The 72,089-nt window shown below is 44.2% G+C and overlaps 1 long non-coding RNA gene across 1 annotated transcript; it reads right to left on the reverse strand.

The window, feature by feature from the left end:
* Positions 1–26,178: 26,178 nt before the first annotated feature.
* LOC138283400 (uncharacterized) lies at positions 26,179–53,966 on the reverse strand. The gene is made up of 3 exons (XR_011201237.1): positions 53,890–53,966; positions 49,793–49,862; positions 26,179–26,578 (listed from the first exon to the last, which is right to left on the reverse strand). It is a non-coding gene; the product is annotated as an uncharacterized lncRNA (long non-coding RNA).
* Positions 53,967–72,089: the final 18,123 nt, after the last annotated feature.

Raw genomic sequence — 72,089 nt, forward strand, 5'->3', positions numbered from 1 at the left:
CTGTGGCTGACGGTGTTGAAATGTGACTAAGTTGTCTAATTAATGTAATACAAAGAATATGCTTTGGTCTTTGTTAGTCAATAATCTTTCATGATAGTAAGCAGTGTTGACTGTGCCCTTTTGACCGTCACTGAGATGGCCCTTTATTTCCAGATGTAATGAATGTTGATGGGTGACTACTATTTCAAAAGCCTGTTACACACAGGTTAGTTTTGCATAGTTATGTAGTTTGAAAGATTTCTAGGCCTGCTGAAGGTTTCTTTACAGTAGGGGAGAATATGTTTGTGTTCTTGACCCCAGAGAGAGGGAGGTATTGAAGAGTCTAGTGGTGAAAGATAACAGTGATGTGAGCCCTAGCATAAATAACCACGTTTACATTATAAACATCACATGACACGCAGTATTTTAAAAAATAAATCAAGATTGTTCTGTAATCATCATCAGTGATTGGCGATATTCATGAAGAAAGGTGTGCCATAACTTGGATGAGGTTCAACAGATCAAGGGCTGGTGGAAGAGATGTTCGATTGTAGAGCAGCAATTTTGGTGGAGAAGAAGGCAAGGATATTGTTACATATCTCCTTTGACATCACCAGGAAACTTGTCATTAGCCTATGGGTTAGAGTAGCCCTATAGGAGTGAAAAATATATATTGTTGAATCATTTTCCTCAGTAATATGGGCTTGGAAACATTCCTTTTTAGCACTGGTACGTGTTGCTTTGTATTCCAAAGAGTTCATTCTCCAAATGATGCAATGAAATAGTACTTTTGACTTATTCCAAAGTCTTTTCAGAGCTCTGCCTGATATTTCACCTGGTAAAGGCTATCTTTGAACCATTAATTGGTTTTCTTGGGATTAGGCCTATAGATAGACATCTGGGCAAGAGTATCTAACACACAAGAATTTTTTTTAGGACCACTAGAATTTCCTCAGGTGTCTTCAAATGGAGTCTGAAGCAGTTGTGCTGCCCCACGCACAGTGAACCACTTTCAACAAAGGAGAGATAAAAATTAGCTGCATGCAGTCTGGGAAAGGATTTCTTGGACTGCAGGGGACAATACCACCTATATCTGAAGAAGTTCATTTTTTCCCATGCAATAAAGTGAAAATATTAGTTCCTACGCTGGTGAAGTTTTGGAAACATGAAGGGAAGTCCATTAGATCACTGACACCAGTATTATGATTCTGACTGAGGGCCAGAGGTAGACTCCGGGAGTAAAAAAAACACCCTGCACCGTGCATGCGCTGCCCACTTGGCCACGAAGCCTTCCATTATTAAAATTACAAGTTCCCCAAACAAACATAGGAATGCGTCTAATATAATGAATGAAAAGTTAGACATGCAGCATTTTTATGTGTTACTCAAAAGCTAAACAGGTAAAGAATTAATAGAAAATGTCTCAGTCACCATCCAGACTATTACACTTTATTGTGCCCTAGTATGGTTGCTTTAAGCACACGTTCCAGAGATCACATGAAGACAGTGTGTGGCGCACCTGACTGCTGACAGTCCACAAGTGGGAGCGGGTCTTCCAGACTAGGCTCTTTGTCAGCTGAAATGCATCTTGCAGCAGCAGGCAGCAGTCAAGGCCTAGCTCTGAAATGTCACACTGCAATAGTTGTTGCGAACTCTGCGGCCACGTGCACCAGCGAAAGACCATAGGAAACCCACCCCCACTCAATGTCCACAGTTTAGCAGCCCGCCTGCGCTAGATCACCCAGGAACCACATGTGTGCTTCAGAGAGGCAGAGCGAGGCTGACAGAGGGGACAAACTTTGTTTTTAGGACACAAGACTGAAACAGTGTAGGTCACTGTGCCGGGGCACCATTGCAATGAGTCCCCCAGGCCTGCCAGAATGCTAAATTGCTTCATAGGCAGAGTGGCAATATGCAGATTAAGCCCTACCAGCAAGGCTGCTCTTTAAGGGCCTTATGAACCCCAGAGCGTGTCAAGGAGCCCTGCAAGCGTGACTAATGCATTTTGGCGCTGTGATGTCGATGCTAGCACTAGAATGCGTTAGTCTAACCCCTGATACGTGGTACTTGGCAGGCCTGTTTATTGTAAGCCAATGACCGAAAACCACATTATGTTGTCTCACCCCTTTTCTTTACCTCTCTACCATATTTTGTATCGCCTTTCCCCTTTCCATATTATCTTCCCACCTTCCTGTTTGTCCCTCCCCTTCTCTTGGTCCTCATTGTCTTTCTCTCCCTTGCCCTCTTGCGTACTCACATTTAGGATGACAAAGCTATTTAACTACAGACCAGTGACAGAACAGGTAGAGAAGCCACAGTGGGGCCTCTTCCAAATGTCCTGTTAGCTAGCCACAGCCATGAGGGAACAGACATATGACAATCCTATCAGTAACTACACCATTATATATGCAGTTCTGTTTCCTAGTGCGTGGCAGCCTTAAGCCTTAAGCCTTAAGCCATGGTCTCACCCATTGCTACTACTTAGCATTTTCTCTGCACCAGTGACTACAAACCATGCAGCCCCTCCCCCCCCAAGATGGTTTCAAGTAATGGGTGTGTCCAGAATACTTAATTTGCATGAACAACCCCATGAAGCGGGCACAATATTTACTGTGAACCAACCAACCCCCGAAACATGTCATACATTTTCTGGGCCAGACTGTGTCCCTGGCTCCTACCTACTACATCCCCCAGTCTGCATCATCTGTCAAATGCTATTCCATAGAGACAGCAATAAATTCTTCCACTTGGTCCTCAGTCGAGCGTCTAGAGCATGGTCTAAATGTAATTATGCAAATAAATATTTAATGACAATACACAAGGTAAGAATGCTGCTATCTAACCCCCCACCCCCATACATTTGCTGAGTACGATTCTTTAGTTAAATTAGGCGAAGGGAGACCGGTCTAATTTTAGGAGATCCACTCGTGCTTTGGCTGTGCTTTTTATCTTCTAAAATGGCAACCATAAACCTTCAGGCACCTTTACATGAGACATTAACAAAGCAGTTGTGCATGGGCACGTGGCAGACCTCAGGACCTTAAAAATGTGTCCATGGCGGTGTTATATTTGCCGGGGTAGGGTTGCAACCTTTGCTGAAAGAGAAATCTGGAGTTTAAGTTCTGTCCATCTGAAAATGACATTTTATTTCCCCCTTTTGTCACTCCCTTTATATTATTAGTCAAGAGAGTGCATATATCGGCTCACACGCAGAATTGGCAACCTTTACTTGTGGTTCCAAGTATCACTTGTTACCACAATTGTGAAGCTTGGTAGCAATATTAATGGGACTTACCAGTACCCAACACAGTGATGCTTATTTTGTTCACCATAGAAAAATGAAAGAGACTGGGTTTGAAGAACAAGATTCAAACCTATCTCCTCTTGCTTGCTCTGAGTTAATGAAAATAGGAACATTGACAACCAAAGTATTTTATCAGCTATATCTTCTAGTAAGTATCTTAATGAGTTAATGTACCTTATGAGGGGGTTTACACACCTGATGATATGTGTGCATTAAGAACCTGGTGGTATTACGCTTTCAATATATTTCATGTTTCATGGTCATGTTAGTGGCTTGCACACTTGTCTTACCCAGTCATTCTGGAGCTCTCTGAGGTGTTCTCCTATCTTCCAGTGAGCAATCACCTGTTTTGTTTGCCAATCAATTGTCTTCACCAGAGCTTCTGCTTCTTGTCATTTTTTGACTTGTGACTCTAGACTGAGCGTGCTGCCTTGACACCTCCCTTTCTTGTTTTCCCTAGAATATGTGTGTTTACCACTGTTGCTTGCCAACCCTGTGAGGATTGGCTCTGTTTTCTTGGCAGGTCGTCTCTGATCCTGAAGGTCCCTGCATCCCTCCATCTTTTCAAGGAATGTTGTTGGTCTTTGTGGGTCTTGGTGTGTTTCAAATGTATTGGACTGGTGACAGTAATGGTGGTCCTGTCCCTCTTTCTGTCCATCTTGCTTCTGGTCTTTTGTACTGGCTTTGATTATTCAGTCACTGATCAGCAACAGATTGAGCCAAGGAGTTATCTTTAGAGAATGTTCAGAGCACTGTAGTTCTGTATATCATTCTAGACGTTGCTCCCTTCATGTCCAGTCTTTACTAGGGCAAACATAGTACTTTTAAGAGTCTCCTGAAGGAGATCATCTTTTTGCATGATAAGGACTATGACTGTTTCAGTAACAGCTTCCTCTGTGCTTTAAATGCACCTTTAGAGATAGCTTTGGCATCCTGACATATTCTGTTTGTTTCCTGTTTATATTATGCTTTCTGTGCAGTTTTAGAAAGCTCTTGGCCATATCAACTATTTTCCGAACACATTCCCCAAAAGCCAATCAGAGTGTTCACCCCCATGTTCATGTGGGAAAGTCGATGAGTGGGTTGAGGGGTACTGCAGTTTTCCACCTCCAGGCAATCCACCTCGGTTTCTTTATTTCTTTTGGCATACTTGTTGCCTTCTAGTCCTCAGATCTGCCCTAGGGGCTTGTGTGTTTGTTACGTGCCTGTCAGTCACATTCTTGTGACTCCAGCTCTCTATGTGGCTATTCCGAATTACTTCTTGGCTTTTTTCTTCCTTATTTGAGCATACCACCAGCCACTTGGCACAACGCTTTTTTGAGATGCATGAGCGAACTTAGGGCCAGATGTATCATCATCCCGGTTTGCATCTCCTAAATAGCGATTTTTAAGAAAAGCTATTTAAGAAATGCAAAATGGGATGTATGAAAATTGTGATTCGGTAATAGAGATTTCTTAAAAGTCGCAATCGCTATTACCGAATCACAATTAGGGAATGGGACTCCATTCATCCCTGTGGGCCTGTAGGCCCATAGGTGTGAATGGTTTTTAATTACCTAATTTGCGAATTCCTGTTAGGAATTTGCAAATTAGGTAATGCAAACCCCAGGGTGCTGGGGGCCTAAAAATACCTCTTTGATACACCCCAAAAAAATATTTGTAGACATGTGAATCTGTCATTTTCAAAAATGCATTTATAATGCATTTAAAAAAATTGCACATGCTTACCACCAAATTGTATTTGGTGGTAATTTGAATTTTCTAAATGCCCAATTCGCATTTAGGAAATGCATGACACATGTGCTTTGGAAATCGCAAATAGGAATTCCTTATTTGCAATTTCCTATTTAGAGAATCGCAATTTGTGATTCCCTAAATGGATCGCAATTTTAAGGAATCGCTATTTTTGCGATTCCTTAATATTGCACTGCGAATTCCTTTCATAAATCATGAAAGGCTATTTTGCTTTCGCAAACGTGGAATTTTGCGATTCGCACCACTTGCGAATGCAAAATACTTTGATACATCCGGCCCATATTTCCTATGATGGTTGTTGGATTTTGCTTGATGTTCCTTGGACTTGGCCTGTGGATAACTCTGGATGCCTCATTTTCTGTATCTGCACAGACATAAAATGACTCCTTTCCTGTACCCTTTGCAGGGCTGACTCAGTGATTATAGCAGGAGTCCTGGTTTGAGGGGTTTGAGAGATCCTTCTGATTCTTTAGCTTTTTGTCATCCTTACCAATGGACGTCTCGGACGGGTATTCATGGGGTGTTGATTTGATTGAAGATGGCTTTGCCTGACCTTTGCCTTAGTTACTTCATTGTAGTTTGTATTACAGCCATCTGGGTGTGAGGAATAGACTAATTGATTCCCAAAGCCTTCCTTATCCTGAAGGTATTTGTTCTTTCTATTTGTTTGTTATTTACCATGTTTCTCCAATGCAACATGGTCTTTATCTTGTTCCCTTGTTGGTTTTGATTCAGGACCTAGGTAGCTGAGTCTTCTTCTTTCTTTACTATGGCCCTCATTCTGACATAGGAGGTAAATCCCACTTACCGCCAAGCTGACGGCAGCCAACTTACCGCTGCGGCGGCAGATATCCGTTCATCATATTATAACACACACACACCAATCCAAAGGTCAGTGATAAAGTGGCGGTATCAAAACCCACACCATTACACCAACAGAACTACACCCACCATATTATGCCCCACAAATCACCACGGCAGACATACCGCCGTGCTCACAATGGACACCACATACAAAACAACACCACATTGGACAATTCAAACAACACACACCTGACACCCATACACACACCACACCCACACCACTATAAAACACACACTCACATTACCCACAACCCTTTATGAATACAATTCATTGCCACACACTACTCACACCTATACACCACTTTCGCACGCCACATCACATACACCAACACATTACCCAACACACCCTCATCAACACCTCACATAACATCCATGGCACCACAAAGACACCCCCGTTTCACAGAGGAGGAGCTAAGGGTCACGGTGGAGGAAATTGTCAGGGTAGAGCTACAGCTATTTGGAGCACAAGTGCAGCAGATATCTACAGCTAGGAAGATGGAGCTATGGCGGAGAATTGTGGACAGGGTCAACGTCATGGGACAGCACCCAAGAACTAGGGATGACATCAGGAAGAGGTGGACAGCCTACAGGGGAAGGTACGTTCCATAGCCGCAAGACACCAGCTCGCTATACAGAGGACTAGCCGTGGACCCACACCTCCTCCCCCACAACTCACAGCATGGGAGGAGCAAGTCTTGGCATTACTGCATCCTGAGGACCTGGCCGGAGTTGGAGGAGGAGGAGGACTGGACTCTGGTAAGTCAATTCTCTACTATTATCACCCCCCCATACCCCCCCATACCTGAATGCCAACTCACCCCCTCACCCTCACTCCCATCACTCAACTACATCCCACACACTCCACCCTCACATCTCACTCATCCCAATGCAAGGCCCTACATGCTGTACCAATGCATGAATACCCTCACAGCCCTGCATGGACACTCATCACCAAAGCATGCACACCATAGAGAACTAAAAAACCCACCATACACTAACCTACACAAGTGAAAGCTGGCAGGGCAAATCCAACCATAGAGGGGAAGCCACGGATGTACAATATCTCAGACACAGTAATCATAACACATCATTTACATCCCCACAGGTGCCCCAGCCAATGTCACCAGAGGGGAGGTACCAGCAATATCCAGTCCCCCAACAGAAGAGGCCCACAGTGATGACAGTAACTCTGGTCTTCAGGATCTGGACGACCTACCTGGCCCATCAGTGACCACTGGTCAGCCGGTTACCCAAGCCCAGTCACAGACAACCACAGAGCCTCTCCCATCAGGATCCAACACCACAGCACCCACACAGCATACCCACACCTCTGTCCCCAGGACACTTTAATCAGCAGTATGCCCACGTTTACAGGGACGCTAGGCCACACCTCACACACAAGACAATCAGGGACCTGGGGTCAGTGGGCACACCGTTCAGGGGACAGAGGCACAGGCCAATATGGAAACTGGGAGGAGGCCCAGGGAACCGACTCTCCAGGAGGCACTCTCCGAGATCATGGGAGCCTATCAACATTCCTAGGACATGATGGGCCAGATCCTGGACAAAGTGCAGGAGAACAGGCGGCTGCAGGAGGGAGAGTACCAGGGAATCAGGGAGGACTTGCAGGCCATTAACAACACCCTGATCTCCATAGCAGGGGTGCTGGCTGACATGGCCAACATTATGAGGGAGGCAGTCTCACATCACTGGGCCCCGGCCACTAGCCAGACATCCGAACAGCCACCCACTTCCATTGCCACTAGTGGCCAGGAGGCCCCGCCACAGAACTCACAGGCCACCAGCACCCCTCAGCATGCAGAAGGTGAACCACCCCACAAACGTTCCCTGCGATCCAGACAGAAGCCAGAGACACTTGTCAAGACCCCGCCAGGAAATGCGACTCTCCTGATTGTCCCCCTTATGTCCCACTCAGTCACCCTGTCCACCTTGAACTGCCATTGCTCCCCTTCCTATGTCCCCTTGGACAATGCACCTGTGCTACAAACAGACTGGAACAATGTATGTATTGTTTGAAACAGGTACAAACATTGCAAATTAACTGTACATAGAACGAGCATAGATTAGTGACCTGTAGCTAGCTGGCTGTAGTGATCATACCAGGAGTATATGTCAAGTCACCAACATCTGCAAAATGAATTGCCAGAGGGAACAGTAAGTGGGCATAGAGGTGGGAAATATCAGCATGCCGTCGCCACAAAGATTACAACCAAAGTAATTGAAATGTAAAGTTACACTGTCCTACCTGAGTGTCATTGGAAGTATTGTCATATAACTGATGTTCTGTTGTTCTCATCCTCTGCATCCTCATCCTCACTGTCCACAGGGTCTACTGCTGCCATACGGGCATCTCCAGTCTCCTCCTCCAGCAGAAAAGGGACATGGCATCTGCGGACCAGATTGTGCAACATGTAGCATGCCACTACTATCTGGCAGAACTTTTTGGGTGAGTAGCACAGCGATTCACCTGTTAAATGCAGGCACCGGAACCTGGCCTTCAGGAGGCCAAAGGTCCTTTCAATGATCCTTCTGGTTTGCCCATGTTCCTCATTATAAAATTCTTCTGCCCTTGTCCTGGCATTCCTCACAGATGTCAGCAGCCATGATTTTTGGGTAACCAGAGACACCTGCAAATATTGAGGGACAACATTTAGCCACACACTATCCTATATGACCTGCACCATACCCATACACCAACATCTACTGGGTGGTAACCAGGGCTCACCTATTAGCCACACCCTGTACCTCTGTGGCTGGCCCATCACATTCAGAATGCTGCTATTCCTTAGGACAAAAGCATCATGCACTGACCCAGGATACTTAGCATTGACGTGGGAGATGTACTGGTCCGCCAAGCACACCATATGAAAATTCATGGAGTGGAAACTCTTACGATTCCTGAACACCTGTTCATCCTCCCGGGGGAGGGGGGGACAAATGCAATATGTGTACCATCAATCGCCCCAATTATGTTGGGGATATGTCCCATTGCCTGAAACTCGGCCTTCACTGTGGCCAAACCCTCAACCTGGGGGAAAACAGTGTAGCTGCACATGTGTTTTATCAGGGCAGACAACATCATTGTCAGCACTGTTGAGAACATTGGCTGTGACATTCCTGCTGCCAAGCCCACTGTCACTTGGAAAGAATCAGTTGCCAGGAAATGGAGTACAGATAGCACTTGCACAAGAGGGGGATCCCAGTGGGGTGACGGATAGCAGATATCAGATATCAAGTCAGGCTCTAATTGGGCATACAGCTCTGTGATTGTGGCCCTGTCAAATCTATAGGTGACGATAATGTGCCTGTCCTCCATTGTTGCCAAGTCCACCAGGGGTCTGTACACAGGGGCCTGTTCATCCGAAGCAGTAAGTATCTAAGGGACACAAGAGTGAGGAGGCTGTCACAAACTGAACATTGGAGCCACAACAGTAGTTTTTAACCTTTAAACTTGTAATGGGTCAGTGTGAATTGTCCAGTATGTGCCTATTTCTCCTGTGACGCAGCATGAATCCATAGGGCTGCCCCCCCTAAAATGGCGTATGCCTGTCCTGTGTGGAGGGACAGGTGGAAGTGAGGTAATTTCACTGACATTGTGGGTAGTGGCAGGAGGCAGTTGGGAACCGCCATGCAACTCCTCATTGGTTAATATAGGCCCCTATGGGGTACAGTGGCCAATGGTGATCTACGCTGAACGTGACAGTATGCACAGTCGTGGACGTGACCGCCATTTTGTATCATATTCCTTACTTGCTACCTGACCTTCCATAGGAGCGGACCTACATTGCATGTGCTGCTGTGACCTGTGTCTGGAACCTACCATGGCCCGTGTGACCGGGAAAAGGGCCCCACCCTTCACTTTGGAGGAGTTGGAGAGACTGGTGGATGGGGTCCTACCCCAGTACGGGCTGCTGTAGGGGCCTCCAGACCAACAGGTGAGTACACTGTGGGCACGATGCATGTGGCATGAATGCATGGAGTTGTGTGTGAAGGCCCCTCAAAGGGGGGTGGATGTCTTCTTTGCAGAGTTCATGCTGTGTGCTGGGCTATGTGTTTTCCAATGGTGATGGAAACAGGTGTGGTGGGCCACATATGTAACAGGCTGGACTGTTTGTCTAATGGTGTTTTCCTGTGTGTATTGCCTCTGCAGGTCAGCACCCATCAAAAGAAGGGTATATGGTGTGCCATCGGCAAGAAGGTGCGGACCCTGGGGGTCTATGGCAGGTGGAGCACCCACTGTCGGAAACGGTGGGAGGACCTGAGATGCTGGGCAGGGAAGATGGTGGAGGCCCAGCTGGAGATGGCCTCCCAACGAGGAATGGATGCCCGTCGAACCCTGATCCACCTGATGGCCCGCATAATGGTGGTGGCCTATCCAGAGCTGGATGGGCGCTTGAGGGCATCACAGCAGCCACAAGGGTGTGAGTACAGTGGCTATTATTACAACTTACGGCTGATGGGGTGGTATCTGGTTGGTGGATGTGTGTTAGTGGGTGCCCCTAGGTCAGGCCTGACATAGCAGGGTAGGTCCTCTGGTGGCTAGGGTTCTGAAGGGATAATCCTGCCTACCTAGCTTGAAAGCATCCACTACTGGTCAGGGCTGCATGGGTCCCAGGTGTGCTGCATTTGGCTGTGTGTGCCCCTCCTCAAGCCTTGGTGGCTAGCAATATCAGTGGTGGTGTAATGCATAGTGCGCAGGCCTGTTCCCTCTGTGTGACAGTGCTGGGTCCGCCAACGGTGGTGTTGTCTATCTCCCCCTCTTTCTTGTTTTGTCATCCTGTCCTTATGTGCATTCGCATCATTTGGCAGAGGAGCAGAGGCACCTGCGACGGAGGGAGCTGCATCCCACAGGACCCAGAAGGCAGAGTCTACCGACACTGAGGGCACCAGTGGGACGGAGGGCGAGAGGAGCACCACGGCGGAGACTGGAGGGGACAATTCAGACACAGATACCTCCTCTGATGGAAGCTCCCTGGTGGTGGTGGACACTTCTGTGACCACCCCAGTTACAGGTACAGCCGCCACCCCCTGTACCAGCACCGCACTCACAGCAGCCCCTCATCGAGTTGCCCGTGCCCACGCACCCAGGAGGATGGGCATCTCCTTTGCCCCAGGTACCTCAGGCCCTGCCCCAGTTAGCCCTGGTGCCCTGACTGAGGAGGCTATTGACCTCCTGAGATCCTTCTCTGTAGAGCAGTCAACCATTGTGAATGCCATCCAGGGGCTGGTAGCCCAGATGCAACAATCTAATGCATTCCTGGAGGGCATTCACACTGGATTGGCTACCTAACAGAGATCGATGCAGGCTCTGGGCCGCTCTCTGATGGCAGCCATTGTCCCTGTTTCTACCGCCCCCCTCCATCTTCCTCTTCCCAGTCCCGTTCTCCTCTACCCCAGGCCATCCCAAGCCTACATCCAGACAAGCATGCACACAGGACAACACCCAAGAGTGTCACAGCAAACACAAGCACCACACTTTATCCCACAAGCACTCATGCAAACAAAATACAGATGCAGACACTACAACATCCACTGCCTCCACTGTCTCCCCATCCTCCCCCTCCACCACCTCCTTCCCAGTCATGTCCACACTCACACCTGCATGCACTACATCATCATCCACTACCAGCATCTTCACCACACCAAGCAGAACACACACCTCACTGGCAGACACCTCCACAACATCCATGCACACGTCCCCTGTGTCCTCTCCCACTGTGTCAGTCCCCCCTTCCTAAAGTACACAAATGCAAGCACTCAGACACCCAATAGCCATCCACCTCACAACAGCATATAAACCATGCACCTGCACCCAAATCCAGCAGACAGACACCTCCAACAACCACTCCCTCATCCTCCACTCCCATTCCTTCTCCCTCTTCCTACCCCAATGTCCCTAAGAAATGTTAACTATCCACCATTGACCTCTTCCCTACCCCTCCCTCCATCCTGCACGTATGGCCAGGCTACCACGAACCCAGCCAAGCACCTCAGCCACACAGTCCAGGGTCCCAGTTCCATCCGTACCTACTCATGGTAGAAAGGATTCCAGGCCACATATACTGAAGGGGAAGGAGCCTGCACGAGAAGGCAAGAAGGGCAAGGAGCCTGCACCAGCAGACAAGAAGGGCAAGGAGCCTGCACCAGCAGGCAAGAAGGACCAGGAGCATGCACCAGCAGTTGTCACAGAGCCCCCACCACCAAGCATGGTTGTGCATCCATCCGAGGATGCAGGGGATGTGAAGGAGATTCCCACCACTACCACCAGCACCATCACAGTGCATCCATCCAAGAGTGCAGGGGATGTGCAGGAGCCTCCCACCATCACCACCAGCAACACCACAGTGCATCCATCCGAGGGTGCAGGGGATGTGCAGGAGCCTCCCACCACCACCACCAGCACAAGCAATACGACAGTGCATAGATCCGAGGGAGCAGGGGATGTGCAGGAGCATCCGACCAGCACCACCAGCACCACCACAGTGCAGCCATCACCGCCGGCGGACGCAATGTGATCCTGCCTCCGTGGGCTGCTTTGAACCAGTATGGGAGACACCTACTCAAGACTGTGGCCCATCACTCCCCAGAACAAAGCACAGGGCTTGTTGCCCTCTCCAGAACCAGTGGACGAGTCACCCACTTGAGAGACTGTGGCCTCGCACTCCCCGGGACCAACCACAGGGCTTGTTGCCCCCTCCACAATCAGTGGGCGAGACACCCACTTGAAAGACTGTGGCCTTGCACTCCCCAGGACCAAGCACAGTGCTTGTTGCCCCCTCCAGAGCCAGTGGGTGAGTCACCCACTTGAGAGACTGTGGTCTTGCACTCCCCAGTACCAAGCACACGGCTTGATGCCCCTTCAGAACCAGTGGGCGAGTCACCCACTTGGGAGACTGTGGCCTTGCACTTCCCGGGACCAAGCACAGGGCTTGTTGCCCCCTCCATAACCAGTGGGCAAGATACCCACTTGAGAAACTGTGGCCCATCACTCCCCAGGACCAAGCACAGGGCGTGTTGCCCCCTTCAGAACCAGTGGACGAGTCACCCACTTTAGAGACTGTGGCCTTGCACTCCCCAGGACCAAGCACAGGGCGTGATGCCCCCTACACAACCAGTGGGCGAGTCACATACTTGAGTGACTGTGGCCTTGCACTCCCCAGGACCAAGCACAGGGCTTGTTGCCCCCTCCAGAACCAGTGGGCGAGTCACCCACTTGAGAGACTGTGGCCTTGCACTCCCCAGGACCAAACACATGGCTTGATCCCCTTTCCAGAATCAGTGGGCGAGTCACCCACTTGAGAAACTGGGGCCTTGCACACCCCATGACCAAGCACAGGGCGTGATGCCCCCTCCAGAACCAGTGGGCGAGTCACCCACTTGAGAGATTGTGGCCTTGCACTCCCCAGGACCAAGCACAGGGCTTGTTGCCCCCTCCAGAACCAGTGGGCGAGACACCCAATTGAGAGACTGTGGCCTTGCACTCCCCAGGACCAGGCACAGGGCATGTTGCCCCCTCCAGAACTAGTGGTCTTGTTTCCGTATCCGGCTGAGGTGCCACCCCTCCCCCTGAGGTGCCTGCCTATTTGCCAACTGATGGCCCTGCAGTGTTCTCTCCATATTGATGCAGGTGACAAGTGGGGCCTTGGACCTGTGGCCCTGTGGCCCACGCAACCTGAGGACTGGGCAGTGTCCCTTTTTCTGTACATTTGTAGATATCTATAACATTGGCTAAGTTATTTTTCTACTGTGTTGATATTATTACACTCACTTTAGTGAATTATTTTTGTCCTTGCATTATTCAGCCGATTTAGGGTGAGTAACTTGCTTTCTTGTGCATCTGGTTGTGTGTATGGGGTGTGTGCATGGGGTGTGTGTGGTGCGTATGGTTGTCACTCTAATTTTCCTCCCTCCCTCCCTTGTGTGCTAGGCGGTTTTACTCACCATCGTCGTCTTCGCCGGCGTTGGTGATCGTGGTGGAGCAGAATGTAGAATATCATCCGAAATACATGTATTTCTGGTTCCATGGCGGCGTGGGTGTTCCCTGTGTCTCCAATGGTATGTCCCTTCACTTCTGAGCTCTGTTTCTGCCAGGCTTTTGGTGTCATGGTACCGTCCCAGAAAAGGTGGCAGTCTGCAGGGTCTTAGTATGGTGGGCGGAACATTGACTTCCACCTGGCTGTAGGTGGCTACCGCAGTGGTGGCAGTTGTTTCCGCCCTGGCGGTTGGTCTGGTACATTGGCTGTCTTTCAGAGATTTTTCTGCCATCTTCATAATTTGGCGGTTATTACCACCAGCCTGTTGGCGGTGGTATTACCGCCACTTTATCACCAACCGCCAGGGTCGTAATGAGGTCCTATGTCTTTTCTTCCCCATGTCTTGGCTCTGCTCTTGTGACAGCTGATTGATGTCATTTTTTAGTCCCATTGTGTTATGACTTCCTCTGCTGAGTTTTTTCTAATTGCCGGGGTTTGGGTGTTCCTGCTGAATCCCCATTCTCTCTGTCTTATGTTCTTCTTACTAGGACTTTCCAGAGGTCCTTCTGAAGGGTTTTTACTTGAGAGACTGAGCCTTTATGCTGTGGACTCATCCCAGGGATTTGCTCTTTAAATTTAGCCCCCTGGTGACCCGCTTCCTTTTGGCCCTCTGGTGATCTTTGGGTTTTGTTCAGCTGTTTGATCAAAGGATGTGTATATACCCAGGTATACATTCTTCATGTCCTGTGGCTGGCTTGCACTTTGATGACATTCCTTGAGACAGCGGTCAACAGGCTGTGGCTGCACATCTGCAAAAGTTCCTGGTTCTGTCCTGTATTGCGATAATCTTCTGGTGTGGGGTGCTGTTTATTTAGCTGCTGTCATTTGGTCATCTGCACAGCCCTCCTTTTTGTCAACTGGAGTTGGTCTTTCACCAACTCTTTCTTGCAGTTCCGGTATTTAGGATTTGTTTTACAGTTTAGAAATTCTTGCTTCCTCGGTATTGATGCTCCTCTTTGTGATCACCTCCATCACTTCAAATTGTTCTATGGTCCAGACTGTTCCACAACCTGCTTCTACTTTCTACTTTGGGGTGTTTTCTGCTCCTCCTTTTTGCATTTCGAAGGCTGCTCTTTCCTTTTTCGATAGGATATTGACGTTTTGTCTCTTTTTAATACTGGCTTGTTGGCGATGGCCTGGTTTGGCTTCACTTACTGCCATCTTTGTTCTGTTGCAGTTGGAAGCTTAGACTTATCTTGTCTGTCATCTGTCCCCGTCCTGGTACATTTCTAGGACATTTTGTCTTAGGTTTATGCTACAGTTTCGAGATGCACCTATCAGCTGCATGTCTAAGCTGCATGTTATGCTACCTTTTTGAGCTTCATGTCTAAGCTGCTATGGATTATCCTCTCTTTGGTTTCTCTCCAATCTGCAACACTTATGGGTACGCAGTTTATGACGTTTATCTTTTTTTATATAGTCGTCTATGTCATTCTTGGCTTCCAGTAGCACATGTTCCTAGCAAGGCACCAACAGACCCCTCCCTCAAGGAGTAAAATGCCTCACATCAGCACTTTTGGTGCATCTACTTTGATGCTGCTCTTTCAGAGAATTCTTTACAGTTATTACATATGCACAGCCATGCATCCTCCCCATGTGTCTTCCCCGCTCCTCACTCCACCTGCTTTCCCTGCTGTGGCTGCTACAACACTGTTTCCTTCACATTTGTAAAAGCGGTGAGCTAATTACATTCTTGCTTTGTAACGTATTGATTCTTTGTAGCGTTGATGACCAGGTAAAGAGCAGTTCTTAGCAGTTCAATGTCTCTTTCTTGTTTCCAACATTGAGTGAAGGCTGTGGAGGTACAAAAGTAGAAGCTTCTGCTTTGATCAGTGGAGGAGACAATGGGGGTCATTCCGACCCCGGCGGTCAAGGACCGCCGGGGCCGGGGATGCGGGAGCACCGCCAACAGGCTGGCGGTGCCCCGCAGGGCATTCTGACTGCGGGGGTTTGGCCGCGGTCAGACCAGGAAAACCGGCGGTCTCCCGCCGGTTTTCCGCTGCCCTGGGAATCCCCCATGGCGGCGCAGCTTGCTCCATGGGGGATTCCGACCCCCTCACCGCCATCCTGTTCCTGGTGGCTCCGACCGCCAGGAACAGGATGGCGGTGAGGGGTGTCGTGGGGCCCCTGGGGGCCCCTGCAGTGCCCATGCCAATGGCATGGGCACTGCAGGGGCCCCCGTAAGAGGGCCCCACTTTGTATTTCAGTGTCTGCTTTGCAGACACTGAAATACGCGACGGGTGCCACTGCACCCGTCGCACATACCCACTCCGCCGGCTCCATTCGGAGCCGGCTTCCTCGTGGGGAGGGGTTTCCCGCTGGGCTGGCGGGCGGGCTTCTGGCGGTCGCCCGCCAGCCCAGCGGGAAAGCCAGAATGGCCTCCGCGGTCTTTCGACCGCGGAGTGGCCATATGCCGGCTCCCGCCGCCCGCGGGGGTCAGAATGACCCCCAATATGCGCACTGAGTGGCCCTGTCCCTTAGTGAAGGGGGTGGGGCTGTCCCAGTGCATAATTAGATGGATGGGAAGAATTCTTTGAAGAAGCTTGTTTGTAGATGGTTTTGAATACAGTTAAGAGAAGCTTGATTCCTTAACTTTTGGCACAATTAATTCCAGAGCTGCACTACTATGACATTGATTTTTGTGAAATCTTTAAAACCTTTAATACGATCCTGGAAATGTTTAACTTTATTCTCTGTGCACCTTGCAGGCAATGTAGTTCTTTAAGTGTTGGTATGATGTGAAAGGAGTTTTGAAGGCTGATACAGAGTCTTCAGTTTGCAGTCTCTGAAGTTTAAAACTCTTTTCTTTGGAGCTCCAGCAATAGCAATGTTACAGAAATTCCGGATAACTCAAACAGCTGGTCAGTTTAGTGTGCTGAGGCATCTGAAGCAGCGGGAAGATAGTTTTCAGAAGCATAAGATGACAACTGATGTATTGGTTACTGTTGGAATGTGACTAACGAAGGCGAGGCCTGAATCAATCCATTCGTCGAGGTTTTATACTTATTTGTAGGGAATGGGTGAGGCACCTAATTCCTCTGGCCTGGTGTAGTGGAGGCTGTTCCAAGGTATCTCCACTTCAAATGTCCATTGTTGAACCGTTCAAGCACAAGTAGATCTCTTTCATCCAATGATAAACTTATTTCAGACATGTGGATATGTTTTTGCAGATTTCACAGTTCCTACATACATGCATATGCAGCTAGATATCAACAGGCTACCTTAGGAGCTATTGATGGCATAGTAGGGAATTGGTTGCAATAATACCTAGGCCATCGTGTTCAGATATACATCTACGGGGACAGAGGGGGATCCAGGTTGAGCCTTATAAGGTGCATCAGGTACTTCGTTTCCAAGGATTACTCAAGCGAAATTTTGAAATGTCTAAGTTACATATTGGTACAACTTATGTAAATTAATTATTTGCCCTCATTTATCTCAATGTCTCTCCTGATTTGGTGAGAAATTACAAACTCCCCAAAAATGCATCTTGAGCTTTTAATTGTAAGCCCTTTGCAAGATGATGAATGAATAGCCTAGTTAGAATATTAGGTGTAACAATTTTTCCCATGGAATGATATTTGTCATACAGATGATTGGAAGTATTGCATGATTCCATCTTTTATGGTGACTATGGGTATCGAAAAGCCTCTCTTCCATCCCTAAAGGGGGGGTAAAATAAACACCTTGTGAAAAACATGCACATCTGTCATGGCAATAGTGGCTGCTTAGTTCCCCAGGAGTGACATCATCCTGAAAAAGAAATTAGGAAAAGGTCACTGGCAACAGTTATGTGCAAGACGCTCCACTGCCCACACATGTGCACAAGTAAGTGCATGCTGCTAGTGCCTTCTGAGGCCATCTCACACAGCTATTCATTTAAGGCAAGGAGAAGCCACTGTCACCCAGTAGGTACCAAATGCATGTTATTTTAATGAGGAAAGGGGAGGCCATTTAACTTAATGTTGTCAACTGTCCTGACAAATGTCAGCTGGAGCCAGGAGTTGCAAACACATCACCGGGGGTCGCAACAGATTGTAAAATCAGTGGACGTAGTACAGCTAGAGAATTCTTCGCTCAATGCTCAAGTTATGTCCACTCGTGATTCTGCCATGAGTGGGCCATGGTACAGGTATGTGGGCACTGATATACTTGGGATAAGCATGTAAAATTAGATGGGGAAGAGTAGGAAAGCAATGAAAAAAGAGGTGTTTAAAGTGCTGTATGGAGTGGGAAGCCAAAACAAAGAATGTAGAATTGATACAGAGATCAGTTGTATGGTGTCCTCTTCTTGCTGCTTTTAGTGTTTGGTAAAAGAGCTCTAGCATGTTATTTTTATGTTCTGCTCTATCCCTTCCCTATTATGCTGTTTTGCATTATTTATCCTCTTTTATGGCACCCAATCTGATAATCTATCTACATGGTTTCTATTTGGGCCAAAGATTGAAGTTAAAAAAACGCAATCTGCCACCAACTACGGAGAAGCTATTTAGCAGAAGGTGGAGACGTTGCTTTGCTTCAGTTATCTACTATGGTGGGCTGAAGAGTGACATAACTGGAAATATGTTGATTCTTCAAAGATACTAAAGTATGTCTGCCCTGATTAAATATGGCTTTGAAAGTCTCCACACCCATCAAAATACCTTTAGCCAAGTATAGCACTCTACCCAATTCAAAAAAGGTATCTGAAGAACCTGACAACAGCTGTAATAGCTGGAATGACAAATCCCACGCCGTGAAGTACTGGAAAAGGGATTTATTGAGCTAAAGGTACTAATATGACCAGTGCAAACAGGGGCACAGAAATAACTGGATTTAAGCTAGCATGGCTGATGAAGGGTGATACACTAAAACCGGTCCCAGGATGCTTGTTTCTGTACAGGGAGGACCTGACATGGCAGTCCGGGCTGGACTGTTTCTATGGGTGACAGGATCAAGACTGATTTGCATATGGCTGGGTCCAAACTGGGGTGGCATGGTGAGCAAAAGAACGATGGATTGAACTGTGACTGGGGTGAGTGTTTGAAAGGTTTCAACACTCCGTCTATCATTCTTTTGTGATGCTAACGATGCCCTAAGTGGGAAGGGTATGCCCAGATGTGGGTCCTGTGCTCACTGTGCCATTGGATTTAAGATAGCCTCACTGATGAAGGGTGGTATCCTGAAACTCTTCCCAGGATGCTTGTTTCCAGTTCAGGGAGGACCTGGCCTGGCAATTCATGCTGTATTGTTATCATGGGTAACAGGGTCAAGACTGGTTTGCATATGGCTGGGTGCAAACTGGGGTGGCACGGTGAGCAAAAGAACAATGGATTAAACCCAGTTGTGGTATTTAGACTGCACCCTAGTGCTGGAAGCCATTTTGCCTCAAGAGGTTTCAGCAAAACATTGTGCACGGAAGTGCACACATCCACCACTTATGAAACTTACCTGAACTTTGTGTGACACTCCATCATCACTGCCTGCACCTTCACACCGTACCGAATACCTCATACTAGGTGGTAAAATGTGAAAAGGACCTGGAAAAAACATGTCATAGTCTCAGCCATGTTCTGTTTAGAGAAGGAACAACATATTCCACAAATACCTCAGTAACTAACACTTTGTCACTCACATTGTATCTCACACACATATTGACAAACTCTTCAATTTTTCTATCAGTTCCACTCGAAATCATCTTGTATCTTCCTTTTTGTAATATTTGACCCTAAATGGCCAGTATGAACTGTTGATACTATTTTCTATCGAAAACATTCTGGTGGTACTAGTTCCTCATCCTGAACCAGTTTATCAACTTCAATGGAAATCTCATCAGATTACTTCAAGAACATTTGCAAATCAGTTTCTATATCTTTCTCCTTGGGCCATCCCAGTTTAACCAATGTCATTACTTCACTCAAGACCTTATTTTCATTCACTCACTCTCTCCTAAACACATATTCATATAATTGATACAGAGCACAATATCTGTCTCACACTCCTGTTCTTCAGTATACTTGATAGGTAATCAAGATAAGCAGTAAGCTCTACAATTTTTCCCACCAGGAATGTACTCCATGGTGAATGTGAACTTGAAACGTTTGGCAGAGAGTTTTGCATTATGAGCCATTGAAGGTGTTCACCCTTTTGCCTCACAAAATATCCACCAAAGGACGATGGTCAGTTTTCAAGCCAAAAGGTCTACCCCATGAGTACTGCTTAAACATTTCCACACTCCATACATATGCTATGAGGTCTTTCTCAATTACTGAGTATTCCCTTTCCACTTGGCATAGAGTCCTGGAGGTAAACCCTACTGTGCTTTAATGTGCACCCTCACGTTGTGACATTACAGCTCCTAGACCATACTCAAATGTATCTACAGTCACAACATTTTTCTTCCCTTCTATAAACTGAAGTAATGCTGGTGCTTTCACTATTTCCTGTTTGATCCTTTGATTTGTTTCCTCACACATATTAGACCAAATGAATGTGTCCCCATTCTTCAACCTTGATCTAAAACATTCAGTACTTTTGTAATGTCTTTAGAATCCACACACCCGTAAAAATGATAATAACTGGTCTCTGTTCTCTGGAGCAGGAGCCTGCACAATGCTTTTGACCAAACGTGGCCTTGGTTTTACTCCCTACTTTGACAAAATGTGTCCAAAATATTCTATTTCTCTACTCTTGAAGACTCATTTGTCTTTTCTTAGAGTTACCCCACTCTTCTCTAAGGTGCTCAAAACTCCATTTAAAACATCATAATAACAAAAGCAGTCAGATGGCAAGACTGGACATCAATTTCTAACTGCTGAGATGCAGCTTTCAAATCTAATTTTGTGAACCAGCTGGAGCACCTTATTTGTGTTATTAGATCTTCAGTTCTTGGTAATGGAACACTGTCTACCCAAATTGCATCAGCCAGACCCCTCAAATCAACACACATTCCTAGATCATCTGATTTCTTCCTTGCCAAAACAATGGGAAATAACCACAGAGTTGATTCAACCTTTTATATGATGCCTTGCTCACACAAATCTTTCTGTAACTTTGATGACTCCTTCCTGGCATCAAAGGTCCATTGTGTAGCGTATATTTCACATGCACTGCATTCTGTTTGCCTCTTACAGCATGACTGAAATCTGTACTTTTTCCTAGGCGATCTTGAAAAACCATTTCAAAGTTCTTCTCCCAACCTTCTGTAACATCACTAGAATTTCTAAGTGAGTTTACTTCTCTCCTGTCAATGAAATAGGCTTGTCTCATCTAGGCTTAATAGCCAAATTTAATTCCTCTTGATGTAACGACCTTAAGACTAAATATACACTAAAACCACATGCACCATTTTACTCCCTTCAAAAGCTACTGTCAATGCATCAGAAGGAAGCAGAGGTGTGTCCTTCTACCATTGATTACATTTGTCCTGTGATATAGTGGTGATGTGCACACCTGTATCAACTAGAAACATAATTTCTACAAAATCACTCAATATTTCAATGTTCGGACCCCTAATAGTTTTACTTTTGTGAGATCCTGTATCCTTCACTACTACTACAAATTCCCTGTTCTCAGTTTGCTTGTCCACTTCTCTCTCATCATCCTTACTCAACACACATCGGAATTTGTTTCTTTTTTCTCTCCTGCACACTCTGAAAAAAATGTCCCCTCTTCCGATACCCTCCACTTTGTTGGTTCAAGGCTGGACAATTTGTAAATGAAGACACATGCGTATCGGACCTACACCTGTAACAACTAATTTCTGCATCTGTTTGACCTGGACAGTAGATATTTTATTATGTGTTAAATCATGTCTCTTCTTGTAATTGTTTTCACTGTAAAACACTTTACTAGTGACCGCACATAATATTGTAGTATAGGGTAACAATACTTCAAGATGTTTCTCATATTCAAATAAGCTTTCTGTGCTTTTTCATATATCAATAGCCTTATCAAGAGAAGGAGCTTTATAAGTCAATAGTCTTTCCTGGATTTTTTGAGTAGCATCTAGCAACCAATTGGTCTCTAATCAACCTTGAAGTGAAATTTTCAAAGTCATATTTTGCAGCTAAAACTTTCTAGGCTGTAAAAAATGTGTCAATACTTTCACTGGGAGTTTGTGATCTGGTAAGAAATGTGTATCTGTGCACTCATTTTTTTGTTTTAGTGAAATATGTATCTAGTTGTGAAACCACTATCTAAAAATCAACTGGATCTTCTCTGTTAGTTAATTTGTATGCTAGTAAATGATCAAAAATATTTTGACCCTCAACACCTAAATAATAATACATTAAGCTCTTCATTCTTTCAGGTCTGAAACTTTGCCCATGAATGGCTCCCAATTAAGCTTTGAAAGATCTTACCCACATTTTCGACTCTAGGGGTGGATCACCTGGATCCTGTAGAAATGGTGCTGGAGGTGATAAATTCTGCATGGTGCTAAACTGGTGTACAAATCACGGCAACAGAAATCATTAAGCATGCAAATTGCTGTTGAATAAAATATTTTGCACTGAGCATACAAATGGCTGTGTACTTGTAGGAGGAATTGTCAACCAATTAAAATTACAAGGTGAATTACTGTCTACATGAAAGTCACATTTGTTGAGACTATAAAACGTGCAATTTGCTGTCACAACAATCTGCACTTACTTTGGAAGAGTGTATTTCACAGATTATGATAATGACATGCACTTTTCTTTAAAGCCTGCACATCACTGAGAATACCCTCTTTAAAGATGTCTCCAACTGTTACAAAATGTGCACAGTGCTTTCTAAGTTGCTCGTTCTATGCCTCTTTCACTTTCGTTTTGTTACATGACTGTCAGGAGCTGCGCATGCACATTAGTTTCCTTTCATCAAATGACTGCCAGGTGTAGTGCATGCGCATATGCAATGGGTGAATACTGAGAACTTTTTCCCCTTTTTGTTTTCACTGTGTTGCATTAGTCACTGCAAAGCGTGACATGCAGAACCATACAGAGCACTTCTGTGCCCCTGTCCCCTCATCTGAAAAGTACAACATAGCCACTGCCACCAAAATAAGATATTACTCACAAATTCCACATCATTAAAAGTCTATATCATAGGTTCTCGACGTCACTAACCTTGCATTGATTAATCCCATGCTGTGAAGAACTGGAAAAGGGATTTATTGGGATAAAGGTACTATATGACCATACAAACAGGGGCACAGAAATTACTGTCACAGCAAAGAATAGAACCTACACACATCACACAATCCATTGATGTCACTGTGGTCCATGCTTTATCAGTGACATCACCGCAGGAGTGTTATTTTCTGGAAGATGGCAATGATGACTCGCTGACTAATTCAACAGGTGGAAAAGTTGCCTGATCCTGCTTTTTGGATGAAGGTTGATTAGACAAGAACCCTTTGCAATAAATGAGGTTTCCTGAAAGCCACACCCTCTTTATATTGCAACTCAGATGGCGATGTTTTTATTCTACCTTTTGTGCACTGCCCCAAATATACCTTGGTTTGCCCATGACCAGTGCACCAAAAGCAAGTTTTGTTGATGTGAGTTGATGAACCTCAAAATCTGTCTCCGACTTATTACATAGACTTATAAATAAAATTAAATAATGTATTCATGGAAAGCATTTGTTATCCCTTTTCAGTCTAATAGTGATGCATTCCTGACTTGAGAAAATCTAATTGTTTTGACTATCAAAGGCAGTGATACTCAAAGTACGGCCTGGGGGCCGCATGCGGCCCTCTTCACCTTTATATGAGGCCCCCTGATCAACAGCAGCACCCTGCAGCTGTTTACCCGACTCAGCACTTACATAAAAAAAAATAAACAGGAAAGTATTTCTTTAAAGGTTGATTGAAGTTAAAGAAAGGAATTAACTAGGTCGCCCTGCACTACTTAACTATAAGAACACCTTCAATTTCAAAGCCATCTTGCAATAAAAGTGTAAAAATATAATAAGGTCTCTTCAAATTCATAGGGTGTATTTCATTAACATGCAGAATCATTTCACTTTAGTGCATCATATTGCATCAGTGCATTGAGAAGTATTTTTAAAGTGATAGTTTTGAAACATGAATTTAGAAACATAAATTCTTCTCCACACACTGACAAAATTGCCAATAGTGAACTAAAAGGCAGGGCAGTTGTTATGTGCACTCATAGGGTGGCCTGGGTTCCTATTACACATGAACAAAATCCACCTTACCGCCTCCCCCCCCCCTCCAAGCCTGCCACTTTGCTGGCATCAATGCGGCCCTCCTCGCATCACAGACTAAACTTTGCGGCCCCTGAAACAATGTTTGTGAGTACCAGTGGTCTAAGGCATTGAAGAAACTCGATGGTTGCAATAGTCCAAGTAGAATATATGATTTTCTACGCAAAGATATCCTTGTGATCCACTCTTCCTATCATCAGTGTCCTCTGCTTTAGAATAAATTAAATTTTTAGGGGCCACTGTGATGTTTATGGAGTTCAGGTTTTCGTTAAAGAGTGCTCAAAGGTCCACTATAAAGCTCGACGTATATCACTGCACAGACTGTGGCACTGAATATTGCTTGGCAAAAAGTAACCAATGTGATTATGGCCCTCATTTCAACCTTGGTGGGCGGCGGAGGCTGCCCGCCAAGGTTGAACCGCCAAACGGCCGCCTATGTGGCCGCAAACCCACTGCATTTCTGTTTGTGCCCACCAGCCCAGCGGGGATGTGGGCCGTAACATTGCAGCCGGCTCCTAATGGAGCCCGCGGTAATGTGGTGGTGCGGCGGGTGCAGCAGCACCCGTCGCACTTTCCACTGTCTGCGAAGCAGACGGTGGAAATCACGATGGGGCTTTGCCTGGGGACCTCTGCACTGCCCATGTCAAGTGCATGGGCAATGCAGGGGCCCCCAGGGGCCCACGAGTCCCCTTACCGCCAGCCTTTCCATGGCGGTGTCTACCGCCATGGAAAGGCTGGCGGTAAGGGGAGTCAAAATCCCAAGGGCAGCGTGGCTTGCAGCGCTGCCCTGGCGGATTGTGACTGCCGGGACCCCCATGGCAGTATACCGCCGGTCCCGGCGGTGTGACCACGGCGGTACCGCTGCGGTCAAAATGTGGTATTTTATTCCGCCAGCCTGTTGGTGGTACGAACGCCACTTTATCCCTGGCGAATGAGGCCCTTAATCTTACCGAATGTCTAAACATTTTCCTCTGATTTTAGGAGCGCTTTTTTCAAACATCATAATTACCTCATAAATTGCATGATGAGAGTGATCTGGAAGTCTATGTTTTGCTCCTCTCTGTGTAGTTCACGGTAGTAAATGTAATCTCCAATGCCTTGGTACTGCAAGTTATGGTCCTTGGCAGGAGGCATCAGTCCATGAAAGCTATTAAATCCCTTCATAACATGAAAAGCATAGTCAATAATTTGTTGTTACATATTTCTGAATAAAGAGATTGGTATGTGAAGAAAGTTATGCATTTTTAAAATAAGTTCCATATTGGAAAATAGGAATACAAATATAAATTAACATCTGTGAGAACATGAACAATTATGTTTGATCTAAATCTCAAAGCTTCTTTAGCATGTTGACCATTATACAGTACAATTATTAAGGAGCACTATTCTTACTGCCTTATTAGTGTTGTTCTGATATCACTATCTAATAATGTAGTTTTTATAATTTTGTATTTGAAAGGTGCACAGCAGTTACTGTATAAAGAGGAAGCAAATGAGTATGAAACTACTATTACAAGACCGCTGACCTCCTTTGACACAGGCAACCCCATGGCAGTAATTTCACTCTGCTCCTTTGACATCACCATAGGTGGCTGAGTCCTGGACAAGTTCTTGTTTTTTTCTTTCTGGTCCTTGATAGTTTGTTCACATTTAATCTTCTAACTCTGTTGCACATACTATGTCTTGCAGCACTCCACAGAGATAATTACTGCTACTTATGTTATTTACCAGGCCCATCGAGCTGCTGGAGATTTGGTACTAAAACTGGGCATCTCCATTCACCAGTGTAAGAATGACACCCAATCTTTTCTGAGGGTTTCATGTGTGGAGTCTATCTCTGTGTTATAGATCCCTGCATGTCAGTTACTTTATTAAATGAAACCCCACACAATTTGCATTTCCCCCATTCAGTTGTTCACCTCTCTCCTCATCAGGGTAACTCAGGACCTGACATAATGTAGATTTTCCTAGTACTATGACAGAAAGTCTTAATTTTATTAAAGACACGGAGGCGAGTATTATGCGTTTCTTTTCTTACTTTAATTAAATAGCAGCAGTCAAGAAACATACTACGATTCCCAGAAGGCCAAACAACAGCAGCCAATGGGAATCAAAAAGTAGTCATAACGATGTACACCAATCACATGCATACTAGGGTATTATGACATCTCTTGACTGCGAACAGCCCTCTTTTCTTGCGAGAGAGTCAATTAGAATTAAACAATGGAAATATAGAGAACAAAATGAGAATTGCCATAATAAAAGACAAAACATCAGAACAATAGTTCAAAATCCAAGGTAACCACGACGGATCCTGGTAGATGACTCCTGTGGGAAGTCCGGCTTTGAGCGGAGCCATGGAAGCTTGCAGAGTAGAAATCCAAGCAGAAGGAGGAGACTTAAGTGGAAGGTTGAGTGATGGCCAATGGCGCTAGAATAAAGGGAGGGAAAGAAAACAAAGTTAATGAAAGTGGAGGGATAATACTCGCCTCCGTGTCTTTAATAAAATTAAGACTTTCCATTATAGTACTAGGAAAATCTACATTTTATGGCAAGACCGGAGGCTCCTATTATGCAATTTTAAAGCATATTAGTTATATTCAGAGAAACATTATCAATAGGTTTACAATAAAAAACTTTGAATACGTTGTCATTAGACCAGTCTGCAGATTTAAGAATATCTTCTAAACGGGAGCCTGTCCAGAACGCTTTAGAAGCCATTGCCCCTCTGGAGGAGTGAGCTCCAAACATAGATGTATCTATGCCCGCCAAAGACATCAACCAACGAACCCACCGGGCCAGGGTAGCTGCCGAAACGGGAGAGTGAGGTTTCCTAAATGAAATTAGTAACTGGGAATGAGAAGAGGATCTTAAATCTGCAGTCTTCAATTCATACGCTTTCAAACATTGTCCCACACATAGTTTCGGGTAATCAGTTAAATAAGGATAAAAAACTGAGGATAAATTGGTTTTAGTTCGACGAACCACAGTAAACAAAACCCCAGAAGGTGTAAATTGACGGTTAGAAATATCTAGAGCTTTAACATCTGCAAGACGTTTTATAGAGACAAGGCACAATAAAATGGTTAACTTTGCAGATAACATTTTTAGAGAAAGCATGAGATTATCAGGCCAAGACAATAGAAATTTTAAAACAATGGAAACATCCCATAACCGACTGTATTTAGGTAAAGGAGGATTAGAAAACTTTACTCCCTTTAGTAAGCGGCAGATCAAAGGATGTTCTCCAACAGGTTTCCCATTAACTAGGGAATGATTGGCCGAAATAGCTGATCTATATAGGTTGATAGTACGAAAGGCTTTGCCTTTACTGGCTCCGGCTGCTAAAAAATTGAGAATAAAAATCAAATCTGCTGAAAAGGAATCAATTTGTTTTCCCAAACACCAGCTGTGCCAAATAGACCAGGCTGATGAATAAGCCTTTTTTGTACCTGGGGCCCAAGACTGAGAGATATATTGGGAAGCTTCTGCCGAAATGCTCGGGATAGATTGGGATTGCCCAAGACTTTCCATGCAGAGAGGGTTAGCACATTGTCCAGTATGAGAGGGTGAGAGTGTCCTAGGGGGTTGAGCAATAGGTTCGGGAAGGAAGGAATCAGAACCGGGAAGTCTATTGATAGTTCTAAAAGAGCTGGGAAACAAGTTTGTGACTGCCAGAAGGGGGTTATGAGAATTAAAGTGGCTTGTTGGCACCTGAGATGGGCCAGCACCCTGCTGATCATGATGAAAGGGGGGAATGCATAATTGAGGGAAGGGGACCAGTCCTGTAAGAAAGCATCTGATGCTAAGGCCAATGGATCTGGACGTCAGCTGTAAAATTGGGGAAGCTGGGAATTGAGGGGTGAGGCAAAAAGGTCTATTGCTAGGGGACCCCATTTGATTTGTATGGTCTGGAAAATTGAAATGTGGAGTTTCCAGTCGCTTGAATCTCGCAGATGACGAGAGTGCCAATCTGCCACAGAATTGAGAGACCCCGGAAGATATTCTGCATGAACCGAAATGTGGTTTAAAAGGTAGAATTCCCAAAACCCCTTGGCTAATTCCGTCAGAGGTTTGGATTTTGTGCCTACAAGATGATTGATATAACGAACGGCAGAGATGTTGTCCATTCTGAGGAGAATGGCACATCGCACTCTGTTTTTTGCAAGGCTTCTGATTGCAAAGGAGCCGGAAATCATCTCTAAACAATTGCTATGCATTTTAGACTCCTCTGACGACCATGTGCCTCCAGTCGAGATTGGTCCACATCGGGCCCCCCATCCTGATTGGCTTGCATCTGATTCTAATACTAGATCTGGGGCTGATGCAAAGATAGTCCTTCCGTTCCAAGCATCTAAATGGTCTATCCACCATTGAAGCTCTGTGCGAGAATCGACGTCTAGTGGGATGATATCTGCGTACGAGAGACCCTTCCTTAAGTGATGAATTTTTAACCTTTGAAGGGCTCTGTAAGGGAGAGGACCTGGGAATATGGCTTGAATTGAAGAGGAGAGCAGACCCACAATTCGCGCTAACGTTCTCAGCGAGATCTGAGAACTGCGAAGGACTTGTAGAATTTCCGACTTTATGGTATTGATCTTTGCAGAGGGAAGCCTCAGAGTGGCCGAAATTTAATTTATTTGGAATCCTAAGAATTCTATAACTTGAGAGGGAATTAGAATGGATTTTTCTCTGTTTATGATGAAACCTAGGTCCGATAGCAGGGAACGCGTGAGAGATAGATGAGACAGGAGGGACTGTGGAGACTGACTCATTATTAAAATATCGTCGAGATAGATGATGAGTCTGACGCCTTGCGCCCTGAGAAAAGCTACCACAGGTTTCATGAGTTTGGTGAAACACCATGGGGCTGATGAGAGACCGAAGGGTAGAGAGGTAAAATGAAAAAACTGGTTTGACCACCGAAATTGGAGAAACTTCCTGAAATGAGAATGGATTGGGACTACTAGATACGCATCTTGAAGATCCAATCGAACCATCCAATCCTGTTGAAGAAGAGCATCTCTGAGGTGGAGAATAGTTTCCATCTTGAAATGATGATAAACTACAAAATGGTTGAAATACTTGAGGTTTATCACAGGGCGCATCTTTTTGTTTTTCTTTTGAACCAGAAAAATTGAACTGGTAAAACCTGTTGGATCGGGAAGGATAGGAACAATGGCTTGTTTTTGCAATAGAGATTGCGCTTCCAAAGTTATGAGAGAAGCCATGTCTGAGGAAAAACGAGGAAGAGGGGGTAACTGAGTCTGAATAGGACTTGTGTAAAGTTCTATGGAATAACCCTGAATAGTGTTGAGAATCCACGGGTCCGCTGTGATTTCGGACCACTTTGGTAGGAAAAAACGGAGATGCCCTCCTATGGGAATGGAAGAAAAAATATGACTTACTTGGTTGGGAAGAGGGTCTGGAGTTCCTGAAGCCTCTGGAGCGGAAGCCCCTGCTTCTTTGGGGATAAAACTGCGGTCTATATTCCTGGTAGGACGCGTTATGATATCCTCTGGAACCTTGATTGTGGTATGCACGGCCGGCAAAGCGGTTCCTTCCTATGCCAGCCCTTGCAAAAACACGCTGTGAAAACATATTTTTCATCGACTGTTGAGCCTTGTCCAGTGAAGTAAAAGTTGTTACATACTTGCTTAACTCTTTGATGAAGGACTCTCAAAATAGTGCACCATCTGTTTGAGAGTTGGATTGGACAGTCGCCAAGTTGACTAACTTAGAGTCAAGTTTCAAGAGGAGACCCTTGCGCCTTTCATGGGTAAGGGCGGAATTCGCATTACCTAAAAGGCAAAAGGTACGTTGGACCCATAAAGTGAGCTCTTCAGGATCAATGAAGGAACCATCAATTCTGGCCGCCTCCGCAATGTCAAAAATACAGGTTAGCAGCCCCATAACATCCAGCAATTTATCTTGGCAAGAGGCCCACGCTTTATCCACCCCTTTGCGTGGATCTTTGCCCATTTTTGTAAAAATTGTTAGGAGAGGTTGGTCAATAGAGGGAGTAGCGGATAGATTACGGGACAGGGAGGGGCGGGGGCACTCTGATTTTAATTTTGCCCTGGTTTGTTTGTCCAAGGGGCAATTAATTTTTGCAGAGACATATTGTGCAACATGGTCTGCGGGAACCCACTCAGTGGAGTTGGGGTGAAGTATATTGGAAGGGTCAAACATCGGGAAACCCTCAGGGTCCAGGAGCGTGGAGGTTTGAAGGGAGGATAACTTGGCCTTCTTGGGGGGTGGGGGAGAATAAGTACCATCGCCTGCGTCGTTTGAGACACTGGAATCGGAGTCCAAATCCGACAAATCGTCATCCGTATCAGGGATGGATGAAATATTCAAGGGAGAAATAATATTCTTTGCTTTAGATTTATGTTTTAAATTTTGTTTCCCAATGTCCACATTTTTATACTCCTTGGTGGGAGCCTTTTGAGGAACTGTGTCCTCTGCCACATGTGAGGATACCTCACTTCTCTTTTGCGCCAATTTTTTTTATTTTTTTTAATTTTTACTAGGAGAAAGGCGCTGACTGCATTCCCCCGCAGCCTGGGCCGACATAGTCCTAGAAATCATATCAGAAAATGAATGTTCTAGGTTTTTACCAATTTTTTGTATAGAGGAAGATACTGCCTGATGGACAGAGGATTTGATGAAGGCAGAGAGTTCTTGTCTAATATCCTCAACATCATGATTTGAGGGGGAATTATCTGAATTCATGATGTCAATGGAACTGGGCAGAGAGGGGTTAAAATTGGGGAAGAGGACGTTTTGTGGGCGTCGCCGAGCTGAAAAACAGCTGCGAGGCAAACGAGGAAGAAGGATTAAGAAGCCAAAGAAAGTCGAGCAGGTATTGTATAAACAAAAGCCTGCAATTAGCTGCGAGGCGCGATAAGCAGCGCGTCTAAAAATAGCTGCCAGGCCTCAGGGGAACAGAGCTTGGCAGAGCGCCCGGTGTTTCCTCAAGAGCGAGCAGGCTAACTGCCGCCTGAGGAAAGAACCGGGTACATGGCAGGAGAGCGCGCGGGGCGCCGCGCGCTAGGAAAAAACGGTCAAAATTCAAGCGCGCGAGCCAAGAAGCGCTCGAGAAATGCGGCAACCTGCCGTCTATGTAACTTGAGGAAATAAAGTTAAAACGAACACGTTTGCAAAGCGCGAGTATAGAAACAAATAAAGGTCAATAATAATAATGACACAACATTAAAGCACTGTCAAATTGTGTGGAGAAAGATAAAAGGGTACTTATCTTGACTGCGAGCAGCAAGAAAAGAGGGCTGTTCGCAGTCAAGTGATGTCATAATACCCTAGTATGCATGTGATTGGTGTACATCGTTATGACTACGTTTTGATTCCCATTGGCTGCTGTTGTTTGGCCTTCTGGGAATCGAAGTATGTTTCTTGACTGCTGCTATTTAATTAAAGTAAGAAAAGAAACGCATAATAGGAGCCTCCGGTCTTGCCATAAAATTTGGTGGAGGGCTACTCCATCACAAACGTAATGGATATCCTGTCCACTGTATCATAAGTTCCATAGGCTATAATGGAATTGTAATATGGTGGATGGGATACCCGTCATGTTTGTGACAGAGTAACCCCCTCCGCCAAACTGTAAGTCAGGCTCTTAGCCTACTTGTCTCTTTATGGTTGGCATGTCCCATGCTCTAACACAGGTGATTGGAATATTGGGCTTTCAGCTTAGTTTTTCTCTTAATTTCCAAGCAAATGCTGCCCAGGAAAGTAGTGGGGACAGCTATTTACCTGCTATGGCTCTTAATATGTATGGCATTACCTGGGGGAAACAATTATGCCCCTCCTCCAAAGTGGACGGTATTCCTAATGCCTCGATGTAAGGTGTACAGCCTGTTCAGTCAAGTGGGGATCCTCAACAAGGTTTTATGTCATGATCAAAATATAAAACTGCCAAATTATTGTGGCCAAAATATTATTTATAACTATATTGTGAAGGTAATTATATTTAGGTTGTTTACTATTTTTAACTCTACATCTAACTACCTTGAAGCTACGCAGAGATCTTCAACTTGCATATATATGCCGTTAGCAATAGTAAAACTACACTTCTCTATACACATTTAACTTCATATTGTAGCAGTGGAGATTTTTGGCCACAATGTTTTGATGGGTAGATCTCAACAACAGCTCGATATATGCATTTGCTCAAAAACACCCAAACTACTTTTACATTGCTTTAGTATTGTAATGCAAGCCTGTGGCTATCTCCAAAGAGTTAGCTGTACATTAAATTCCATAGGTTACCCAATGAATTTAAATAATTGTTCAAAGATAAAAATCTGAAGAAAAAAAGAATAATGTGAGCTCTGCCCTCGATGCACTCTATTCCCTTACATATGAAGGAGTGATGCGTTAAATGGAAACTGATGTGTCACTACTACTTGCTCCTCAGTAGACTTAATATATGTCGGCAATGTCCTAACAGCTACACCTTAAGGTCAAGATACCTAGGTGTTGGGCGCAGCAAACTAAAGTGTGTTAAGTGGTTGTTGGAATAGAGAATGTTGTGCTAATCCTGTCTGGCCCAAAGGGAGACCTCAGTCTGGAGGTGGTTAACAGGAAAGACACACACACCTTTTTAAACAGCTTTTGAACAATTAGCTAAGATGGTGTGGTAAGAAACGTAATAGGATTACCAAGACTGGGAAGCTAGAAAAATGCCCAAAACAGAGAAGCTTTCTAACTTAACGTATGCCAGTACTAAAAAGAGTAAATAGGAACTCCAAAGAAGATAATGCCATCTTCAAACTGACTCTCTCCTCAAAGAATGCTTTGCTTCTCCACACAACTGCCCAAAAGACTACCATTGCCTTCCTTAGCTCCCTTTCAATGATAACATATGACTGCTGTCTTCTCTCTTTAGAACTGACCAAACCTTCTCGAACACATACAAAATACAGAAGAACAGGCACATAAGAATTGGACCATTCTAACCAAATATACATCAAGTTACCTCAGTCAACTGAGCTGAGTTCTGCCATTTAGGGTGCCTGGAGGGTACAACAGACTTTCAACCAATCCACTCATCACGGAATAGCATCACTGCAGTATGACCAGTGCTTTAAATGGGCCGGTACTGGCCGGTACTGCCCGGTACTGAGTACTGGCACTTTTTTATTTTGCGAGGGAGAGTATCTACAATACTCCAGAAAAACGTAATACTTTTCATTAGAGAGTACCCGTACTTCTCAGAAAGAAGCAGGTACTCTGGTACAGGGTACCTGCACTTCTGTTTTTCCATTTCAAGCACTGTGTATGACACATTATTACATACCACTAGCAGTTTATTGCAAGTGTCACTTGTATTCTACAGAAATTACTGACATTTCCTTTAACATTGCAGCTACAAGATCACTTCCTACAGGAAAAGCTATATAAGCATAATTTCTCTAGCTAATCAATGCTTTTTGCACATCCCTCGGACAGTAGAAAATAGCACTACACTAGGTCTCAGTCATTTAGCTATCAGAATGGTTTGGCTGCTCCCTCATCTACTAAATTCAAAAGAAATGTTCAGATGGAATTCATTACACAGAACAAAAAATAACGTAGCCTATGTTAGCTAAACAATGCTGCCTCCACGGTAAGAATCAACAAAGCATTGAAAGCTGTCATGCTAACAATCACAGTGGAGAAGATGACAAAACTATTAGGAAGACATACTCCTCCTGGGTATCCTACAGAGGAAAGAAGAGGTGAAGACCCGAGCACTCTCCCTGCACTTTCAGCTTCAGTTGCCTTACCAGGTTTTCATGTGTATGACACACAATATACCTGGACCGCTCCTGGAGAGGAAAGCACTTATTGTTGCAGGTCCCTGTCTCTAACCACTTCAGAGGAAATGTGCCAAGGAATCGACCATTGAAAACCATTCCTACCCACTAGACCTAAAAGCTGAGGACACATCAACCAAGAATAATTTTCCTGTGTGCCACTCCTTTTCTCTGAGAGCCATCCCCTTTCTTTGAGTGATCTCCCAATCAACTCCCAGATCAGCCATCATTTAACAAAGCAACCACTGCTCCATTTGAGAACCATACCTCAGGCTCTCCAAGTGCATCCACTGGACTCTATGCTTTCCAAAAAAGATGTACAGAGCTCGTGGTGTCACACTTGATTCGCAGTTCATTCAAGTAAAAAATACATAGCACTTAATCATCCCATCTAATTACAGGAGAGCTGGGAATGAACAAGGGTGAACAAACATAATACATGAAACAGTCTTAATAAGGTATACATGACCTAAATACCTGAAGGAAGCCTTTGAGTTCGCATAATTGAACTCAACCTATGTAAACTAACAGACCTCTGTTATAAAAATCACATTTTACCAAGAAATTGACGTTTAATGTTAAATTAAAAAATGTTTGGATGTCAGAATATCGAGGTAATTTAAAGAAATATCAATATAAAAATACTGAGTAAAAATGGTTTACTATTATTGTCATCAAAGTATTTATATATAGGCAAGTAGAGATTTAATATTCCTAAACTCAGCATCTATTTATCTGAAAGACCCACATAAAGATATATATGTTACCCAGTGATGGTCGCCACTTGGTGATTATAGTCAGGAACACATTTCCACTGTTTGACGAGTCTTCACAAAACTTTCCAAATAAAAGTCTCATACATCTCAGCTCCTTTCTCGAAAGTTTTGGGGTGATCTGTCAAGCAGGGAACAAGAAAAAGGGGAGGTCGCAAAATGCATATTCCCCATGCAATTTCCCATAGGAACTTTACACAATACTGCAGCCGAAACGGCTGAATGGAATTGCGCAAAATTTGGCAGAAAGTTAGCTTGTGATCCAGAAAATTGTGCTTTTTTATGATTTGGTGTAAATCCATTCAGCAGTAGTTTTTGAGAGATTAAGGCTCAAAATGTATGTATATTTAGGCCCATATTTATACTTTTTGACGCTAAACTGCGCTAACGCAGTTTAGCGTCAAAAAGTTTTGCGCCGGCTAACGCCATTCTGAAGCGCCATGCGGGCGCCGTATTTATTGAATGGCGTTAGCCGGCGCAAGCAGACCGGCGCTGCCTGGTGTGCGCGAGAAAAACCACGTACACCAGGCAGCGCCGGCGTAGGGGGAAAATGGCGCATGGGCGTCTTAAAATGGGGCAAGTCAGGTTACGTCGAAAAAATCGTCGTAACCCGACTTGCGCCATTTATTTTCGACGCCCATCCCCCATCAACATGACTCCTATCATTGTAAAGATAGGAGTCATGCCCCCTTGCCCAATGGCCATGCCCAGGGGACTTCTGTCCCCTGGGCATGGTCATTGGGCATAGTGGCATGTAGGGGGGCACAAATCAGGCCCCCCTATGCCAAAAAAAATTATTAAAAAAAAATAAAAAAATACTTACCTGAATGTCCCTGGGGTGGGTCCCTCCAGCCTTGGGTGTCCTCCTGGGGTGGGCAAGGGTGGCAGGGGGGGTCCCTGGGGGCAGGGGAGGGCACTCTGGGCTCATTTTGAGCCCACTTGTCCCTTAACGCCATGCCTGACCCAGGCGTTAAAAAGCGGCGCAAATGCGCCGTTTTTAGCCACGCCCACTCCCGGGCGTCTCTTTTGCCCGGGAGTATAAATACCACGTAAAGGCCTGGGAGTCATTTTTTAGACGGGAACGCCTCCCTTGCATATCATTAACGCAAGGAAGGGGTTCACGCTAAAAAATGACGCACATTCCGGGAACTTTGGCGCTATTCGCCTCTAACGCCATAGTATAAATATGGCGTTAGTTGGCGTTAGTTTAGCGTCGAATTTGCGTCGAAAAAAACGACGCAAATTCGGCGCAAACGGAGTATAAATACGGCCCTTAATGCCTCCATTCTACCACAAATTCACAGTGGTGGATCCGCAGAACCACAAGCTCATGTGTGTTAAGTGATTGGCTGGCTGCAATGTGAAGTATAATTTGTGGCTGCCATCCTAGGACTTGGGGTCTCAGTAGTTTGCAATAGAGGGCTGGCCGTCCATGAGGGGTAAGTGCTGGGGGGTGGGGGTTAGGCACCAACAATAAGTAGGGTGCAAGTGTAGGTCGCGGCCATGCGTAGCAGGTAAAAAGCTGCACATCAAACCTGCTGATATTTGCTGGGAAAAAATGCCCCAAAAGTACTGTGACATGCAGATTTTAGGACAGACAGACAGCCCCAAATTCACATGGTCCTCCATTTTAAGAGTTTAAGTCATATTAGGTGATAATTGTTGTGCCTGGTAAAATGCGAATCCCGGGATATCAGATTTTAAAATCACACTGAGAGCAGAGGCAATCGTAATTGAGGTTTATGTAAAATATGAATTATTATAAAAGAAATTAGATTGCAATGATCTATGATGACTGGACACCCCCAGATTTTGTTGGTGGCCTTTTTAAGTAGCAAGCATTTTCAGTTACTATCCCCCATAACCTCCCACCCTTTTTTGGAATTCCCTACCTGTAGAGATTCAGGCAATTCCTGCTTTTTGCAAATACTCCTGTTCATACTCACTTTTCTGTCCCTCGTTTTTTAACATATTCTACAAAACCCTGCTACCTTCCTGGGAACACAATCCGCCTTTGCCTCTGTTACTTTTATTCCTTTTTTACATTGTATTTTTATTTGAATACTATAATTTTACCCCTGCCCTGTTGAGCTCAGTTACAGGCTTTTACTTTTATGTGAACAGTTAACTATTCATTTTGCTCATTTATGCTGTACTCGAAAGTGACATCTGTGCAGCATAAAAAGTTTTAAACTGCTTCTTTTTAGACATTTTGAATAGAGATAACATGTTTGCTATCCATCACTATATACTGCAGTTTTAATGCATCTAAGAGGCTGATTACAATTGACCTGCAATTTAGATGTGGATATACGCACCTAAACATACAGTTATGATTTAACCTCCCTCCCGCGTAAACAGAAGAAGACATAAAATGTATGTTGCAGAAGGGTGCCATTATAGAAGTTCTCTTACAGTCTTACAGCACTGGGTTTTCATAAGTACACTCTTCCCTGAGGAAAGTTAATACAAGGGGGGGGGGTGATAAACCTAAGGGAGCGGAACAGATTCCTTTTGTACAGGCATTTCAAGATGGAAGGAAACCATCTCTTAAGGGATATGTTACTACAAAAGGATTGGTTGGTAAATTTGGACCTGAAAGATGCCTACTTTACTATTCCGATGGCCAGGGAATGTCAGTGTTACCTGGTGGGGTCGACTTCATCAATTCCCATGCCCCCCTTTGGTCTTTCTTTGGCACCATAGGGCTTTACCAAAGTGATGAGAGCTGTTGCTTCTTTTCTCTAATTGGATGATTTCCTTATTATGTCCCAATGCCCAACACAGGTTTTGAAGGATTTAGATATGGTTATGTCCCTTCTGGAGAGTTTGGGCTTTCTGATAAACAAGGAAAAATCTGTTCTCATTCCCTCCAGGTTTCTGGAGTTTTTAGGCTTCACAGTAGATACAGTGAATGTGATTCTGCTTTTGCCCTTAAAGAAGATTATCAAAATTCAGACAGAGATAAGTTAAGGTATGTGCTAAAATGGGAGTCTTTAACCCTAGAGGAACTAGCCAGACCATTTAGGCCCGTATTTATACTTTTTTTGCGCCGCAGTTGCGTCGTTTTTTGACACAAAAACGGCGCAAACTTGCAAAATGCCATTGTATTTTGTAGGTTTGCGCCGTTTTGCGTCAAAAAGCGGCGCAAATGCGGCGCTAAAAAAAGTATAAATACGGGCCTTAGTCTTTTATCCTCTTCCGTTCAGGCAATCTTTCCAGGCCCCTTACATTATTGTGCTTTGCACAGAACAAAAGTGAAGGCACAGCGGGAAGGATTGTTGTATGGAGACAAGCTATCTCTAGACCAGGAAGCCAAATTGGAGTTGAATTTGTGGTTGGAGAATTTAGACGCTTGGAATGGAGGACAATCTTTGGATGGCCAATCTGCCTAATTGCATAATTCATTTCACCCATCTTGCTATAGTTGCACTGGTAACTGCTTTAAATGGTTTCAAAAAGGAAATCAGAAGTTGATTAGTACCATTAGGATGAAACTCACTCATCCTGGATTCCTTCATGCAGTTCACAACACACAATGTTTTGCAAAATTCAAACTGTGGGTAAAATATTATGTCAGACATTGTTTTTGTTCTCCTAATAATCTCAAAAGTTACTCCAAAGGCATCATAAACTCTAATACTTACCTCCAAAGCCATAACATCTGAGACTCAATGACAGGAGACTAGGCAAAGTAAGAAAGCTAGCTTCACAGTAAACGTTTTTAGGTCAAAATATCTATTGCAGGCCAAAAGGAAAACATACTCAGAACTAAATTTACATCCCATAGGGTCTCATGCCTAGGTCTTGGAGGTACCCTCATCCATATACTTTTAAGTACTCTACAGACCATCATATTCTTTCCCATGCTTCTACCATTGACTAGATTGTGTCCTGCAGAAACTGCAGCCCTGTAGCAGTTTAACATCCTGTAGCAATGGCTCCTATCAAAATGTTGTACCAAACACATTCATTACCTCAGCTATAGTAGCCTCCATGGGATCCAAGCCCCCGTCCAAGCACCAACATAGGCACGTCTTCCATATTCCTATAGGGTGTTGCTGGAGCCCAGGACTCCTTGAGGAGTTCCTCAGCTGTTTCCGAAAGGCCTGACATCTCTGTAGATCTAATATTTTCCAAACAAGAAGGCTTAAAGTTTCTGACAGAACCAGGGGACGCTCCTCTCCATCTACGTCTCAGAATTAGAATGTCTACGGCAAGAAGAAAAAGGGAATGTTGCAAGCTAGCCCCAAGGTCATTGGAAACCACTTCGATGACACCCAATAGGGAGTTATTTTCTTGCTTCACCTTCTTTAGAACCCTCTGAATCATCGCAAATGGCGGGAATGTGTAAGCACTGGTCCTCTTCCATGTCTGAAGAAAGGGTCACTGCTAGAGTACCCGGGTCTGGCATCCAACTGTAGTACCTCTTGCAAAGAGATCTAAATCTAGTGGGACCCAAAACTGACACAGTTTCCTGGGTCACAAAAATATGGTCATCAAATCGTTGTTAGTAGGTGTTAGGGGAATATGTCAGAAATAACATTTGTGCAAGCACCAATAACAAATAAATAATATCTTCCCCAAATATGCCTCAAAACAGCAATGCAGGCAAGGCGGATGTATTGGTAACTGAATCAGGTGTGGAGGAATAGGGTCATGCAAGGCTTGGATGTGTCGGCAATCAGCTGAGACACTGTAACTGTCAAAACGTGCATGGTGGGTTACAGTATCTCCTGCAGCAATGTAGGGGCAATTAAAACAATTGGGTCATAGCCCAAACCAAAATGACCACAGCCTCATAATGAGACACCGCATTTGAACATCCCTTCTACAGAAGTTCAAAGTCTATTGAGAAGCTTCTGTGGGCAAGCAATTGAGCACTTAACAAACATGCAAAGTCCTGCAGCCCAGAAATGGGTTTGTGGTTCTCAACGGGGTGCCCAGCGGCAAGGCAAGACCTGCAGCCCCATGGCAGGGCAGCAACAGGGTTTGATGCCCTGCTTTCAAGGCAGCAGAAGTCGTCTCATGAAAAGGAATCAAAACACTGATGCGGTGTCTAGGGCAAGCTACAACACCGTGATAAGTTATGCGCAACAAACAGGTAAAACAAACAAATCAAAGAAAAACAATAGCTGAAGCATTTCCATAAATTGGAAACCAAAAAGCAAAGCACAAACTAATCAGAGCAACACTCAGTTGAATAATATGATACAAATAGCTGAATAGTATGATATAAATGTGTCAAATATAGACCAAACAATAACTGTCAAGGAGAGCAAAGTACTACTTATCTTGTTGAGGAACAGCATTAAATAGATAAAGCATGAAGGTACTTATCTGCAAGGAGCAGCATTTAAAAGAGGCAGACAGTTACATGCTTGGACATGTTATATGTAATGGATGTTCTGTTCTAGAATGTTTTCTTTATGATGTTAAAGGTCTTAGAAATATTGTGTTGAGTGGCATTAAAGGAATAACGCATAATGATAGCCTCTGCTCTTGTAATGAAATTACTGCATGGACCCTGGAATTATCAGAACATTTCTTCACTACACCAAGTCCTACTCTTCCTCATTCAAGTCCTTATCTGCCAAACCATATGTATGAGGTGTAATCAGGGCCTCTGGAATTATACAGCAGGAAAGGGCCAAATTATGCAGCAGGGTAGATTTAATTATTTGGCAAGAAAAGCACAGGGTGCAGAAAAATGTGGCACAGTTTGTGATCTTATTAGTTATTTAGTCATTTTTAGGGTCGAGCCTGCACTGGCATGCACTTGCGCATGCGTATCGCTTGCAAAAGGCTTTAGTAGTTAGAAAAGGGCTCGGAGCCCCGTCCATGTCACGTCAGTGTCTTTCATTGGTTCGTAGGCTTGCCTTTTAAAATCTACTTGCTTTCATTAGTGGAAGGCATGCATATGTCATGCCTTTTACGTTGGTTAGCCCACCTCGAGCGAAGCGACCTAGTACTGAAAGCATACGAGACTCGCTGTTTTCCGTCTGGTTTGTGGACTACTTTTTATCTTTTTTCGCAGCGCGATCTCGCTTAGCAGAAGTCGATCGCTTTGCATGACATCGACCCTGTTACATAGTTAATTGCACTTTTGCCGGTTACGTAGATAATTGCACTTTTGCTGATAGGTTTCACTATGACTGAACTGTAGCAGCGTGATCGCGCTCTTTTTTGGCATTTAATGTGCCAATAAAAGTCTGGTTGGGAGTTTACAACTGCTAATAGCTCTAACTCGGAGAAATGCGAGACCCGTTTCATTGCAAATGCTTGTTATTCTTGTTAATTCCTTCTGGACAAAGGTTTCACCCCACTAATACCGATTTAACGCCAATATACACCAATAAGCAAAAGATAGGTGCCCAGTCAGTATTTGTGAAGGGCCATCCACTGTCCTCAGCCGACGAACTTTAGACTGAATGTCAATCATAGAAATATCTGAAAGCAATCCCCTTCTAAAGGTAGCAAGATAAGGGTTGTGACCTTGGTGCCCCAAAACAAAATTGATAGAGAGTAGATTAGACACCCAAAATGAAGCAGCGGTGGTCAAGATAAATCTGTACTGTCCTGGCCACATCCATGGTGTGAAGAGCTTGTTCTTCATTTAAAAAATGGGAAAGAAAACAACATGCCAAAAAAAAGCCTCATAAAGATACAAATCTGAAGGGATCTTCCAGCCAAATCTAAACATTCAGAAGAAAAACAAAGAAAAGGAGTAAAACACATTATCGCTCATTTTCTCCTATGTAATAGTACTAAGAAAAGGACTTTGGCTGATAGGATCTTGAGGGGTGTGGTCTAGTGTTTCAGAAGAAGACTGTTGTAGAGCTTGAAGAGCAAGAGGAGGATCCCAAGAAGAACGAGGAGAATGAAATCAGGGATAGCCAAGCTCAAAGCATTTATGTAAGCAGAGAGCTAGGCCACTGGACTGACGCAAGGCAACACCTGGAAATATAAAATCTTTAAAAGCAGCCAACTGACATTGAAAGGAAAAGACTATAAGACCTAGGTGAAAACCATGACGTAGTTACCCTAGATGTTCCAGTAGACTACAGAGAAGTAGAAACATACCTTGTGAGGCACACTAGAGAGAAAAAGAACCACAATGATTAAGAGTGGGTGGCTATGGGACTGCTGGATAGAGAGCTCAATACATGGGGAGATCCCAATCTCCCATCCATCAGTAGCAAAAACTGTTAAGAAGATTGAGTCAAAATTGGTCATCAGAGAGGAGGGACACAAGGAAAAAGCCATTCTTGACTCTCAAATCGTTTGAAGGAGAGTAAACCAGGTTTCCACTCCCAAACCAGACCTACCACTGGAACCTGGGTCTTCTCACTCTGTACCCTAAGGAGAAAGTTCTCTAGGAGTGGAAAAGACAGGATGGAAACCAGAAGATTAGGAGGCCAGAGGGAGAATAATGCATCTATTCCTAAAGGTCCTTGTCTCAGGTCCTGAAGAAGTACTGGGGAAATCGAATATCTCTGTGAGTTGCAAAGAGATCAATCTTGAAAAGGCCCAGTCTATTACACATGTTTTTAAATAGTTCTATAGCCTGGTGGAACTCATTGGAAGAGAAAAATATCCAGCTCAGTGAATCTGCTGTCATATTATCTATGCCTGGAATGTTTGCTGGTTCTCAGAGAGATCAGATTTAATTATTCCCATGAGCAAATCTGATGAGCCACTGCATATAAAGCATGGGACTTCGCTCCCTCCGATTGATTACATGATTATATATTTTGTAGCCACCTGATTGTCTTTTTTATCAGAACCACTTGTTTCTCGATTTACAGAACAGCTTCAAGAATTGCTGACTGCTCTCTCCAGTTTGAACATCTGTTTGCTTTCACTGATTTCTAATGGCTTTGAACATTCTGTGTACTCAGAGTTGCATTTCAACCTATCATGCTGGCAACTGTTGCTACAACTATTGGAGGGGGAGGAGTCATATCTACTTCCCTGCATAGATTTCCCATGTTTAGTCGGCATTGAAGAGCTTTGTGAATATGGATTGGTGGTTGGGATTATGATTTCTGGGTCCCCAGAAGCTGTGCTGAAAAGATGACTAGTTAGACATTCCATTTGAAACCTTGCCAACAAGATCTGAAACATAAAGGTAGCCATGTCCCCATGAACGTTGAGTAGGCTGTGCTGATTTTCTCTTTAGAAGCTGCTATGAGACAGGATTGATGCTTCTGAATCCACAAGAAAACAAGAAAAACTTTTTGATAGAAGCGCTGAAAAGTCCTGCTATATATTAGAGCTTCTGGCTTTGATTAGATGATAAGGGGAAAATTTGCACTGTTTTTTGTGTGCCGTTTTGCTAGTTGCAAGGAGAATGTATGGACCATCGAGTCGTGTAGGTATGGCCAGACATGCATGCCCTCTCCAACACATTATTGCCACCAAAGAAGGCATGACCGTGGTAAATATTCCAGGGCTGAAAGGAAAAACTAGAAATGCCCTTATGTAGGAAAAAATCATCGGCACCTCTAATGTATGAATGAGTATGTGAAAATGTGTAACTAATATGTCTATTACATTTAGAACTCTGGAGAAAAAGCAAGGATGATGAGCGGGAAAGTGTCCATTCTGAAACTAGTTGAATGGGCCCACGAATCCAAGTTCATTTGATCCATTATGGGACCAAATTTCACTGATGGGTTTGGAGCTAGGACCGGGATTGAATAAGTGCCAGTACCCTGTTCAATGTGAGCAATAGATCAATGCTTCTTTGTCAATTAGTCACTATGCAGCCATCTGTAGTGCTTCCTTTTTAGAGGATTCTTGAGCCATTGAGTGATCTGGAAGGAAGGAATAAGTGGTTTAACAAATTATATTGAAATCCCATCTAGATGTTTATGAAGAAACAAAGATGGCATCCAACAGAAATTACTTCTTCTAGGGTCATCACACTTGATTAGTCATGAGCGCTGAGTGTTTGAAGAAGAGAGGTAATGACCCTGAGAAGTCCCAGAACCCCTATTATGAGGCTTTCCCATGAAAGAGTGAAAAGGAGCAGCCACATGTGGGGAGGGGGTGAGTTAATTAGGTGAAGGTCCTTGTCCTGGTGCAGAAAGAAGACCAGGATTAAAAGGTATTGCTAACTTCAGGCCTTCAGCTGCTTATGAGACCAATTCCTTCAGACGTGACCTAAAAAGATGTCGACTTAGAAAAGTAAGTATAAGGAGAAGATATTTCTGTGCCAGATCTCCCTTCCTAGCATGCATCCAAAAATTCCTGTTAGCTGCTTTCACAGAGACACACCCAGAGATGAAGCTTTCAAATTATCTGGAGCAATGCAACATGTGAATTACGGCTGTTTTCCTATACCAATTAAAGTTACATTATCAGATCTAGTTTACGGGGCAGAAATGAGGCCATGAAAGTCTTTCATTCGGGATTGAAAGCAGTAAGCTGCAATACAACCGGGCTCAAACGGCAAAAAGGAAGAAGCAAGCTCACACTTGAAGGCATGTTCCACCGGTTTATTTATGCAATTGATAAGAGTTTATTATAGAATGTTTTGCCAGCCAAGGTAGAAGAGAACCCACCTCTAACACCTCATGATCGTCCATATCTAAATATTGCATGGCATGTGAAATAGAAGTTTTTTTTTAGTTTTTTACATTCCTGTAGTACAGTTTTCTGAATGTCCTGATGGAGAGGAAGGCTGGGAAACAGGAGACAAAACAGGATTAGTTTGCAGTGTAACCCTCTTATGCTTCCTTCTCTGGGAGCAATTTAAAAAAAGTGAAAGTTACAGCTCTTAGCTGTCTAGTCATTATAAGGTGAAAGGACTGATAGATAAGGACAGGGACATGGAATAGAGGCAAGGAGGTAATGTTGTGCTGCTGTGTGGGAAGCAAGGGGGTGTGTGTTTAGGAAGTCGGGGATTATTGCTTGCTCCACCGTGCAGCGGGAGGAAGAGGGTGGATGGTGGGAAATGCTTTTGCCCGCAACCCCTGCCTCCTTTGAGCACCTTCCGTTTAGTGAATTGTGTTGGCGGCCTCTAGGAGAAAAGGCACTGGTCCAAAGGACCACTGCTTGTTTCCCATAATGTTTTTCCAAACAATAAACGTTTTCTTTAAAAAAGCAACACCAGCTCCTTCAAGGCTGCTTTACAAAATAAAATTGGTCTTTGGGAATGCAAACACATGATCGGTGATCCGCTGTTCCTTGCATGTGAATATTTGTGTGTTTGTAGCTCTTGAAAACACAGGGACTAACCATAAAAAGGGCAAGCTTTTGCAGTGCAACTTTTTATTAAATAGATCGCAACGCATAATTAAAGATTGATCGCAACACGAGAGGGGCTTACTTACAAACCCCCTTGTGTTGCCAGTGTGTCACCTTTTATATGGGAAAAAGTGACACATTGGTGGTGCAAGGGGCTTGTAAATAAGCCCAATAGCGGGAGATTTACAAACATTTTGAACTGTGTTAGTGACACAAAAGTGACGCTAACTAGCACAGAATGTTTTTTCCTAATTTACTTTTTCTCTGGAAAGTACCCTAAAAGTAACACAAAGCAGCAAGAGGCACTGCTTTGCGTTACTTAGTGCTGAGGGGGCATTATATGGGCCGAACATGGGCATTCCCGTGCAACCACCCAAGCCTTTTAGGGCAAACCCATATTTACAAACAATAGTAGACAGGATTTTGCGCCAAAAGTTAACACCATTTGAAAGCAGGCGTTAAAAGGAGAAATTTTTAATTTCTCCTTTCTTTTCCAACTTTGCATGCGGGCTGCACAGGAAACGTTTTAAAGTGTGTCTAAGCATAGTGTTTTCCACTGGAAGAATACCCTTCCAGTACAAAACCTATGCTTGACTCACACAAACACCCTTGCACTATGGTTCAAAGGTGTGTCCGCTGCACATGGCAGCTGAAATAAGCACCAGCGCTAGAGAGAGTGGAGGAGAGTGCCATAGCTTTGTAAATATGGTGCGCTCCTGCTCCCTTCCTGTCATGCAGTGCAGCATTTTTCATTGCTGCGCTGTGCTGGATGACAGTTTTTAAATCTTCCCCATAGTGTCTAATTTGCTACCACTTTTTGCGAACAGTCTTTAGTACATCAGATTCTAAGTGTAGTAAATAGTGCAGTAAAATACTTATAACTACTCCCCAGTTGAATTCTTCTAACTCGAAAGGGGGAAGACCAGAGTTGGCCTGGATGAGATTCAAACCAGTAATCTGTTATTTAAAGCGCCAAGAAATTGAATGATCTGCACTATTCAGCAACACAAGATATAAAACAAATCATTATCATAAGATTTCTCATTTTCATTGCTTGATGAGTTACATCTTCATATAGCTATATTAAATAAATGCATCTGTGGGTGATCTGTTTATTCCCTCTCATAATTGAAGCTGATGCAAATGAGATGTACAATGCTTCTAGCAACCTGAACCAGCAGCAAAATCATAACACTTTTCCAAGATCAAGATTATTGTTCTATCACAGATGACGTCTTTCTCATAAAGAGATTTCGTTGAATCTTCTGGAGATATTAGTAGTGTTAAAATATCCCAAAAACATAAATTTAATTGAGTTTATTGCTATTTAATGTCTGCATTGTTCTTACACGATTAGTCATGCTTTGAAGAAAGGGAAGAGTTTTAAGCGAGAAGCTGGAGCGGGAAAAGATTCAAATATTGAAGGACATTGTCACTCCAGCTCTTACTATGGACAGTCTTTATAATCCTTTGGTCATAAAGCCACACATCCATTTAAAACATCAAAATAAAATCAAACAAAACGTCGCCCCAATAATAAAGTCAGATGATGAAATAACATTACATTTTTATTGCTGTGCTACATAGCAAAAGACTGTGTAACAATTTAGCGTGGCAGCAAAAATGGCCATGGTTATGTTCTGGCTTGATTACAGGAATGAATTTGCAAATGCCTTACAGCCCATCTTCTGAACAGTTTTGTAGTTAAATACAGTAGCTATATCTGAGGTGCAATAGGACCCTCACAAATCTGAAACCCGGTGACACTGCACCTTCTGCACAAATGATAGCCAAACAGCTGCTTTGGAGACAGCTGGTTCAGAGAGATGATGAACTCCTGGTAGTAGAGGATCACACCTTTTCCCACTTCTTCTGACTGCAATCCTGCACTTTATTAATTGTGGGTGAAACAAATAAAACTGCAATCCTACTAATCAGCTCAAATGTATCACGGGCCATTCCTAACCACAGACTTCCGTGCAAGAGGAAGAAAATGATTCAAAAGGATCCGTATGCGTGTAGTTCCAAGCAATGTCGCACAATTTCCCCGTGCATGGATGTAAATTAACAATTTTACACTCAGAAACCTTCTAAAGACTGAATTATGTTCAGGTAAACCTACTCAAATAAATTGATAGGTTATATACTGTGCCAGTGCTTAGCAGGAGACTATACAATCACGGATAGATAGATAGATAGATAGATAGATAGATAGATAGATAGATAGATAGATAGATAGATAGATAGATAGATAGACAGACAGACAGACAGATAGATAGATAGATAGATAGATAGATAGATAGATAGATAGATAGATAGATAGATAGATAGATAGATAGATAGATAGATAGATAGATAGATAGATAGATCTGTACTTTAATGTGTGAGGATGCATCTAGTTCAATTTAACCTCACTTTTGATTGTGCCTTGTATTTGGTCCAATATTGAAATAGCATTCCAATCTTAAATCTTAAAGTAAACTACTAAATGTTTGTATTCTTAAAACAAGTGCTTTTGGTAGGCCCCAACCTCATTTTACATGTTTTTGTTCTCCAAAGATTATCCTGAAGTACCTTGAGCTGAAGCACCAACCACTAAGCTAAACATTTTATGATTCGGGTACCCAGGACATAGTCTTTAAATGAATAAAATGCTATCTGAAGGAAGCACCAAACTCCATTAAACTCCTCACCGTACACCACACCAGTAGGCACTCTTGAAGTTTAAGATAGCTCACAAGTCCAATAGCAGATATCTAACCCCCTCACCTTACCCTTCTGAAATTATTCAGTCTCACCTCCTAGAGTTACACTGGTGATATTAAGGCAATCTTAAAGCTAGAACAACCTTCTGAAGTCCGGGAGTGTGACTTTTGAATAATTGATAATACAGAACAACTTGAAAATTAAATTCACAAAAAATTAAATATCTATCCCTCTTAGACCTCTGACACAAGTTAAAGGCATTACATGTTTGATGCATGGTGGTTGGGAATAGTGGCACACTCACTGTTCTATCGTGCTAGTAGTAACATAGTCTGAACTACCATCCCAAGTTGCAGGTGCTCAAGGAGAAAGAAAGAACAACCTTCCTTTCTTAATTGAAAAGTTCCTCTTTACTACTCAACAACTCCAAGCACGCATGAATAAATCCACGTTAGGACCAACAGTAAGTCAGTGTAGCTTTATTTTCTTCTTAAGCAAGATATCATTGCTCATACAATGCCAATGTTGTGTAGCCATTTCAGCTACAGTTTTATACACGATATATTTCATTCTAGATTCGTTATATTATTTTAACAATAGCCACATTTGCGGTCTTGTTTTATTTTCTCTATCTAGCTGTTCTTCACCTAGGCCAGCACTACGTTCTAAAACAAGACATTTCTTTCATTCCGTGCTTTTCTCAAAGCTGCAGTAAGATAGGTTGCCAGCAAAAGTGGTACACTTTGGGCCTGATTCTAACTTTGGAGGACGGTGTTAAACCGTCCCAAAAGTGGCGGATATACCACCTACCGTATTACGAGTCCATTATATCCTATGGAACTCGTAATACGGTAGGTGGTATATCCGCCACTTTTGGGACGGTTTAACACCGTCCTCCAAAGTTAGAATCAGGCCCTTTGTCTCCAATGTTCACAGAAACATACACACTCTTACGTGGGGATCCTTTCTTGGAGCATCAGCTGTTGTATTATAAAAACACTACTTTGACCCATGTACGTTAGAGGGAGATTCCAGCCAGATGACCACAACTGTATGCTGATTGCTGAGTGCTTCACTGCAGCTGCTTATGTAGACTACAGGCCTCTTGCTCAGGTATGAGTGATGATGTCTTCCCAGGGGGAACCTGAAGGGCAGAATTAGAGCTTAACATGCTGTGCTCAAACATAGCCTAGGTAGGAGCTATTATTAATGATCTTAGGGACAATATGGTAGCGTTATTTTTATGTTTCACTCTTCTTGTCACAATTTTAATCCTGTCATGCTTCATTGTCCTAGTTATTGCAATACATGCTTTATTATCTAAGATGCAGTTACTTCAATAAAACCTCTGATTGTCCGTGCATATGCGAGAATAATGTAACTGAGAGAAACAGATGAGAGCTGAGTGACCACGATTTCCTTGAGGAGTCACTTGTGTCATGCGCCCGGTTGCCCAATCATCCCTGCTCTTGGGTAGAGATGAGGAACTGCTAGTTAGCCAGAAGAAAACTTGGATTAGGCCGATAGGTGTCACCTTGTGTGGGTTAAGACTCAGTCCCCCGCAATAAAAGTGATTCTGCTTCCTGAATCCAGTAGTCTCATTAGGATAATGGGAACCTATGTGACACCAACACGTGTTTCATCAATGCTACATGAGTTGTACTTGACTTCTTCAGGGCTATAATAAATCCAAAATCACACATCAGTTGGTGGAGGAGTCAATTGGTTCAAAAGAACGTCCCATCACCCAAGATGTAGTCATGCCATTTGTGCATCAAACCACACATGTGTCAATCATATGCTTACAGAGAAGAAGGGAAATCTCCTTACACTCTCTGGTTAGGTGTCAGACGAGAACCTTATACCCCAAGGAAATAGACCATGCTCCAGCACCCTAAGTGTATTATAGTTCCATGAATAAAATGGAAAATGCTTATAGCATAACTAGGTGTCACGTTTTACATACCTTTCACGTGTCTGTGCTGTAGTAGCAACTATTACCTACAATCCACAATTACAGTTTCTCCTTAGTGTGTAATCACAGTCACAAACATGAATATGTTAGAGATCAAAGAAGACAGAGTCAGGTCTTACCTCTTATTAATGGGCCACTGCTAAAGTTGAGGTAAGTAGGCATCCAAATTATAGTGGTTCCTGCGTAATTCTATAAAATCAAACAACACCATTAATGTGCTAGTAGTTGTGTTACATTCCTCAATATCTTAATCCACTGTATGACAGCTACAAATGGTAGGGACATCTAGCAACACCTTAATCAGATAATCTGAAATACTAGTACGAAATATCATCACCCATCTTACATATCCTCAAATCTTATATCATGTCATCTGGAGTTCCTACCAAACAAGTTTAGAACCACACACTGTTGTGTAAATTAGCTGCATGTCCAGTCATAGCATAATGCATCTCCTGCCCCCTCACAACCAATATAAGTATGCTCCTTGTCATTAGCATGCTGACCCAGTAAATAAAAGGATTTAGCCTCAGACTGCATAATTCACAGTAAATAATGTAAATCCATACCCTGATTGCACTGATGTGCATCATAACCATTCCTCTTGTGTAAAGGATTATACAATGTCCTGTAAGACTAATCACCTATCTTCTAGTCTGTAACACAAAACTTCAAAATTATCCAGAAGCCCACTACAATGCAATAAAAGGACCGTATACAGGCCATAATTCGAGTTTAGCTGGGAGAGTACTCGCATGGGTGTGTGGCGTCTGTATCTAGACGTCCAGCGTGGAACATGGGTGCCATCATGTACAAGGTGCACTACCACCCCATGCATCATTGTATCTCAAAAGTAACATAAAAACAGGTCTCCCGCCCTGCTAAGCCATGCCCCCATTTTGTAATGTGCACCAATCCATGACATACCTATTTCAAAATGGTCTGATACGATACATGACTTATATCTGGTATTTCACATGTCACGTACAACTTAAGTTATATGTTGTATCTAAGACATTCAAACTCCCTGGTAACCATGTGCTTGTCTGTGAGTTTTCTGAGTGCAAAGCCACTGTATATGCTGCTGTTGGTGTCTCCCTACCAGTGCAATAGCTAATTCGCATCCAGGTAAGTCAAATCGTGTCTCTATTCAGTCAAGTCATGTAATAATCAGGCAACAATAGTTCAACATCCCAGATATATAACGGGGTACCGGTATAGCTGTGTTTAACACATCATAGTATATAAGAATCACCTTTTCTGGGCTGTGATATATCGTCCCCAAGTATAGTAAGGGCACACCCAAAACACAGTGTCCATGTGACAAGAGTCAAATAGTAAAATAACACCCATGCTTAATAAATAAGAAAGTTAGCATCCAAAGCCCAACCATACAGTCACACCAAAGTAAGGGGCACAGGATAATGTTAGTAAGTGACATGAGGATTCCAAAGGAAATATATGAGAAAATGCTTATCAAAATCGTCTGTAAATTGCAAACATTCTAACAAACGAAGAAAATTACAAAAAGGGAGGACCCAATCCCAGTTGTATCGTACAAACATGATGGTCAGATGAGCATCAGCTTTATCATAATCAGTGTCAAGAAGAAAAAATCCTACGAGTTATCTGACTTCCACAGAATTATTATTACCATACATCCTTAAATTTCCCTAGACGTGATGACTAGGGTCAATATCTTGTCAATAGCACACAGTGTTATGTCCAATAAGTCATATAATAATTCGATCTTGTTACCCCTCGATGTACCTGAATAGTTCTAAAACCTATCTCTGCACAGCATCAAAGGAAGCATGCTTAGTACATTAATGATCCAATCACCCAAAAAGCAATGTGATTCAGGGTCTACATTCAGTCCCTCTTCTACTGCTCTGAGTTTCATGATCCATAAGGCATCCCATTAAAACATAATAAGCTGCTGATTGCCACCCCTATTATCCTGTTGCACCATGTCTATTCCATGATACGAGAATCCCTTATGCGAACCCTGTCTCAAGCATGAGCGAATATGTAAAGCAAAGGGATATCCCTCATACTCCTGTTTCACTGCCCTATAGTGTTCAGAAATTCTCTCTTTCAGTGGTCTAATCGTACTGCCTACATATATCTTATTCTATCTACAGATTAAAACATACACTACATATTGTGAAGTGCAATTCATATTCTCTCTCAGATAGTAAACAAGGGTGTTTTTACAATTGATTGCAGTCAATTCCCTGACAATCCTACACATGAAGCATTCGCCACATTTGAAGATGCCTTTGCCCGTCATTTGTAACCAGTTGCCTCGACATGTAACCCTCAGGTAACTTGGGCTGATAAGACTCTTTATAGTCTACCCCATGTGAAAGGCCATACTAGGGTGTTTGGTGATATGAGGTACAATTTTGTCATCCTCTTTTTGCAGCTGCTAGTGTTTATTGAATATTTTGCTAATATCCCTGGTATTTCTAACATACGTGGATATGAGTGGATATGAGTCTGATCTTGTCTGGAAATCCCTTGTTTTTCTTCTAATAATCTTTGAGTGCATCCTTCCTTTTCAGTAAGAGGGCCCTATTCAATGCTTCCTTAACAACACTACTATCATAACCCCTCTTGATGAATCTCCCTTCAATTTCTTTCCGGTTCTTCATGAAGTTCACATTCGAGCTACTTCTTCTCCTTGCTCCAACCATTTCCACATAAGGAATTGCTCTAATTGGTGTTTGGGGTGGGCACTATTCGCATGAAGAACAGCATTGCAAGAGGTCTCTTTCCGATACATATGGCTGTCAAGACTGGTACCACATACATATAATTCCAAATCCAGGAACTGTATTTTCTTTGTATCGTAGTGGATTGCAAAAGACATATTACAGATGTTGTTATTAGGATATTCTGTAAAAGCTAACAACTCATTCACAGTCCCATTCCAAACCATCAAAATATAATCAATGTAACGACCCCAATAATACATTTGTTGAACCCATTTGGCACCCTCTGGACCCCAGACCTGCTCCCCCTCAGCCCACTTCATAAAGAGGTTGGCATAAGAAGGAGTGAATCTGGAGCCCGTCACATTACTGCATGTTTAATGGTATTATTTATCTACAAAGAGAAAAACATTGTTATCAAGGACAAGCTGTGTCATTTCCAAAAGCTTCTCTGTGTGCGAGAGAAATTCCATCAGTCTTCTATTCAGAAAGTGAGTCAAAGCTACCATACCATATTCACCCTAGTGATTTTCCTCTTAGACTATGCAACTGGACTCTAAACCGAGAACCCAAAAGAACTAATTAGCACACTACCAAGAATCAAGAAGACAGGTAAGTCTTTAACTTAAACTGATGGTATCACATTCCCCCATGCTGTCAAAGCTCTTCGGTGGTTATCAGAAGCAGGAACAACATCCTTTAAAGTACTTTGCTTTTTACATCAGGACATCCACTGGAGGGACCCAACCTTGATACAGTCCAAAGTTAGGTTGCTCAACTAAAACAGAAACCTCATTGAGAATGGACCCAGGCGTAGTCATCCAACCTTTTTTTTTAAATCACACCTGGAGGAAGCTCCTTCTCATTATAGACATGCAAAGTCTGTTATATCTGATTGAAGAGAATAAAGGGCCATCAATATTAAGAAATTAAGACCTAACGTTTCCCAAATGTACAACCCAGTAGAGTTCACTTCAACGAACACTGTTCTTCCATTTGCAGTCTTCAGATATTTAATTTCTCACCTGTGAGTCTGAAAACACTTTGGGGTCTCGAAGAGAGGTAGATGATATAATATAAGGGATAGTGTTTTCCAGTGTACACTCACAAACCTATTTCTTCAACTAGGCGTGCCTTGCTTTTGACATAGGCGTGTCTCAATGTCCATGATCAATATTTACTCACAGAAATAAAAGCTTTGTGAGTTAGTCTAATAGTTAGGAAATGCTTAATTTTTGGTTCCATGGAATGAAAAAAATCGGGAAACGCAGCTCAAACACAATAGAGTTGACATGGCACAATTGAAAGGGAAAGAACAGAATTGCACAAAGTCATAATTATGTTTTCTACAGAGGTCACTCAAGAAAATCTCCAAAGGAGCAACAAGAGCAGTCGAGTAACCGCAATGCAAGGTGTGTTTAGGAGTTTACAAATAAAGTACAGGAAAGCAAATTCAAAATCGCAAAGCAAGCTAAGAAACGCAAAGGGAATATATTTACCAGACAACAAAGCACTGCAGTTCAAGAGCTAGGAGAACCAAGTGTTCCAGGCAAGAGTATATTAAAGCTGTGAATAGCGTGACAGGATGCGGAAGAGGATCTTCGTTTACAGCTACTCAAGCTGAAACAATAGACAAATAAAGCATTTGGCAAAAAAAACAAAAAACAAGGAGAACTACTAAATATTTGTCCATGTCCGGTCCCTTTTGAAAAGTGCAGCCCTTAAGTATATCAATTAATTTAAAGGAAGGGGGAAATTGAATTTAAAATTTGGCAAAAAAAACAAAAAACAAGGAGAACTACTAAATATTTTTCCATGTCCGGTCCCTTTTGAAAAGTGCAGCCCTTAAGTGCATCAATTAATTTAAAGGAAGGGGGAAATTGAATTGAAAATTTTGGTAACATATGCAAGTGTGCATTTTATGAGTTACAGTTTTCACCAAGGTGTACCCGGTACTGTAGGAATTGAAAGAAATGCCTCATTTAAAGCTAATTAGTTTGAGTTTCATGTGCATATCATTAAAGATTAATGGCTATTGGTTAAGGATGCACACACGCTTCAAGATTGCTAACTGTGATGAAGAAGAAACAGAGCCAGCACTCCCCTTGCACTTCTGCTGACCTTGTATTTCCGCAGTTTTATATAGCGCGAACTTGGCCAGAAGGAAGGCCTGGGCCACCAAAATGCCAGAGGTAGCAGAAGTGACATCACATTCCCTGTGACCTTAATGGCATTACAAGAAGTGACATCATATGGTCACTGCCCCTATTTTTTCCCCAGGAATTCATATAGTTTGACCCTAAAATCACACTCACACTCTCCTACACCCCATTACAATCATTCGTATTCATTCTCACTCACTTGCATTCGCTATTAATCACATCCAGTTCACTCATAATTACTGACACTCGGGCACTGGTTTACTAATGTTTTCCACCATGTTGACGCAAAGCAGTGCAAAGTGTTATGGTGAGATTTACTATCCAATGCAAATCCTGATTTGCGTTGGATAGTATCCCAAAGTAACGCAAAACTGAGCTCTGCAAGTGGGCGTTCCATGAGTGGTGAATGGACATTCCCATGCAACCACCCATGGGTTTTGGTGCAAATCCCTATCTAAAAACATTGCTAGAGAAGAATTTGCCCCAAAACCTTATGACTTCTCAAGGCAGGAATTATGAGGAAAATGTTTTTACTTCTGCCCGTTTTTCCACATTGCATGTGTGCTCCATTGTACAGCACACTGCAAAGTAAGTAAAACCTTAAAGCACAGTTCTTGCACTGAAAGGGACCCCTCCCAGTACAATGCACACATCCTTGAACTATGGCACACGCGCACGTGCACTGGCGCGTGGCTGCAAAAAGGCACTGGTGCACAGGGAGAGAAACAATGCAACATATCTTAGTACATATGGTGCACTGTCTCTCTCTCTCTCCCTTTGACACAAGGCATTGTAGCATCTTTTGTGCAACATTGCCTTTTGTCAAAGAAAAGTACATCTGGGCCACAATCTTAGGGCCAGATGTAGGAAGCCTTTTGCGCCTCGCAAACGGCGAAAAACGCAGTTTGCGAGGCGCAAAAAGCCTTCCGCGATGCAGAGTCACATTTTGCGAGTCGGTACCGACTCGCAAAATGGGATTCCGACTCGCAAATAGGAAGGGGTGTTCCCTTCCTATTTGCGACCGCATCGCGATGCTGATTTGCTTTGTGACCGCCAATGCGGTCACAAACCAACTCGCAGTTACCATCCACTTGAAGTGGATGGTAACACATTTGCAAAAGGTAAAGGGTCCCCATGGGACCCCTTCCCCTTTGTGAATGCCCCCAAAAATATTTTTTCAGAGCAGGCAGTGGTCCTATGGACCACTGCCTACTCTGAAAAAACCAAATCAAAAAGGTTTCAGAATTTTTTCGTTTTGCAGCTCGTTTTCCTTTAAGGAAAACGGGCTGCAAAAAGAAAAAAAAAACTGCTTTATTTAAAAGCAGTCACGGACATGGTGGTCTGCTGTCTCCAGCAGGCCACCATCCCCGTGAGGGTCTAGACTCGCTATGGGGTCGCAAACTGCCACCCACCTCATTAATATTCATGAGGTGGGTCTTTGCGACCCCATAGCGAGTCGCAGAAGGTGTCTGAGACACCTTTCTGCATTTCATATTGCGAGTTGCAATTTGCGAGTCGCTATGACTCGCAAATTGCAAGTCGCAATATGAAACCTACCTACATCTGGCCCTTAGTCACTGTCTGTTGCTGACTCTCACTCATACATACACACACCTATACATACAGACACATGCTCACACATATACACACACTCTCTCACATATACACACTCACCCACAAGCAAACACACCTTTAAAGAAAATGTGTACCTCTGCTGCCACCACATATGTACTCCATTTTTATTACACTAATAGTGAATAACAAAATATTTTTCTCTATTTCTATAAAGAAAAATGTCTGGACAAAGAAGTCCGCAGTTGCCCCTATGTTGTTGGCACTGAATTCGCCACCTCTCACCCCAGGGATCACAAAGGCAGTGCTGGGGTTCATATGGGGCAAGGTAGGGGTAGCAGCTGCGACCTCTGGCGACTCATAAATGATGTCCATGCCAAAGGTATTGCAACACTTTATATAAGCACCCGCTCCATTACACAAGGTCACATTCATTTTTTTTAGGCAGGAGGAGATTAGGCGATTTACCCAGAATAACAGGATGTTGAGCAGATGGCGAGAGCAGAACCTGGTTGCCCAGTTCCATAGTGTAGTCAAAAGCTCTAGCCTTTATACCACGCCCTTCCCCTGTCTTAAATGTAGAACGTCTGCAAATTAAACAAATTAAATATTTTGTGCACTTTTTCACCACCTTGTACTGTTGCAAAATAATTGCTTGAAGTAAATCAAAATTAAGCAATTTAGAGTTTTCCAAAAGTAATATTTGAAAAGCGTTTTTTTCATTCTCTTTAGTTGGAATTCTTTCTGCATAATGTATTAGTTTAAGGAATTTTGCTGACAAATTTGCTTGCCAAAAATAAAGCGGGCCCAATTCATTTGTACAAGAACTTTGTCTACAAATTACATAGCCAGGATATCTCACCTGCTTAAAGAAGTGTGTGAAAAATTAATGCAAATTCCATTCATTTCAATAATTTCGCCCACCAATTCGGTTCGATGGAAATTTAGCATTAAAAAACAAATCAGCAGGAAAACAGTTTTGCAGAAAACCGAGAAAGGTTTACAGTTTAATGGAATCATAAACGTCACACAATTCCATGGACAAAACAAAGTTCGGCACACCCCAGCTATTGACACAAAAAATGGAAGCAAAAACCTACCCATATATTATTCATTGCATTACTTTTATCACTGTTATCCCCATCACTGCATCTGTTGTAGGCATTTAGATAAACAATAGTCTATATTTTCATGTGCATAGAGTTACTGAATCAACTTATGCTACATATAATATTGATTCCATAATAATGATAGTTATACCTTTTTGCTTAAAATGCACTTCATCAATTAAGAATTAAAGCACTGAGTTAACAGGTGGAATCATTGCCCAAATCTGTGCCGGATTACAAACTACAGTGAGGTATTCCTCTTTGCATAATTACATTTGGGGCAGTGTTCCCATGCTTGATTTACGAGGTGTAGAATACCACACTCAATCGCAATAGTCAAGCCATGCAAGTTTGACAGCCTGAGCTACCCACTGCTGACCAGAGATAAGCAGAAATGGACGATCTTACGAAATTAAAGAAACAAGAATGGTGGAAAATGTTAGTGTGTAGTCAAAGAACTTCAGAATGATGATATCCTGCAGTGAGGTTGGGCAGACCCAGTTCTAGCAAACTTCATTTAAAGATTGCAAAGTCTGGAAGATGCTGACCAACAGTCCTAATTTCAGGTTTGTCCATGTCGATTTTTAATTAATACTTGTTCTTCAATTGAACTACCACAATTTAACAGTTATGAATACTTAGGTACCTAGATATCAAATCCAGATGAAAAATCACCTTGTCTTGTCTGTGTATGTCATGAAAGAGATCCTAAAAGAATGAATGAGTTGGGCAAGAGGGGGGAGTGTTTACAATAATGTCAACAGAGCTATGTCAAATATATTATTTGTAAAATGATATCATAACTCTTTACAATTAAATAGAACGTGATAAAATGTAAAACCCCAGTACAAGCTACAAAAATTACAACCATAACGTGTTTACTATGCAGTTTTGAATGTAAGTTGGTAAGTCATCACCATACCAAGAAACGATGCATCATCTCATCAATATGACAATCGGTGACAATATAACCTTACATAGCCAGAGCACAAATACACGTGTCCCTATGAGTTACATGATTTTCTCACACTCACTTAGGGGCTGACTGAAAGTTTGAAGTTATTGTACTCCAGATTTAGAGATGCCCACCACCCCAGTGTCACTGCAGTTCCTGTGAGTGTACTGAAAGGGACTCTTTCTTGAAGGACCTCCTTGTCGCCGGACCACATTGCCTACAAACCTCTTCCTCGGCTGGAGACGGGGACTATCAGGTCAGCCCAAGTAGTCACTTTAAAATCAGCTGGTTTTCCCACAGTGTGAGACGCTTTCCCGTCGGGCCTCAACAGGGGCTGGACAGCATTGCACACAAAGCTCTTTACCACCGGGAGTTACAGCCTATAAGGCCAGCACCGAGTGAGCACTTTACAAATCAGCTGGTGGTTCCTGCAGCATGGGATGCTTTCTCACAGAGCCTCATCGGGGTCGGACCCCATTGTCCACAAAGCTCTACAACACCTGGAGGTGGGGACTATCAGGCCAGCACAGAGAAGAAACTTTAAAATCAACTGTTGGCTCTCACAGTGTGGGACATGGATGGGACACACCCAGCACATGCACCCGGGCCAAGACTTAGCCAAGAAAAGGCCCGTCTATGCCAGTCATCACCAGGAAGAGGCTGGGCTGGGCCGCCCTTATTTCAACCACCTCATAAGGGATTCAATGTTTTCAAATATGGACAAAAAGGAAAATAGTGAGTAATTCTCTACATACTACCAAGTGGACAACTATTGACCCTCTTCTGGAATGAGCAGCGGGAGTAATCTCTAATCAAATTGCACTGACAGAGAGAAGGCTATTGATGGAAGAAGCTGGCCATTTTCTTATGGGAAATCATCCATTAACTGTTGAGTCATGTGCCTCTGTAAATGTGGACCATACCTGTGTGAATGGCCAAGGGTCAAACTCGGGGTGTTTGTTGCCTGCATGTAATCCTATCTTATCACCAAATGAACCACCGGTTAAAAGGAAAAAAAGGGGTGAAACTTTGATGGGGGCAGATAGGGCTAAAAGAGTTGTTATATCTAAATGGGATGCTGCTGAGACTCCTGGTGAGCCTGACATTTTGAATGAATGCGGTGTTAGGTTTGGAGCTGTACTAAAAGCACTACTTAAGCCTATATCAGATCGGTTGGATAGCACAGAATCAAGTACTGTGATTTGAACCTTTAGCTAAACTATTGTTGTCCCTTCTTCCTCTCCTGATGATGTCCCCCCCTACGGTTAGGAGCAATGGTTCTGTTACTGTGTCATTATCAGGTATTCAACAGGCGGCAATTTGTAATTCTATTCCTTTCGGACAAACTCCGTCATATACCCTGTTATCCAGTTGTCTGTCCCGCTTTAGGCATTCTGGCCAATGCTCATGGTTCAGCCGGCTCTGGGTGTACAGTCAGTAATGCCGTGGGTAATCTTCCACAGCACATTCCCTTAAAGGGTAGTAGTTCTACCATGTAGCTGGATAGTCTGAGCTTGTCCCCTTCAGCTAGTTTATATGTGCTAATCTTGGAATGTTCCAAAGCCCAAGCTAGTGCAAAATGAGACTTGCAAACAGTTGATATGTAAGCTGCTGCACTGGCTACATAAACATATGTTATTTAGGACAAATATAATAAACAATCCCTCCTGGCTAGAAGGCTGGATTGGATTGGACCATCTCCAAGGTCTTTGAACGGGGATTGGATTGTTGTTAGTTTTAGAAATTACCAGTGCAGCCTATTAGCCAGGCCTAGCTTTTCATTTTCTGAGCATTCACAAATTTTACCTCTTCCACTAGGTAACTTTTACAAGTCCCCTTATGTTGCGTATTCCTTAAATCTTAACATTGGGTCCCTTGATCCCTTATGCCTCAGTATGTACCTAGTCCAGTCAGTGATTACAACCCATACTCTGCCCCTTTCAAGCAGGTTTGCAGTGTTAGGTGACTTATCAAGAGCAGTTTGTCTACTGACTTATCTGTTGCTACGTGCCCACCTAGAATAATGACTGTGGATGCAAACCAGTTAGAGGTGGCCTATGATTTTAAGTTTACGGGTAATTCCTGATTAGCATTTTGTAGTGGAACATTTCAGAGATCTATAGTAAACTGTCATAGCCAGAATGGGTATCCTTCATAGGTAATTATGAGTTCATAATTATGCAGGAAACCTGGGCTATTACCCTGGTTTTGCTTGTTATTCTATACCTGCACATTCTTCTAATTCAGGGTACCCAAAAGGTGGCTTATCAATATGGGTTAAGCTAGGGATCAAAGCTAAAGGTTCAACTTCTCCTTAAACAACTTTTACAATAATTATTTTACAAGTGTCACTAATAAGATTTTTCTATCTCCTTTTAACATATTTGATAAACTTATGCCTATGCATAAACCATCCCTGCCAGAGACTTTAATGCTAAGTTTAACACTTGTACCATTGATTTAGCTGCTCACTAACAATGCTCTGATGTGTTTTGCATGCAGGGCTCCTATAGACATTTGGGTGTTGACCTTTATGAGACTGTGTGCAATAATAACCCTAGGAATCTGACTTTTCATTATAAAGGGTGTTCCTCTATAATTGATTATATATTCACCACTCGTGGGGTGTACCAGCAGTTGGTGAAGAGTGAAACTTTGGATGTTAAATATGGGGATCATAATCCTCTGATAGCTATTTTGCCCATAGTCCTGGGCCGAGATGACACGGTTATACCCTGTACTCCTACATAATGGCCTCCAGCTAGTTTGATATTTGCCAAACCCAATAAAGTTTTTAGACTCTGTAATTAAATCTAACTTAGACAGGTTTTCGGTCTGCCAGTTAAATGTTGATTTCAGTGGGAACTTAGGTCCTTAGTTTATGGCAATGTGTGACATTATTAAAAAACTTTACTCAAACCAGGACATAGATCCGTTCTTAAAACACAGCGCTGGTTTGACAGTTCCTGTTCTCGCACCAAGAGCATTTTGCACAGGACTCTGATCTCTACACCTAAAAATCCACATAAATGTCAAAGGTATCGGCAGATTATAAAAAGGCCCTTTTAAAAAGAAAGCTTTAATTTTGAAGGGATAACTGGATTGTTTAACTGAGGCAGCTACCTCAAAAAATCCCAAAATATTTTGGAAAACAGTGAGCACTCTCAGAAATCAAAATATTTCTGTTACTATGAGTAGCCATATTCACGAGCTCATTGGGTGGATCATTTTAGCAATATGTATTACCCACTCTCTGACATTAGCTCTACTATTGATTCTTCCAATTAAAGTGGCTCAGTTACCAGAATGCAATTTGCTGTAGATGAACTTATTGTTGTCCTGAATAAGAGTTCTTCAAATGAAGTTCCCGGATCAGATGGGGTCCCTGTTGATATTTTTAATATAGGATTGACTTCTGGGCAATAGTGATATACCTGATATCCCACCATCTTGGTCGAACTCGACTATAGTTGCTGTACAGACCCCAAATGTTACAGACCTATCTCGCTAATTGACCCATCAGTTAAAATCATAGAGAGGGTCATTTTTAATACAGGAGTGCGTGCATGATAACAACGTTATCACTCCTTTTCAATATGGCTTCAAGGAAATGCTAGGTGTCGTGGGCAAGTACAATGGAACAGTGCTTAAACCTCCATTGGTAAATACACCATAGCCAGGCTCAGTCCATTGTACATTGCCTACATGGCCTTCATGTACTTATCCTCTTGACTTTGACAAGGTCAATTGAACCAATTTTTGGCTGCTTTTATTAGAAATGGGGCTTGACGCAACTCTTGTACATTCTTTAGCAACTTTGCACCAGAATGTGACAGCTAGGGTCAGATTTGGTCCCAATAGGGAACTTCCTGACCCAATTACTTTACATCGTGAAGTTAGGTAGGGTTGTGATTTGGCCCTTCTTTTGTTGATTTTTTCTATTAACAAACTTAATGCTTATTTGAAAGCAGCCACTCAAGATGTCCCCTTTGTTATCTCTGTCCCTAAAAGAAGTATTTTTAAATACAGATGATGCCATGTTCCTTGCCCGAACCCCAGATTCTCTGCGATGCTTGGACAGAGATTTTTCTGAATTTATGTCTATCCTAGATGTATCTACAATATTTCTAAGTCACACACTATGGCCCGAGGCCCCAAACATTTTATATTACGCACCCTCTGTTTTAATAGAAAACAAACTTGAGAGTGTGGTCAGTTTCCCACACCTGGGGATTGTGTTTCAGTCCAGGGGTTCATGGACTAGAAACATCACAAACAGCAAAACAGAGTTTTCTCAAGTAGTGAGCTCATCTTTTAATATGTGTCAAGTTATAGGGGTAAGCTTATTCCTTTTATGAACATTTATAAAACAGTGAATGCCAACTGCGATCTATACAAATGGTATTTGAGGTACTGCTGATTCTTGAGCACTTCAAGTTGAGGAGAAAGGGTTTTGCAGGTGCCTTCTCTCCCTTCCACATTCTACCTCTCATTATTTTTGTCATGAAGAACTTGCCTTGCCATACCTCGAGAATATATTAAGCTGGGGCCCCTTTTATTGTGGCTCTCAGTATGGAACAATGGTCGGGCGACTTTAAATCAGGCCATAACTGATGATTGCTTGTGCTGTGAGCATGGTCTGAACATTCCTTGGCTTAAATATGCCAAGCAGAATTTTGTTGATCTAGGCAGGCCTTCTATGTTTGCAAATCTAACAACTGCATGCAAAAATGACAAGTTGGATGTTAAGCACCAGTTCTTTGAATACAGACATTACCAAAGGGAAAGTGTGGAACTTAAAAAGCCATTGGTACAACAATATGCTGTTTTATAGACCAATATTGGAACGGAGTCTTACTTTGAGATGTGTGCTTAGTAGCTGGGAGAGGGTTTTGCTATTGAGATTTAGAGCTGGTACGATAAGCCATCTTTAATGTTTCCTTCTGGGGCAATTTGTTAATTTGAAAGCAAGTATATGTCTTGTGGTGGTTTTTCCATTCAGTTTATTTTGCACTTTATATTTTTGTACACATTTTGTAGTGTTTTTAGAACAAGTTTTTTGTTGCCACTTTTAGGGGAACACACATTTAAGCAATGTAGCGTTGCCTTACTCTTCCTGCAACTGTTGCTTAATGAGCACAAGTGTTTTAAAATGTTTTTTTTTACATCTGCTGTACTTTATCGAAAACGTATGTATCTACAGCTGTTATGTGGAAATTGTTTTCACTTTTTGTTATGTATTTTGTTTTATGAATATCTCTGACTTTAGAATGAAGACTATTGATTGATTGATTGGAAGTGCTCAGTGCAGTTCTGTCAACATGACGGTGTTGTACAGTACACTTTCAATATTTGTTTTTATGTTCCAAAACAAAATCCCAAATTAAGATTTTCTTTTTGAAAATAAAAAAATGACTCCTTCGTAATGGGAGTTTTCTCCCATGGGGAAGGAGTCATTAAAATGTTTTTACTTGCATTTACCACCACTTTCTGAATGGTGGTGTGTGAAAGTAAAAACTGTCCATTTGTCAACCCAATCTAAATAGGGTGGCTGTACTAATGGCAAATCCTCAGCCGGCTCTTGCTCCATCAGATGAATATGTCAGCGGTGGAGATAGAGTAGTCTCTTTCACAGACATACTTAAGTTCCGTCTGACTCTAAGTGAGGCGGGTAGACCGTCAGTGTGGTGGAGAGGCTACTCTCTTGCATTTGCGATGGAGTACCCCTTCCACCAAACTCTAATTCAGGAAGTAAGCCTCTTTTTGCCACATGCTTCTTCCAATTCTCTTATGATGGCAGGGGTGAGAATTTAGGTTGTCTGACTTCCTGAACTGTACTGTTCACTTTCTTTTGAGTTTGTCTTGTTTGCTGCAGGCACTAATCTGCACCTATCAACTTTAATTAAAAACAGACTAAGATGGTCATTACGATCTTGGCGGTGTGGCCCGCCATGCCGGCGGTGGCGGGAAAACCCGCCAGCCAGCATGGCGGGCCACACCGCCACATAAACAACACCATGAGGGCCGCCATCGGCAGCCCTCACTCACCGTGGGTGGTTGGAATCATTATCCGACAGGGCAGCGGTACTGCCCCTCGGATAATGATCCCTAATTCTCCAGTCTTTCCCTGCCGGGGAAACCCGCCAGGAAAGGCTGGCAGAGGGGGTGCACTGTGGTACCCCTGGGGGCCCCTGCACTGCCCATGCACTTGGTATGGGCAGTGCAGGGGCCCCTGTGCAGTGCCCCATCATGCAGGTCACTGCCCAATTTTCGGGCAGTGATCTGAGTGACGGGTGCAGCTGCACCCGTCGCACAGAGGCATTGGCAGCGGCTCCATGTGGAACCGCTGTCAATGTCCCGGCCAGGCATTCCTCTGGGCCAGCGGGCAGAAACAATGTTTCCCCCTGCCGGCCCAGAGGAATGTTCCTAATACGGCCGGTAGGGATCTGGGGGCGCTGGCGGTCAGTAGTTTGACCGCCAGCATGAACACAACGGTTTTGACCGCTGTGTTCAATATGAGGGCCTAAATATTTTTTCTATTAAATCTATGCAATTAAAATTAAATTCTGGTAATCTCTAGCAAAATGGCCATCAGCATAAAACCCCAAGCCACAGGCTCAATAGTGAACCACTACCAAAACCACCAAACACTCTGGAATTCAATGAACTGTTAGATAAATGATTGCTTAAAAGATTATTACATTAACTTAACATAGGTCTCGTGGTGATTTGTGTGAAACAGATGCATATAAGGAAGTTGGGCCTTATTTTGCATTCACTCCTTTCTTTCTATTTAGTTTCATAGTACTTTTGTGTTTGTGTTATTGTCAAGGAATCATTCTTCCAACTTATTGACGTTGACACATTATCATGTGGTGCACAATGCATCATGGGTCATACATAACAGGAAGTAGAGAATTTATGATGTTTCCTCCATCCCAAACGCAGTACAGTAACAACACAATGACAAAAGAAAGATAGCAAAACTAGCAATGGCATTTACAAAAGGATATGTGCTATGTGCATTTATAAATAATTCAATTACACTACCACTAGCGAAAATTCATTTTTGCAAGGTTTTACCGAAATTGACCGAAAAATCAAGATATATGAAACACATTTTGACATTCTAGTTGGAAGCAAAACAAAAACAGCTTTCACTGTCACTTGAACGTGTCCTAAAACTAAAATCTGCTTCTAAATCAACCATGTACTGAGGTGATTCGTTGTTAATCATAAGGTTCTACTTCCTATGAATTTTATTTTGACTAAATGGAAAGCTGAGACATCAAATGCAATAATGACAGAGAAGGAAATATTCGCAATTTTCTTTTTTTCTAGCTGACTTTCACTTCTTTTTTATTTCAAATAATTGTATTGATTTCTACTGGAAAGTGGAAACCAAAACGGGAATCACAGTAATGGAAAAAAAAACATACCAGGGAAGAGTAGGAACGTGTGTCACTATATCAGAACAAACATTGGTGCATCGTACATTAAGTATATTTTCGTGAAGCAAAGAACCGGGAAGCGGTATCCATAACAGTTGCAAGAGCGAGGAAGCAACTTGTCCATAAAAGCTGTAACACAATATGAATGTGCATAATACAATCTACACTTCTATGTTCGCAATTTTCTAAGCAAGGAAGAAGCCAGTGTAGGAATTCATAACCATAACCCATTCTAGATTTAGCCTTATGGAGGGGAGTGTCCACTACAGTTATGGATGCTTTTGAAACAGATTGGTCGACAGTTGCTGCCTTTTGTCATTAAAATGTTGGCTACCATAAGCAGAAAGAAAGAGGGAGGATTTAGACATGATGTATGGATGCCAATTCACATAGTATTGTCACAGTAAAGGCTTGAGCAGGCTGCAGCGCGCCACGTTGGAGGCCCGCTACTCCAGTGCCCACCTACACATATGGCGCCCCAATCATTTGGAAGGATGGATGGTAGGAAGAGCCAATGCCATATGGGTCATTCGTCTCCATTATATGGGGCAGTAGGGAGAGCAGCGAGTGCCTTCTAAGTATGCATATAAAGCGACACATTAAATTCAAACACAGAAACATTAAAGGGGTTCTTTTTAGTTAAACTGAAGGTAGGCAGAGACAAATCTAGGACGTAATGGGAAGGCATTTGTCAGGAAAGGTTACCAGATAAGTTTAACTTTAGAAAAAGTGAACAATAATTTACAGCCACGTTACACAACAAACAGTTTTATAGCTAACAAGAAGTTGCCCACAGCATTCCAAGATCAACAGTATTGTTTAAAGATACCAATGTGTCCTGAGAGGGGCGGGTGAGAGAAAGAGAGAGAGAGAACGAAGGGGAGGGAGAGACAGAAAGAGTCCTCTAACGATTGGAATAAGTTGCAATTTTCTGATTTCGAAGACTTACCCCCATATCTAAGAAATCTCAGTTACACAACACATAGGCCCTCTTTACAACCCTGGCGGTGTTAAAGTGGCGGTAATACCGCCAACAGGCCAGCGATGAAAAAATGGGATCACGACCACGGCGGAAACCGCCAACATAGACAGCCACTTTAACACTCCGACCGCCATGGCGGTAGCAACAAACACCGTGGCGGTCACCGCCAACAGACAGGCGGAAGACAATGTACCGCCCACCCTATCACAACCCGCCAATCCGCCAGCTTTTCCGGCACGGTACCAATGCCATCAAAAGCTTGGTGGAAACAGGACTTTGAAGGAAAACCACTCACCTCTCAACACTCAACGAAGAACCAGGACGCCATGGACCCCGAACTGCAGGTTCTGCCGATGCTGGTGTATCTGCTAATACACCAGGAACACCAAAGACAGCGGCAGCGACGACCACGGTGAGGCTGAGGTGCTGCCCTCCCCTAGCACAGAGGGGAGGGGGGAAGAGAGTGACACCCACACGCAACACGCAACACCCCCACCCCTACCCTCACCCACAACACCATACACACAAACACATGCAGCAACTTTACATTTACACCTCATTACCCCCTGGAAGGATGCAAGGACGAAAGGAATTGAGTCAAATCAGTGATATATTAGAAATATGCAGATAAAGGTAACAATTGGAAAAAACAGTATATACAAATATTTACAATATGTACAGAAGGCCGTACACTGTCCTTTGCAAATGTCCATGGCCCAGTGGACAAAGAAATCATGGGCGAAGCCCACACTTGACTCGGACGGCTTGAGCGCCTTGAGACCCGCACGGGTGAGTAGCGCGCTTTATAAATGTTAATGATTTGATTTGATTTGCCTCAAAACGGAGAGAACACTGCAGGGGCATCAGGTCGAAAACACACAGGCACCTCAGGGGGAAGGGGAAGAGGGCACCTCAGCCGGAAGATGGTACTACGCCACTGCTCCCTGAGGGGGCAATATGCCCGCAGCAATGTACTGGGGAGTGCAAAGCCCCAGTCGCTCAAGTGTGTGGTTTGCCCACTGCTTGGTCCTGGGGAGTTGAAAGCCATAGTCTCTCAAGTGGGTGGTTTGCCCACTGCTTGGTCCTGGGGAATGCAAAGCCACAGTCTCTCAAGTGGGTGGTTTGCCCACTGCTTGGTCCTGGGGAGTGCAAAGCCACAGTCTCTCAAGTGGGTGGTTTGCCCACTGCTTGGTACAGGGGAGTGCAAAGCCACAGTCTCTCAAGTCTCTCAAGTGGGTGGGTTGCCCACTGCTTGGCCCTGGGGAGTGTAAAGCTACAGTCTCTCAAGTGGGTGGCTTCTTCCACTGGTTCTGGAGGGGGCTTTGTGCTCAGTCTGCTTCATCCTGCCAAGGAAAGTGATAGTGGATGCATTTCTCCACTGGTTCTGGAGGGGGCGTGGTGCCCAGTCTGCTTCATCCTGCTAAGGAAAGTGATAGTGGGTGCATTTCTCCACTGGTTCTGGAGGGGGCCTTTTGCCCAGCTATGCTGCACCTGGGGTGTGGTAGTGCCCATTCCCTCACCTGGGTGTGTGAGGCATGAGATGTGCAGGGAACAGGTAGCATGATACTCCATGGAGGCAGAGGCAGACTCCATCCTGCGGCGATTAAGGCTGCAAACTGCTGGTAGTGCCGGTGCGGGTGGGGGGGCTTCAAGTGGTGGGGGTAGGGTCCAGGCCACCTCCTGCAGCCCCGGACGGCTACCCACTGGGGATGCTGACAAGTGGAGTGGCACCGGCTGGCATGTGGCGGTGCAGATGGCGGTGCAGGTGGCGGTGCTTGTGGCGGTGTCTGCGGCAGGGATGCTGCCGGTGCTCGCCGTGGTGCAAGTGCTGGTAGTGGTGGAGGGAGACACCAGGCCATCTCCTGCAGCCTCGGACGGCTGCCCACTGGAAATGATGCTGCTGGCAGTTGTTGTGGCAGCGGCAGTGCAGATGGCGGTGCAGGGGGCGGTGCAGGTGGAGGGGCAGATGGCGGTGCAGGTGGCGGTGCCTGCAGTGGTGCTATCCGCGGTACAGGTTGCGGGCCTCTGGGTACTGATGGTGGGCACCAGTCCCTCACCTGGAACCTCTGAGGCCTGAAGTGCCTTGCCTTGGGTTTTCTTCTCCTTCCCCACCTTGGCAGATGCTGCTGGGACCTTGGCACTGGCAGCTTGAATTTTGGAGGAGGCCTTGCTGGGTGGGTCGTGCTTCTTGGACGTGCTGCATGCTGGCCCCTTCTTCACCTTGGCAGGTGGCAGAATGGGTTGGTCCTTTGGAGGTGTCAGTGACACACTGGCTCCCCTGAAGGGTGCCCCCTTTGATCCTCTGGGACTTGCAGGTACAACAGCGGATGTCGACTTGGTGGCTGAGGTGCTGGCCTGGGATCTTGACACCCTGGCCCGAGGGGAAGGATAGGGGGAGGCGTAGGGAAGAGGTCAATGTTTGCCAGGAAATTCTTTTTAGACACACTGGGATGGGAAGATGGAGAGGGTTTGTGAGTGGAGGAAGAGGGAGTAGTTGTAGGAGGTGTACGTCTGCTGAGTTTGGGTGAAGGTGCATGGTCTGGATGATGTTGTGAGGTGGATGTTTGTTGGGTGGGTGGGTGGGTGGGTGGGGTGCTTGCGGTTGTATACTTTGGGAGGAGGGGTCACAGACACACTGGGAGAGGACACAGGGGATGTGTGCATGGTTGTGGGGGTGGTGACTGCCAGTAGGGCGTGTAGTGATGGGCGTGCTGGTGATGGAGGTAGTGGATGAAGATGTAGTGCATGCAGGTGTGAGTGGGGACGCTACTGGGAGGGAGGTGGACGAGGAGGAGGAGGGGGACACAGCGGAGGCAGTGGATGTTGGTGTGTTTGCATGGGTATGGTGCTTGTGTGAGTGCCTGTGAGATGAAGTGTGGTGCTTATGTTTGTCTGAGCCACTTTTGTGTGTTGATTTGGGTGCATGCTAGTCTGAAGGTGTGCTTGGGATAGGGTGAGGTAGAGGTGATTGGGTCCAGGTAGTGGAAGTTGGAGCGGGGAGGCTGGACACAGGGACAATGGCTGCCATCAGTGCTGAGGCCAGAGCCTGAAATGCTCTCTGTTGGGCCGCCACGCCAGAGTGAATGCCCTCCAGGTATGCATTTGTTTGCTTCAAATGCCCTGCTAGACCCTGGATGGCATTCAGTATAGTTGACTGCCCAAGAGAGAGGGATCTCAGGAGGTCCATAGCCTCCTCACTGAGGGCATCAGGGCTGACTGGGGCAGGGCCTGAGGTGCCTGGGGCGAAGGAGAGGCCCACCCTCCTGAGTGAGTGTGCACGGGAAACACGCTGAGGGGCTGCTGGGAGGGCGGTGCTCGTAGGGGGGGTGGCAGCTGTGTCTGTTGTTGGGGTGGGCACAGAGGTGTCCGCCACCGCCAGTGAGCTTCCTTCAGAGGAGGAGTCGCTGTCAGTGGTCTCCCCTCCTGTCCCCATCGTGGTGCTCCCCTCGCCCTCCGTCCCACTGGTGCCTTCACCCTAGGTGGATTCGGCCTCCAGGCCCATGTGGGATGCAGCTCCGTCGCCGGTGCCTCTGCTCCTCCGCCAGATTATGCTAATGCACACAAGGACAGGGTGACAAAACAAAAAGGGGGGAGAGAGACAGAGGATACACTTGGTCAATGCCAGCAACACCACTACCGTTGGCGTACACAACACACAGGGAGCTACCCTATGCACTAGGCCATGTCCAACCAGTCACTAAGGCAGTTACCAGCCCATGGAGTACAATACCTAACGCCAGCATCTGCACACCTGACACCCACAGGACCCTGCCCAGTAGTAGATGGCCACTTGTACCATTGGGGTAGGAGTGCTTCAGAGCCTGCACACATGGGACCTACCCTGCCATGGTCGCCCTGGCCTAGGGGCACCCCCAGCCCACATCCCCCACCCAGCTAGCTCCTAAAGTGCGCAAAGTCAGATCTCTGAATCTGTACTCACCCGCTTGTGGCTGCTGTGATGCCCTCAAGCGCCCATCCAAATCCAGATAGGCCACCGCCATGATGCGGAACATCAGGGGGGGTCATGGTGCGACGGGCACCCCTTCCACATTGGGAGGCCAGTCCCAGCTGGGCCTCTGCTGTTTTCTTGGTCCAGAGGCGCAGGTTCTTGCATCTCTTGCAGCAGTGGGTTATCCGCCTCTAATAGACCCCCAGGGTCCGCACCTCCTTGGTGATGGCACGCCAAACACCCTTTTTCTGGTGGGCGCTGACCTGGAGGGAAAAGACAGCAGAAAAGGAAATTACTCACCCGTCTGGACTGGCATACTCATTGCCCACCAGTTCCCACCCATGCCCTGACGCACATACACTGCCCACCTCTCATGCAGCCCTCAGGCCAGGACGCCTCAGCACCCCCCAACATGTGGCTTACATCCACACCACTCCAAACATGCATTGCCCACACATCATGCTCACAGTGTACTCACCTGTTTGTCTGGAGGACCGTAGAGTAATGTGTACTGGGGTAGTACCCCATCCACCAGTTTCTCCAACTCCTCCGCAGTGAAGGCAGGGGCCCTTTCCCCAGACACTCTAGCCATTGTTGCTTCCAGACTCAGGTCACAGTAGCACTTGCAGTGTAGGTCCTCTCCTGTTGATGGTCAGGTAGCAAGTGAATGAATAGTTAGAAAATGGCGGTGATGTTCGTGGCGGTGCGTACCGTCACCGCCGGCGTACATCGCCATTGGCTTCTGGAACTCATAGGGCCCAACGATAACAAATGCCAAGTTGCGCAGCGGTCATCGACTGCCTACCGCGACAGCGCACAATGCCAGCGCACTTACCTCATTTCAACTTGTCCCTCCTCACAAGTCAGGCTGCCGCCATTTCAGGGGGGCACATGGCATGGCACCTAACTGTGTCACAGCAGATATTGGCACATCAACTGACTCTCGACTTCACATACTGCTTCTGGGAAGTAAATTCAGCAACAGTAGTGCAATCTATGTAGAAATATGACCTTCTGCTCACCGTTCTCCACCATAGGCTACAACCGCTGAGGCAGATGATGAGATGGCGGCATCCTCCGGTGTACAGACCCCTGGTGGACCTGTCGTCAATGGAGGACAGACACATTATCATCACATACAGACTTGATCATGCCACAATTCAACAACTGTGTGCCCAATTGGAGCCAGACCTGATGTCAGCTATCCACCAGCCCACAGGAATCCCCCTTCTAGTGTAGGTCCTGTCAGTGCTCCATTTCCTGGCAAATGTTTCCTTTCAAACTACAGTGGCCATGGCATCAGGGATGTCTCAGCCAGTGTTCTCCAACGTGTTGTCCAGAGTGTTGTGAGCCCTGCTGAAACACATGCGCAGCTACATCTTTTTTCCCCAGGTGGATGATTTGGCCACAATGAAAGCTGACTTTTATGCCCTGGGACATATCCCCAACATCATTGGTGCCATTGATGGTACACATGTGGCATTTGTCCCCCACGGAGAAATGAACAGGTTTTCAGGAA

Source organism: Pleurodeles waltl, chromosome 3_1 (genome assembly GCF_031143425.1).
Source record: "Pleurodeles waltl isolate 20211129_DDA chromosome 3_1, aPleWal1.hap1.20221129, whole genome shotgun sequence".
In the NCBI taxonomy this organism is placed as follows: Eukaryota; Metazoa; Chordata; class Amphibia; order Caudata; family Salamandridae; genus Pleurodeles; species Pleurodeles waltl.